This window comes from Tauraco erythrolophus, chromosome 7 (genome assembly GCF_009769465.1).
Source record: "Tauraco erythrolophus isolate bTauEry1 chromosome 7, bTauEry1.pri, whole genome shotgun sequence".
NCBI lineage: Eukaryota > Metazoa > Chordata > Aves > Musophagiformes > Musophagidae > Tauraco > Tauraco erythrolophus.
Window position 1 is genome coordinate 43,018,956 of NC_141471.1, and position 72,089 is coordinate 43,091,044.

The 72,089-nt window shown below is 40.9% G+C and overlaps 1 protein-coding gene across 1 annotated transcript; it reads right to left on the reverse strand.

The window, feature by feature from the left end:
* Positions 1–20,179: 20,179 nt before the first annotated feature.
* THRB (thyroid hormone receptor beta) lies at positions 20,180–53,680 on the reverse strand. The gene is made up of 7 exons (XM_009979239.2): positions 53,233–53,680; positions 35,783–35,883; positions 31,712–31,859; positions 29,520–29,725; positions 26,179–26,325; positions 21,886–22,144; positions 20,180–20,421 (listed from the first exon to the last, which is right to left on the reverse strand). The coding sequence occupies exons 1-7, from the start codon at positions 53,678–53,680 to the stop codon at positions 20,180–20,182; spliced, it is 1,551 nt and encodes a 516-aa protein (XP_009977541.2).
* Between the last annotated feature and the right edge of the window lie 18,409 nt (positions 53,681–72,089).

Sequence of the window (72,089 nt, forward strand, 5' to 3'; positions counted from 1 at the left end):
ATATTAACCATGTAATGAACACACGCAGAAACCTGGATGCTGGTGGAGCAGAGTGTAACATGACGAAGGACAGGAACATTAGTAGCAGTGCTCTGCGTGCACACTGGCATTGTGTGAGAAAAAACAGCTCTGCTGTTCTACCTTCTCTTTCAAAAACAGTTATGCAGAATAGGTATGAGAGCACTCTGCCTCATGGCTGTGTGTCAGCAAGCTTCTCCACTTCATTTGCACCTTCCAATGCATGCTCTTCTAGACCTTTGTATGATAAAGACCACACAGTATGGTCACTTCTACACTCTTCTCAAGTTCCCGTCACATTCTAGAGGTGTGCACCTCAGTCAGCATCTGGAAGGCTGTGAAAGTCTGTGGGAAACAGTTTGTTTTTCTGCAACTCTTCGGCCCCACCACGATTTGTTCCATGGGTATTACAGTGAAATAATCTAAAGGGCATGAATTATTGGAGATGAAAGCTCTCCAATGAAATTCTGGTGTTACTGGTTTGTTGCACCATGTAGTGCCGGATTCGTAGTCTTAGCTGCAGATGCAGAGTTGCAATCACAACAATTGTCACTTGGTGGAGCCAGATTACTCTGCAAATGGAATGTGCCTTACGAGCGGCTAGTGAAAAAAGTCTTAAAAGTCAGGATTAAAGAGTACACTGGGGAAACTAAGTCAAGAATCGCGAGACTTAAATCCTTTGAGAAGTCAGATTTTTTACAATTTTGCTTTTAGTTATTCCGGCACAGGAGAAGTAAAGGTCTTGCCAGCTGAGGGAACAATTATTTTCATCTTTTGTTGGAATAGAAGTGCAGTAGAGATGCATTTGGTAATTTATGTGCAAATGTGTAAGATGCAACCAAAAGCCGTCACTTTCTGGTTTTGCACAGTTTAAAGAAGTTCAGATTGTTGGTGCTAACCGGCAATCTTTTTACTGATTATACCTTTTTTTTAAAAAAAAAAGAAAAATCTGCCATTTTCTCCATATCTCTCTCAAATTCTCTTAACACAAGTGAGAAAGGACTTAATGTATTTACAGTGTAAAATACAGAATATCCTAAGAGGAAAAAATGAGAGGGTACCAAACTATGAGCACTTTCTCTATGCTACACTGAGATTAACAACTCTTTCCTCACAGCACGTTTCTTTCTTTTCCTGTCCGTATGTACAGAACATTTCAATTAAAGAAGTGTTATTAGTAGAAGCTCCTCTGGCTTCTGATTCTGTATTACATTTATTGTAATTGCTCTAACAGAGCTCAGGGAACTTGCACCACTCTGCCATCTTGATCTTCAATGATCAGGAGTTATTATTAAAAGTGTATGTGCCCTCTGGCATTTTTGTACCTTCTCATGATGTAATTTTTCTTTGCATTGAATTGCTCTAAAACAGACTAGATGACAGGTCAGCTTTTGAGGATGTCTTGACTGGCATATAAACAAAGTCTTACCAGTTCTTTGCATAGATTTTTTAGACCTGTCCAATCTCACACATTGGAACAGACTACCAATTGGCTCCAGCCTACTATTTTTCTTCAAAGTATATTGAAAAGAAGGAGAAAAGAACTCTTTTTTGGTCAGTGACCCCACATACCAGAAAAGGCTGGTTGGCTTAGTCTGCAGTCTGTCAATGAGGATATCTTACAAGCAAGATGAGAAGGAGGAGAAGGAGAAGGAGAAGGAGAAGGAGAAGGAGAAGGAGAAGGAGAAGGAGAAGGAGAAGGAGAAGGAGAAGGAGAAGGAGAAGGAGAAGGAGAAGGAGAAGGAGAAGGAGAAGGAGAAGGAGAAGGAGAAGGAGAAGGAGAAGAAGGAGAGAGAAGAAGAGAAGCCACAGCACTGAGCTTCCTGTGCCTACCTGGAAGGGCATCTCCTTCAATGACTCACTGGATCAGATGACGGTTGTGATTCTCATGTTCTTGAGATATTGGCAAGCCTGGCACAGAATCTGTTTGTAGCAGGGGCTATCCTATCATACAAAACCAGGAGAAAGAACAGGAATTGATTGTGTTACAGCTTTGAAGATTTAAAGTTTAAGTACGAAAACATACTAAGGATATTAATAAATTCTACCCAAGATCTCCTAGATATTTAATTTACTCATTTATTTCTGCATAAATCCTACTCTTTCAAGGTGGATGAGCACATGATTGTAAAAGCAAACCATATGTGATGAACAATTTAGTTTATTACTATAGGCAGCAACAGAACTTTTATGAAGAATTAAAAACGATAGTATTGTTCCTGTTCAGGAAAGCAAATAGAAGTGAAAATTATATTTGCCTGTAAAGAACACATCACATTTTATAGAAAAGCAGAATGAAGTTAGTAATAAAAATCAATAAAGATCACACAGAATAAACAGGACTACGTGAAATAAAGAAGGGACTTTCCCATGTACAGAAGGACAATTTGGTCTCTTTTAATGCTAGAAGATGGAGTAGGGGTGGGATGAAAATGGATCATTGGGTCTGTATACCCGGAATAGCTGGAAAGAGGCCCTATGATGGCACAGGCCATCATAGGTAGGAATTAGTATTTTCAGTTAGCAAGTTGATGATTTTGCTCCCTCTTGTGTGGATGGAGCTGAGGACAAGTTTGGGATCTGTGCCCAGGATGGGAGGAACAGTCCCACAACTGGCTATGGAGACCAGGGAGGCTCACGGAGTTGCAGTTCAGGCTGGAGAGGTTTCCTATTTGTCCTGGGCCAGTTTGGGCTGCCTAACGATTTTGGGGAGGGTGTTTGTGTCTTGGTGGCAATTTCAGAATTAAGTTTGTTAAAGGAGGAATTGATGAATGATGTTTCTGGGTTGCCCCATGAAGCCGAACACACCAGGATGTGGTGCAGGAACTCCAGATTTTTTCTGTCTCTCCTAGGTGCAGCGATGGGATGGGGTCAGTGGTATCAGGCCATGTAGAGTATTGTGCTTGGGGCTCAGGTGGGCTCATAAAAGGGCAGAAGAGCCCAGAAATGGTTGTGTGCCTAAGCTTTCAACCTGACTTTGGAAGCGTTCTAAAACCCAGAAAGGAACGAAGTGTGACAGTCGCTCCTTTCCCTAACACTCCTGCCCACGCTAGTCATCTTGACCAAGTGCAGACCTTGTTGGCCCCAGGAGGAGGATGAAGGTGTACCTCCAAGTCAACACAATGCCAGGTGCTTGCCTCCAGGCTGTGCAAGAATTGAACAGGAGCTCCTGAAAAAGAGGAAAAATTGAGGGCTCTTGAAAACCAGAGCCCTCACCCTGACCCATGGCCAGCCTCCTGCTGAGCGGCAAGGTGGGCACCAGCTTGCGGCTAGGAGAAGAGCTCACTGCTGCCTACATGTACACCACCCCTCAGCTTAGCTCTGAGGGATGTCCAGAGAGGAGGCAGCAAAGACTGGGGCTGTGACAGGTATCTGAGGTCTGTTCCCATCTCTGGAGAGTCTGTCTGGTACTTGGAAGAAAGTAAGCAGATTTTTTTTATGATATGGCTGCACCATCCCTCTTTAAGCTTTAGAGGCCTTACAAAGCCTAGTGTTCAATGGAGTTCCTCAGACTGTGAAGTCTTAAACACTTAGACCAGGGTTTTTGTTTAGTCACAGAATATTCCCCTCTGAAGGGTAAAACATGCTTTTTAGCTGGACTACCTCTACTATTTTTTTTTAAACTGATTTCACGTCCTCTTTTCTGAACATTTATCATTCTTATTGCCCTCAAGTCAATATTCAACATTTTCCAATCAGTGAATCCTTCTTAAACTGAACACTCAGGATTTCTGTGGTGTAGAAGTTTCCTGTTTTTCACTTTAAGCTTTGCAGTACTTTTTACTCCTGGTTTGGGCAAAGCTCCTCTATTTAAACTACAGTCTCCCTAGCAAAACTTGTGAAATCAAATGACTGCGGAGAGGAGGCCAAAGGGTAAATCTCAGTAGGTAATTTCTAAATCCTGTTCATCGTATAGTCTGGCAAGCTCCAGCTCCTTGTCCTGACATTTGTTGCAGTTTAGATTAGCTGGATTCTTCTTTCTGTAACTATTGCAGTTTTGGCAAAGTACTTTGGAAAAGAAGGTGGTTGAAAGAAAAGCTTTCAATTGCTCTCTCTCCTATAGTTTTTTTTTATCAGGAATGACAGAGATGCTTTCTAGCAGCACACAGCGTGGGTGCTATGTGTCCCCATTCTGCCGCACAGGCTGGGGTCCTGGGAGTTTGGAGCTCCTTGACAGTTTGTGGAATTGTGCACAGAGGCCAGAAGATAAGGAATGAGAGAGGCAGTCTGGCTAGGGAGATACTTATGAACACGTTTCATAAGATCCTGTGGTTGTATTTCCAAACCCAGCTTTTGCTTTGTTCCAGCTGAAGGTGTTTGTTTCCCAGTTTTCATGCCCATGCTACAGTCCCAGGATAAACCGCGATGTTCTATCTGAAGAATGCCTGAGTTGCAGAATCAAGAAAGTTGTTGGAAAGAAGAATGTTTTTACAAAACATCTAATTTAGTTGGAAAACCAGCTTTCTCTCTAACCCAGTTTGAAATGTAATCTTCCAACCAGCCCAATGTGCAGCCACAAATGAAGATCCAAAGGAAACAACTACCTGAGCTTCTCAGTGCACTTTGGTGCCTAGACTCCTCATGGGCACAAGCTCAGCCTGCCTGCAGGCTCCAGTGGCAAAACCTGTAACTGACATCTGTGTTTTGAATACGACATGATTTTCAGGCAGCAAAAACTCCTTTCTCCCTCACCCATGTCCACACCAGCTGTGTGCTGCAAGAGCCACGGAGCAGTTCAAAAAAGTCTGCAGAATCAGATGAAAATCACCCCGGCCCTTACAGAAGCTCTGGCAGCGATCCTGGTGCATCAGGACTCACAGCCAGGCTGTATTTCTCAGCAGAGAGATTTTAGATGATAATTGGCTCCCTGTATCTATTAATCAGTGTGTCTGTCACAGAAGCTACCACTTATTGCTTAGGGGCAAAACCAACATTCCCAGTGCAATGCACCATCCTTTCCTCATGGGAAGAGTCCCGACGTTTTAAACAACTGTGGTGCAAACGCTCTGCCCTGCTTTACAGCTGGCGGGTCTGACCAGGCACCCAGCATGCCAGGCACGCCTTACAGGCCGCTGTCACAACATCAGGGCTTGGGAAAAACATTTTATTTCATATCTTCATTTGTGACTGCACATTGGGCTGGTTGGAACACGGTGTTTCAAACCGGGTTAGCTAAAAAGTTGGCTTTCCAATCAGATGAGATGTTCTATAAAACCCAATTCCTTTGGGTTCCTGCCCCCTCACACGGGCTCTGTGCGGAGGGGTGGGTGGTGGGGAGTGCCGGGACTCAGAGCAGCAGCAGCCTCTGCTCAGGGATACATCACAGTGGGGAAACACCCATCTATTGTGAACCACCAGCTGGGATCACAAGCAGCTTCCAGTTGCTGTTGACTCCTTTGCTTTTTCCAGACCGGGTCATTTTCAGTCTTCTATAGCTCTTTCTTTAAAAGAGATTGTTGTTTATGCTTGACTTCTCATGCTGTTTGAGCATCTTTGTGTATAAAACTGTACATTTCTTCTTTTTTCACCCGTAGCAATTATCATCTTTGAAATACAACAGTAGGGCCAGATTCATGTCTTCGCACACTCTGTGAGTGTCTGACTGCCTCAGTAGCTCTGCTGAGAGCAGCGGGACTCTCTGTGGAGGCAAGGACGAGGGGCTCGGAGGCAGGAGCCATGCAGCAAGGGCAACGTGAGCACCTGTAGGGCCAGTACCCACTGTCCAGGTGATGCAGACCTTGCACAGGCACACGGGCATCAGTTCTTTACCAACGCTTGACACGACCATCAGCCCAGTCCAAGAGCGTTATAGTTCAATATGTTTTGGAGTGAATGATGTCAAGGTCAGAGTGCCACTGTTCTTACCTGCTAGCACTTTAGAAACCCATTCTGTGGGTGCAAATAACCACCTTGGCCAGGCCAAGATATGTCTCTGGTCCTTAGGCTTTTACTGGTTTCATTCAGTCAGCACAGCCAAGCAGAGGTGGCCAGGGGAAAGAGTATATAGTTTAAACTGGTACCTAGTTCATGGGCTTGAATCATAGGCAGAATCTCCACATAACTCCTTGCTCCTGTTCAACGAAGTTTAACCCCTACACAAAATTCAACTGGCTCAACTTTGCCAAAGACAAGTTCTTGCTGTCATGGGTAAGACCAGCTCCAAGGGTAAAAGTTTAGCAAGACTGAGCCTTTAAACCTTTCCCTGTGTTTGCTGCGCTTCATAAAACTGGTGAAAAAGGTCAAAGTTCTCCCATTGATTGTTACACAAATATGTCACTTCTCAATGCTGTTAAGCCCACTTTAGGAAAAAATAAACATTTCCCTCAGAAAGAGGCTCACTGAAATAGATTATGGGGATGGCTGACTCTTATATGCAAGTAAGATGTCTTTCTACAGTCACCTGATTTCTGAACAGCTTTTAGGCCTGAACCCAACCCCATCATCAACAGCTAGGTCAGCTCTTTAAAACAGACAAACCTTAAGCTATCACTTACCTCTGTTTACTTGTTGCAGGCAGTAGTTTTCATCTGTTAGTTACCATATCTGCACTTAAAAATCATTAAAATACTGATGCTCCAATGCAGAAGAAGAATAATACATTTCTGTACAAGATAAGGCATTTTACACACACACATACATACACAGAAGAGGGAAATTGAGATTTTGTTTTCAACCTCTCCTTGCAAGAAGAGGAATTATGAAAGCAGTTTCAAGTCTTGGGTCTTATATAAGTCATCAGTTACTTTGCATTATACAAAAAATTACTCCTGGCACCCTACGTCCAGTGGGCCTGAAGTGACAGGGGAAAAAAATGGGAAAAATCAGTACAAACCACGCACTACTCACTTCAAAGACATAATGGAAGCTCAGAGGGAAGGCAACAAGCAGATTTCTTCATAGAATAGTGTTACATCAACTTCTAAAATTAGGGCAAAGCAAATTAAAGCTCAGAATATGTTCTTACATTCAGTGCTAGACTAGCTCAAATCTGGTCCAAGAATAAGGAAGCCCTGAGCCATCTCATAGCTCGCAACAGCAGAGAAGAGCGAGGTTTTTGTAATTGATCCTTAACTGATGGAATAGGAAAAATCTGCTCCCTTTCATGAAAAATATAAGTTTTTTCAATACTTCTAGAGTGACGGCAGTTTCCACTTTATGGAGAGCACTGGCATCCACTCAGAATAGTCTTCCCTCTTGCAAGACCTTGGCACTTGACCTCTGATCCAGGGGCAGGAGCTACTACCACATGCTGAGAAAGAAAATGCCTGGAAGTCAGCGTATGCATATGTGTGACATGCAGGAGCAAAGGCCAAATGGTCAGTGCAGACAAGTGTTCCCTCTTACTGACCAGTCCCTCTGCCTAAAATATACGTCAAGCAAGAGGAGAGTTTCACCTGCTGCAGACACAAAAGGTCAACAGCTGAGACAGACTCACTTGACTTTGCAAAAGCCCAACATCTTGAATCTGAGGATGTCAAACATCTCCTAAGTCTCCTCTGAAGCCTAGAAAAAGGAAAAAATCTTATTTACTTCTGTGATGAAAATGAAAATATTACTGAGATCAGCCTCCTGGAGCTGTGGAGGGATAAAAGCATGGCATCACAGCTCATGAAAGCGATTCTGAAACCTGGCTTTGTAGCCCAGCCTCTTGTCTTGTCCTAGATACCTAACTTGTCTTGACATCTCCTGGTTAAAATCCTTATTACCACCTTCTTTTCCACCATAAAAAAAGAAATAGAGATGGTGAGCTTTGTTTTGCAGTTAAAACACTGCCATCACCCCCAGTTCAGGAAAAAAACAAGTGTGGGAAAAACAGCGTGTAGGTGCGTTCAACTGTGTGAAGCCAAGGCTAGAGGCAAATCAGATCAGATCAGCACCACTAGAAATGTGACAAGGTATAATTAACATTAGATGATTACTTCATTTCACTACTGATTTTTCTTAATAGAACCTTAAATAAAAATGAAATTAAGAAGAATCCATCCCACACCTTGCACCCTGAGTGGTCTCCATGTGCCCATTCCACCCTGAGTTCAGACCAGCGGCCAAGCCCCGATTCTGGCACCGGAGCGCAGCTCTAAGGGCTCCGGGCTCTCCGGGCTGCATGCCCATGGGCTGCTTGAGGCACGTGGTGATTTTACCACGGGTATTCCCAGCTCGATGTGTTCCCTTGCCCTCAGTACAGGGCAGCCCAGGGCTTGAAAATGTCCTTGGCTCCCAAAATGAGCAGTCAGCCCCAGGAGAGCTTTGATTCAAAGGGCAATCAGCACCTATTTTTCAGCATAGGGTTTTGGGGATATAGACTGGAAATGGATCAGCCCAGTTTGGATTTTTAGCCTTGTCCTGAGTGCAAAGTTGTGCAAACTCACAGTCTGTAGGGAGCTCAAACCCTTCTCCTTCTGGCCAGCACAGCTTCCTCCGCAGACTCTTTTCTCCCTTGAGACTTGGCAACAGCATTCACGACTTGCAAACTCTGGTGACAGGGTACTTCTAAGGAGAACAGGCAAGTGAATGCCGGGTTTTTATAACAACCAGACACCCATTTCAATACTCCTGACAAAGAATATTTTTCCCGAGCTGTGTACACAGGCTTCAGAGACAGCAGATCTGTCCCTGTTGTCATCACCTATTTCCTCCAGGCAGACCTTTGTGACCATCTCTCCAGCTCTGTAGTTCTGGACCTGGTGAGTACAAGTCTGTTCTGGTGCCCCTCGTCCCACCTCTGGTGTCAGGAGGATGCCCGGGGAAGGCTCATGCCTCTGGGGTACGTTTCTTCTGCACACATGTTGCATTGAAATGCATGACTGATGTCAGGATCTGCCTTCACAGGGCATTTATGGGAGCTGAGGGTCTGTTTGTCCTCCTGCACCGCAAAGGCTGGGGTACAGGAATGGAGCAGGATGTACTGGGGAGAGAAAAGCATTCCCTGGGAGTTGCAGGTGGCCATGTCTCCTGAAAAGAATCAGATGAGCCTGGCGCTGCCAGATGCACTGGCTTGGTGGAATCTACAGGATTTCTGAGTGCCTCTTGTCAGATGCTCTGTCACCATGCTGCAAGACACGTAGTAACCTGGCAGTGGCAGAGAAACCCTCCCCTCCTAACATGATGTAACTCTGTAAGAGAACAGTGTTTATGACTGAGACGATCTGCATGTGATAGATAAAGCAGCCACTGACTGAATGAAAAAACACCTTATTCACTGTCCAGGCAGTCCTAAAGGTGGGCTTCCCCTCAGAGGGACCTGGCTGTGCCAGAGCAGAGTGTGCTCAGCTGCTCCATTCCACAGGAGAATCTCAGGGCCAGACTCGGGTGCACAGACACAGAGAGCGAAGAGCTCCCTTTGGGAAGAAGGAGTGGCCAGCAGCTTTGGTGTGTGCTCTGGGACTCAGGAGACCAAGCTATCCTCCTTGCCCCACCACTTTTTTCCAGTACCAAGACCTAAGTCAGACCCCCTGAGGACAGGCTGAAGCGCGTAAACGTGAGCTGTAGCTCTCGGCACCCTGGCAAAGCCCATTGCTCATCTTTGTGCTCAGTTTCTTCTGAAACGTTTGGGCACCAGCTACTTCTGCGCCTCACGTATCTAGCCAGAGGGTGTCTATGAATGTTATTTGCCATCCTTAAACACTCTTTTGGAGCTGGTGGCCCATTTCCTCTTTCTTCTCCGTCAGCAACAGTGGCTTGGACAACCCTGTTCAGCCCCTCCTGCTACAGGTTAGGATCTCAGCCTTCATGCCTGGCTAGGGATAAGTCAGCCAGTCTCTTGTCAGCTCCCACTAGCCAAACCACTGGCGGGCATGGCCACTTGGCAAGATGCCGCACAACAGTCATTAGCTGCCCACTGTCCCTCTGCTCTCTGGTCAAGCAGTTTGAGGTTGACATTTCCTTCTCACGGGCATGCCCTGGCTTTTTTTGGACCTGCAGCAGAGCCAGAGCCACAGTTAGCATGAATCAGCTAACCTGCCAGGAGAAGGTTAAAGCTTCTGTGCGCTGTGGCAGCTTCACTGGCACATCTCAGAGAGGCTCACCACCTATTACATGCCCATGTCTCCAGCTCCTCAAGGCACACACAGAGAAAAACAACCAGTTCTCATCCATTGGCACAGCACAGCCAGATGCAGGTAGCGTCCTGTTCTCTGAGGTCACACTGGAGTACCTCAGGCTACATCTGTATGGACAAGAGCAAAGCAGCAAAGGTACATTTGGTGGCTCGGGGAGCTTGGCAATGCGTGCGCCCTGCACAGCCTCGAGGCCAAAGTGCATTTGGTGAGGGGGACTTGGGTCACAGGGAGGAAATGCCCAGACTTACAGATGAAAAACACAACCAGGCTTCAGCTGGGGCTACCAGAGTCATCCAGGGTGCAGTGAAGGACTTCACTCTTGGCCCTGAAGTGACGGCATTAGCCCTGCGAGGGGCTTACCACAGCAGGCTCTTGCCAGGGCCAGCACAGCACTCTGGTCCAGTTGGGCTCTCCAGCCTGGAGCAATCTCTCCTACAAATAAACGGGTCTGCAAAGGAGAGTGTGAAGAAGGGCCCAAACAGGCTAGCAAAAGGTTGTTGCTCCTGGTCCTCAGACACCAGGGGTGGGAGCACAGAAGACCTCTGATGATGGACTGGGAGAGGTGGCAAAGGCTGCCGCATTAGAGGCTGCCCTGATAGCCATCATGTGCTCAGCCTGAAAGGACCCAGGGGACGCAGGAGGGGAGCTCCAAGGAAAAACCTTTACCCGCTGTTGGCAGAGGGTGAGGAAGGAAGGAGGAAACACTGGCAGCTGAGGCTGTCAGACTTCTCTGAGTCTTTGAAGAGGACAATTATCCCTGCCCAGAAGAAGTAAAGGAACTCCTGCCAACACCAGATGTTCCCAGCCCCTCTCTGACTCAGTCCTCTGGGATGTTCATGGATTTGCATCTTGTAGCCTTTCTGCTGCTCATGTTCACAGATTCTGACCCACTTCACCAAGATGCGCTGGTTTTAAATTGTGGATTACATTTTTGTGTCATAGTTGTCAAATGCATTCTTGTGCCTTTTGCGAAAGTGACTGACACACCTGTGACCTCTCCTACATTTCACCGGAGCAAGGAATAACTTCACCAAGATCACAGGCTGGCTCTCACCTTGCGCCATTATCTACAGCTCTGACTTCACGGGGCACAAGATTTGGACGCTCAGATCCGTTAATTATTTCCAGCTTTGTTTTTTAGATTTGACTACACAGGAACTCAACATACTTCACTCTTTATCAAGCAGGGGGCCCAGCTTGAAGGATGCTAGCCTGTAATTTAGTAGTGCGAAAGCAGGAGAAGATACTCGACGCTTCAGCCTCTCTCCGTACCTTTCTCCCAGCTTTGACAGCACCTCTCTGCAGAGCGCTGGCTGAGCCGGCCCCGATGCAACGCATGCTCAGATCCACGCTCTGTGACAGAGCTGCAAAGCCCCTCACCTGCAGCTGTTGCAGCTGCTCCCTTACACCTTAGTAAACATCAATCCAAGGGGCAAGGTAGCTTACGTTACCCTTCGAGTTTTCCCAAGAAGGCTAATTCTGGAGAGAGGGAATAATAATCTAAAGCCAGCATGCATGCTTTTGTCATGAGCAAACAAATCTAGGATGGCCTGGACCATGTGAAGTCCCTGTGCATGTTGAATTGGTCATCCCTGGGCACACATTCTGTTCTTATCTGTTCTTCTAATAGTGTTTTCCTTCCTTCCTTCCTTTCCTTCCTTCCTCTTTTTCTTTTCCTTCTTTTTCTCTCTTTTCTTTTCCTTCTCTTTTCCTTCTCTTTCATCAGTTTCCATTTTTTTTTAGTGCTTTATCCACTTGCCAGGAATTGTCTCATCCTCAAATATTGCTGTATTTGTGTTTTTTTCAGGTCTTTGAATTTTTAACTTTCTGTTTTCCTGAGCTCCTGCTGTTAAGAGTGAGAATATGTCTTTGGGATTTCACTTCGGATGTGTTTCAGCCCTAGCCAACTCCTACTGCAACTTTAGATACACATTCAGGTATGCCTAAGCTTTCATTTCCATTTTAAACATTACATCAGGCAGTGGAGCTTTCTGCCTCTACAGTTTTTCCACCAAAGACAACTTCTTCCCCTTTTTGCCCCTATCTCTGAGCAGGGAGATATCAAAGACCTTGCAGCTACATATAACACATACTTTTTCCCCTTTAGATACTGTTTTTCTTTGGATTGTGCAAAACTGCTTTTATTTCTTGCAACTAGAGCGCTTCTGTTCAGAGGGACACTGCTTAAAGCTACCCCAAACCCACTCAGATAGCCTTTTGCAGATTCAGATTCCAACAGCATTAGGGAACTTACTCATTCGTGGTTTTGCTTTTGATTTGCTGATGTCTCTTTCTATTTTATTTAAACTGGGTTTTCCAAACACAATCCACTATAGATTGTCATGTTTTCCCTGTAGAAGGCCAGCCTGGTCCTGCACAGCAGCGTACTGAACTTGTACCACTTTTCCAAGTTTGGGATTTTCCAAGGCACCACAAGGTCAGGGTGACCTAGGAGCCTTTTTTCTCCCTTTGGGGCCTCTGATTCAGGGATCCCACAAGTCTTTCAGTATGATTCAAAGAGGCTCTCTCATTTTTTAAAATTCTCCTTGAAGTCTGCTCTTTGACACTGGCAAATGGTAATCTGTTTTCTGGCACATCTTTCTTTTGTGTCTACCAAGGCAGCTTGAGTCAGTACCTACTCAGGGTCACTGCTCCCCACCCCATGACATAGGCATGACAGAGGAGAGAAAGACACTGTGATCCAATCTGGAAAGAAATCTTCTCTACCTGGTAAGCTGTAAATTAGTACTGTAATATAAGTAGAGTGGAGGGACTTTTGTACTTAGCCTTTAACTACTTCAAAGATGGTGCATCTGCAGTCACTCTTAGAATCATAGAATGGTTTGGGTTGGAAGGGATCTTAAAGATCAACTTGTTCCAACGCCCCTGCCAGGGGCAGGGATGGCCTCCACTAGATCAGGTTGCACAAAGCGCCATCCAACCTGGCCGTGAACACCTCCAGGGATGGGGCAGCCACAACTTCTCTGGGCAACCTTTTCCAGTGCCTCACCACCCTCAATGTAAAAAATTTCTTCCTTAGATCTAATAGAAATCTCCCCTCTTTCAGTTTAAAGTCATTTCCCCTTGTCCTATCACTACAAGCCCTTGTAAAAAGTCCCTCTCGAGCTGTCTTGTAGGCCCCCATTAGGTACTGGAAGACTGCTATAAGATCTCCCTGGACCCTTCTTAACATGAATGTGCTTCATTTTTAAATCACGGATGCCATTGGGGATACCACGCTGCACGCATGACCATGAGTATAAGACACATGGGTGTTTAATGTGAGACTCAAGTCGACACTGAGAATCTTCCAGACACAGCTCAAGTTTTTCAAGGGGAGAAAATCTTCACCCACCGTCACTAAGAGGAGGGACAAACTGCAGCTCTACAGTCAACAACAGGCTGAGGATGCACGAGGCAGCTCACACCAGCCCGAGAACATGCTGCTGCCGTCAGTGGCAGTGCTCAGGGAGGAGAGAGCTGACCAGCTTTTGTGTCCATCACTGCAACAGCAGGTACATGCTGAAGGAAATGCACGTGGCTGCCAGAGTACCACTCCTCTCCACAGACCTCACGCTACTTTTTGAAAAACAGACTTCACCACTACAAAGGAAGCCTGAAAACATCACAGCCAATGCACTGGGGTCTGTGGGAGCCCAATGACTTCTTTACATTGAGAAAACAAGTTGTTAACGCAGCAAATCAGTTCCTCGCTGCGGAGCTGGTCCTGGAGGGTGTGAGCAGCCCACATCGCTGCTCATTCAGCACAACCTCACCAGAAGCTTTGGCAAGACTTCCTCCCTCAAGTGCCTGAACTGAAGTACTTGCAGGGATTTAATTTAAGGGAGAACACAGATTTCATGCCTTCCCTCAGGCTCTTCAGATGCAGCTTGCGCCTTTGAAGGCAGGTCCTATTCCCATGGGCAACAGGGGGAACAAACCCTCCAGTGCTAGCACGGCGCTCCACAGGAACACCAAGCCCAGCGTGGGGAAGGCTCTCCCACCGACACCAGGTAGAGGGAGGTCAGGGAGCTCAGCATCCATCTGCAGGCTTCCAGCGCTTTATTTGGAAGGGGACCAGGAATAGGATCTGGCAGTCAGTCAGTAAATGCCTGTGGAAATCACCGTGAAGCAACAGCCTTAAGTAGGTTTCCCATGTGGGGCAGGCCAAGAAGTGATTTTGGATCCAGGCTCTAGGTCTGGCTTTTCTTCCTGAGGGAGATGAAAGGACCGGAGGAGAACTCAAAACTGCAAAGGAATATGAGACTAGAGAGAGTATCTAAATGAGAAGACCTTCTCCAGCAGGTAGGAGACCAAGGTATAGAAAGTGTGAAGACACAGGAAGCCTATTGCTCCTGTCACACCTTCTCTGTCTAGACTGGGAACGGCAAAGGAAAGAAAGGGCGTTCCCTTAAAAAATGTAATTGAGTGAGACATACATCAAGAGTCAGTTCACTGGAGTGAATTAGGTTTGACTGATGTGAACAGTGGGGAAGTGAAAACCTTTGGCTGGGTGCCCAAGGGAGGGGAGGAGAGGAGATAAGAGATGAGGCAGGTGATGAAAGGGATGCAGAAGGATAGAAATGTGAGCAGGTTAGAGCCGATACAACATTGTGCTCTAGGTCCTACTTTTCCCATTCCAGCAGCTTGGCAGCGTGTGACAGAGCTGACGAAACAGCCTGCAAGAAAAAGACAGAGACACCAGGACCACTTTTCAGTTATAAGCTTTTTCTTTTTTAGAATTCAAGCTTACACAGTTATCTATGCCCACTATATTCATAATTACATTTTAATATCTGCATACAAAAGCTATGTAAAAATTATTTTCTTCCCCCAAATATACAAATTTTTTCTTTAGATAGTTTAAAACATTTGTGATCACAGATTTTTTTTTTAATATATTTTAGGCTGAAAAAATATTACCAATCTAGCATAACTCTTAACACTGTTTGCAAAAAAATACATCATCCAAGTTAACTTTGTTTTTTACCGTACGGTGTAATGTTTGCCTTACCCTCAGGGCACGAAACTGATATAAAAAAATAAACCAAATAAGCAAAACCCACAAACCTCACAGACAAAGTAAGAAGTCTTCGAACCAACTTCAGAAAAACAAATAAACAACCCAAACCACCCTTCTCTTCGAAAAAATGATGAATGACTAATTTGATGTATTTATGAGCAAACTAAAACTGAAGAGTGCTAAGGAAGTAGGAAAAGAGAAAAAGAAATTACAGTATGTCAGCTAGTTCATGCCCTGATACTATCTTTACTAGCATTAAATGTGTAATTAAATAAAGTGTCTTTTAATGTTTTACATTGTGCTCAGTAATTTACATAAATTTAATCTACACCCGGGTGCTGATGTAGATTTACATTTGATTGTCTTGTGCATAAACAAGGTTAGCTTTTAAAGAAGGTAAACTGTGCAATGGACAGTCACAAACTACTTATTACCTGCACAATATTGCTTTTTGAAGGCGACATCAGTCAATGTGGATACACACAAATAATGCATACTCTTTGCATTTGCTAACATCTATACGACACACTAAAACTTTGTGATAAGGCCAAACCTTTTTTTTTTGTGTTTGTTTTTAATTTTAAAGCAAAAATATACCATAGTAAAAAAATGTGCTCACATCGTTTTCAGTCTTTAAGTGGAAAATAAATCTCTATCACACTAGAATAGAATTCTCTCTACAAAATTTAAATACAGATCACTTCATTGCTATATCAAAAGGAAACGTCTGGCAATCATTTCCAGATGATCACAATAACAAGACACATTAAGAGGTCCTGTCGCCTCTTCCTTTGTGAAAAGATAAACGTCGAACACTTTCAATTGCTCTCACAGTGAGAGGAATATGTTCCTTGGTTATGGATTTTGATTCAGTCAATGAAAAAGGTTTAGCCTTAGGAATGCTGGCTACATCTCAAAACCATAAGATTGATTTTTATAATTTATGATTCATGCAGTAAGAAGTCAATATGACACATACAGGTTAGAGTTCCATAGCATAAAAATACATCACTAGCAATGACATGCTCCGCTTGTGATCAACAGCCCTGTCTTGGCAGATTTCTGATATAAATGGTCTTTCTGGACAGTTTTTTCCTCTTTCTGATGCCTGCCTCTGGAGAAGCATGCAGTCTGCTCAGAGATGATTTTGGACCTTGGAGGTCTTCTAACTCTAACATCTACATTTTGGCAGAATGTAAACAAAAACCATTATCAAGCACTATATATGTCATTATAAATATAACAACTTAACGGAGATTACATATGAAATGAATATCTAAATGCACATGTTACTCAGGGTAAAACCATGAATGGTGACAATCAGGTTTGATAGGAAGAATCTTCTATGTAAGATCTGCACACAGACCACAAAGCAAACATGAGAGTTGCGTGGCACCATCAGAAATGAGACTCTGGACTGCACTGGGTAGTGCACGTTTGTTATTTCACTCAAAAGGCCAGTTTCTACAAAGGCAGCTGACCGCAGTACTGATGTCTGCCACTCAGATGGTCAATCCAATGCCTCAATCCTACAATGACTTGAGACCACTGATACTTAAAAGCGAGCATGTCTTTGCAGGACTAAGGTAAGAGTCTGCAAGAGCACCCTCATGTGTTCTACTTTTGCTCTCATGATCATATAAATCAGGAGTCATCAATGAAGTTGCACAAAGAAAGACTAGTGAGGGATCAGAGGCCATTAGACGTCAGTACATCAAGTCTGTCAGACTAAGAGCTTGGTCTTAGTTTTCAGTTGAGGAATACTATTAATCCTCTTCTGCTAATCAGTGCCAGATTCCAACTTAATCTAAAAAGCTAGAAAAGTATGTTGACGTATGTCCTTTCTGCTTAGAGCACTGCTGAACCTGTCAAAGTCGGTTGCCTGATTTCAGGCACTTCAGTCCATCTGCAATCACCTAAGGAAGGAGGCCTGATTTGCTGAACCCTGATTAAGCACAACTCCAAACTACATCAGCATCTTGAATTCAGGCCATTAGCTCAGATGCCTAAATGCAGCTTATGTGCTTCAATTCAGACATCCACTTACGCAGGATGTTTTAGAACTTTTTAACTTGCCATGGTAGACCTTGGAGGACAAGTTGCTGTATGAGCAATTATTTTCACAGCAGCCAGTGTGCAAAGTGCTAATTCTCAGCACTGTCTCAAATTGTGGTTCTATCGAGGGCATTTCAAGTTCTTTCATCTCTTGCTGCTTCCTCAAGTCAATCCAGTAACTCTCACATCTTTTTTCTAACCTCTGATCTTTATTTATTTTTTGATTAATGCAGTCTTGACAATACCAAGTGTTCAAAAGTCAGTTATGAAGGCCTCAGTAGTTCTGAGCTGAGTCACTGTTGAGTAGTGACTTCCCACCTAAATAATTAACATTTAGGCTACTGATTTTCTTTATAGCCCAAAGGATAAGAATTGTTGACTTTAATGACAGACTGAACCTCCCAAGCAACAGCACAACTGCAGGAACTGAAGCTCTGAAAAATACATGAAGCATCATGGACCTCGTAGTGACATCATTGTGAATACTGCTAGGAGAAATGTGATGTTTTTTCTCCTGGGTCTCAGCAGCAGCACAGCCAAAAACTTATACGCTAACTCAAGCTCACATTTGGCAACCAGGTGAGATACTTGAACTGGCTTCAGGAGGAACTCCATGCTCAGATCTGTGACAGAAGAGAACTCCAAAAGACATGCACATTTCACTCTGCAAGCCATTGCGGGTATAGATGTAATGGATCAGCTGGTTTTTCGCTTTCCCTATATGGTACCAGTTCCCTATCAAGCCACCACCGAATCAGATATCTAGCACTCTTTGCTGACTATGGATGCTTCTCATCTGAGATTCTGCACGAGTACATGCAAATTCATCACATTGTCTGACCTCTTATTCCAAAAAGCTAGAAAGTTTCCAACTCCTTGTCCACAAGATATAGTGCTTTACAAGGAATTTGGATAGAGACTGACGGTGTTAATGCATATGCTTCGAGATGGAGTAAACGCAGCCTACAACAGAGGTTCTTCAACTTCACCAAACATTTAAGAACAAATTTCCAATGGTCTGTCTTCCTTGCTACCTGAAAAAAAAGCCCTGAACACTCCATCGTGGTTTATATTCTCACAAAATTACAGACACAAACCCCTAAGTGATAACATCAGTGCTCACAACTCATTACAGGTGCATACGATATCAAAAAACAGGGAGAGCAAGATTCCACACCCGTGAAAACTTAGCCAATAGCACTCCAAATGCTTTATCAATGATGTAGGGAAAGAGGGGTGAAAAGAATTTAACCTCTGACACACACGTACTGTGTTCCACCTGTAAGATAAGTTTTCCTGAGTATCATGTTTTCATGAGGGGATAAACACGTAACACACTAGTTTAGATATGGGCCATGAGCTTTGAAAGTCAACACATCCACCTTAACAATGCCCATGGACTTGCCAGGAAAATATATCAATAAATAGCAGAGAAAGAAACTGGTACAAATGAACATGTAAGACAAAAGAATTTGGGGTATGAAGAAGTGTGAAATATGTGACCTAAGTCTCAGGTTCCCAGGAAGAACAGAAGGATGCTTTTGATATATCATACAAATTCAGAAAATGGTGTAACATCAAGTTGATAGACCCCAGGGACAACACCCTTGAATGGAGATGGATGTTAGAGAGGAACCTCTACCTATAATGCCCTCATCACCGGCCTCCAAACATTCCAGGATTGTGAGTACTGGCTTGCAGATTTCGGCAGCAGGACATTCTGTCATTGCTCAGTTTGGTTCCTGCTAGTGTAGTTAGTGGAAATAAATTAAAGGAATCAAGAGAGAATCTAGCCAAATGAAACACATACAGACACCAAGGAGGGAGAACCTAGCTGATCAACACACGTAAACGCACACACGCACAGGAGAGGGTGAAAGAAGAAGGGAGAGAAGTTAAAAACATGGAAGTATGTTTAAGACATCTGCTGAAGATTTGTAATTATATATATATAAAATTATATATATACGTGCATATAAACTTTATATATATATATAAAACCCAAAAGATTACTGCCAAGCAACACTATTTGTATTACTGGGATAAAGCTGTACAGTCTTGAGTGTCATAAATAACACAGTTGGTTTCTGTCCCACCTGAAGGTCACCCCGTATGTTTCGTTCTCCTTGTCCTCATTCTGTGATCACTCACATCCCTGAGTAACTCCGAGGAAAGCCTGCTATTGTGACAGAGAGCCTTCTCCTTCAGCGTGCTGCATTTTCCACACACCTCAGGAAAAGCATACCTCTCCACTCTCAGGAAAAGCACCTCAGAGGATCAAATTCCCCTCCTTACTCCAACAGACCTTCCAGTGAAGTTACCTGGAGTTCAAACATGGTAAGAACTGAAGGATCTTACTGTCTTATACACATGGAAAAAAAATGAGTCGGTCCTTTCTAACACTCTGCGTTATTTTAAGTACTTGATTTATGGGGCACAGTTAAACTGCATCTGCTGGAACAATTCTCGGATAATGATGGGATCATGATGATGATGAAGATCCTAGATGGTGATTGCTACAATAGAAACAACCGTGAAGATGAGAATTTTCATCTCATGAATTGGTCACTTGTGCCCTGCAAAATGAGGTAATACTAGATAGAATCACCAGGGTCAACTTAACAACCATTGTTTTAACTTGGAGGCCAATTTATTTTCTGCCACTTCAATTTCTCTCCCGTATTTTCCAAGCAATGATGTGTGTGAGCTGGTGACCACGCCAAGTGCTGGTGAATGAGATCGGTCTGTTTCTATTTTCACTGTTAAGCTGTCAAAGCATTCACATCAAAGGACTGAAGAACAAATTGCAATAGTCACAAGTACCCGCATTAAAGGGATGTTTTCATCCGTGTGTATACAACCGCCCCCAGCAACCCCAAACGAAAACCTAAACAAAAACCCAACCCCGCCTCAAGAACAGAAGAGAACGAAAGAAGGAGAACAAACAGAGGTGAGAAGAGCCAGGCAACGGGATGAAATGACAGCCAGTAGTGCCACGGGGGTGCGGAGAACCACTCCAGTCTCTCTAATCCTCAAATACTTCCAGGAACAATGGAGGGAAGAGTTCTGTGGGGCATTCCACCTTCATGTGCAGGAAACGGCTGGCATGGCAGGCTCCGATCATTCGCAGGTCTGTCACTTTCATCAGCAGTTTTGGCCAAAAGTGTGCAACATGGTGTTTTCTGTAATTAATGTAGTGTTCGAATGCCAGCAGGAAACCCTCTTGACACTTTTCTATCCTCTCGACACAAACAAGGCCTGGGCGATCTGTAGATAGAAAGAAGCAGAATTATTGCTCTTATTAATTTACTTAAAAAAATTCCTGATCATAAATCAGGAAAAATAAGACGATTCTGTTGTTAAGAGAGGAAGGATGAAAACAGAGGATATCTGGCTCTGCCACAAACAACTACTTTGACCCTGGACACCTCACGTATCAGTACTATCCCTAATAAAACACGGAGACAATCCTTTCCTTTCCAAATCCTGCCCGCTTTGCCCACTTAGAGTATAGCTGTTTGGAAAGTGTTTCCTTACAGTGACTAGAGCAACAGATCCCTGATCTCAGCTAAGGCTTCTATCTGTATCTTACTGTGAAACAACTAATAAAGAAAAAAAATATTTCCTTGTCGGATATCTAAATTACAGTCCTTTCCCACCTGTTTTCCTACAGTCTGACCAAGGCTTTGCTCAAGCTTTGATCCACAGGTGAGCTGCAAAGGAAACTTATGGAGCACCGAGGAACAAAGGTCAAAGGTTTGGCCGATTGTCTCAACCTGCACCCAGACGAGTGCTGGGAAAGCTCCTTTCACAAGTCACTCTTCAGGCGACACTTCTGGGAAAGCAGGTCCTCTGAACTGCGTTCTAAAACCCCTACTCATGTGTCATTGTATAGGAAACTAAAAAGAAATAAAAATGTTTTGACTGGGAAGGTCAAGTGCTGTGTTTTGTGATTAACATGGAAACCTTTCCGTCTCAGAGGCTGTTAATGCCTGTAAATCACTGTCTGTGTATTGTTATGTGGTGCCCAAACTTCAAAGTGGCCTTAAACCAAAATCTTGCCACATCTGCCACTGCCCAAGAATGGAATTTCCTCTTTGGGCTGGCACAGTCAGTGGAAGCATATTTGAAAACATACTCTATCTGAGAAGGGAAAAAAAACCCTTTGGAAATCATATGGAACGGTCTGTGCTGCTTTTGTATGATGCCACCAATAGACCAGTTGCAAATGGTCCCAGTGTGGGACACAGCAGAGCTCTCAAACGCCCGTTAGCAAGCAGCGGTGCCGTTAAGGAGGAAAAAAACCACAGCAGCAGGTCAAACTAAGCACATGAGACTGATGGAAATGTGTATGAACCATACTTCCTGCCCAGTACGTCACAGTACCTAGGGGACGAGGGAACTTACTGTAAGGACAAATGTTGCTAAATTATCAGTTTTTCATTCAAGGCAAATTGGCTCAGAATTGGATCTGATTTCCTTCTGATGATCATCCCTGCCTCCTCCCTGAATAATAAACTGAGCGAGGTGTGTTACCAAAGCCACTTTTATGCCCATCTCTCTCACCAATCTAGCTCTAAGCTGCACTGGGATTTTGAAAGAGAATTTCTCCCACATTATTCTAGCCAGCACCACAAGATGTAACATACCCTATTTCTTTTAAAAAGAGGCTTGTGACAAAGATTAGACAGTTTCAAAATGGCTGGGGTCCCAACATATTTCTGTTCTCACCTGATGACATGAGCAGAACAGCCTGAAGAAGGGCAACCTCGGTGTCATCCAAGTTAAATGAAGAAAGAGACATGCCCAGGTCAAAAATGGCATCCGATACTACACCAAGACCCCCATTTTTCAGCTGGCCCCTTGTCACCGCCATCTCCCCATTCAGTGTTAAAGTCTCACTCTCGGGGTCATAGCGAACTGCTGCTCGGAGGGACATGATCTCCATACAGCAGCCTTTCAGAAGGATGATCTGGTCTTCACATGGCAGCTGCAGAAATTATAAATGGTAAAGAAAAAGATGTATTTTTCAAACTGAGTTGGTTTTATAACCACAATAAATCCACGAGCATGACTTTCACACGCCAGGACACTACCTTGCATAATGCAGCTACCATCCAAACACGCTGCTGACCGACTAGTTCCAGTGCACTGCAGAAATCTCCAAGACTCGCACTCCTGCTTCCAGAAACTGCCTGCAAGTTAACATCCCCACGCACCCTTAGGAAATCTAGTGATGACACAGCTGTAGGCAAGCGGTCCTGGGCAAGATACTCAAAGCAAACCAAGCTGGTTAAGATGCTGAGGTGAAGTGACCCAACTTGCAGAAGTGCTGCTCTTCGTGGAACTGCTCAGTTTGTGGGAGCATGATAAAATTAAGCCAAATAAACCTTGAAAACATAGCTTTCTATTCTGCAGGACATTTCATGAAATGTGAAGGGTGAAGCAGACCTGTCAGGTGCCAGGTTGATGGTAACATATACTATTGGTTTTGTCTCCCATCTAGGGTGGATCTAACTGAGATGGCTGAAGAGGACACTGTTCTTTATGTTTTCATATGTAATTCAATGATAGCAAAACCCACTAAGACTATTTTGAGACTGTCACTAAAAGAACAGCAAAGGGTCATGTATATGAAAAAACTACTAATTTCTACTTGGATTGAAAGGAGGCAAAACCCCATCAATTTCTGATTCATATAAAGTGATTGTTTATAGTTACCTGATTTGCAATTCAAGATGAAAAAAAAACAACCACCAACTACAGGTTTACGTGGCAACTGTGTACTCACAAAGCAAATACATTGATTTGGTGTAACGTTATGTAGAGTGGATGTCAGACAGCTGCCTAACGCGAGTGGAAAGCAGTTGCCTGCTAGAGAAGAGTTTGAAGCACAAAGCCAGCCCCAGTCAGAACATGGAGTTGAATCATGCAGCTATTTTTCCAGCAGTGCCAACTTCAGGTGTAAAGTGTTTGATACACAAGAAAAATGACTCATCCTGTTCGGGGCAAATCACTTTCTCTGTGGATCACACTCAGCTCAGCAGCAGTGTGGGGAAGGCTGCCGAGGCACAGTGGCAGTCTTGCTACCCAATGACACCACCACTGTTTGGCTGCTGAGACTGCAGTAGGGAAAGAAACAGAGTAAGAAATCAAAAAAGATAAAAATGAAAATGAAAATAAAAATAAAAATAAAATAAAAATAGGGGAGAGGGGAGAGGTGAGAAAGAGACGTGTGAGTGCAACACAAAGAGATATTGGAATAGGGAACTGCAGGAAAAAAAAGGGACATGAAAGAAAGGAAGGGAGAAGAAAAGAGGAATGAAGAAAAAATGACTAAGGCGAAGGAAGAATGGTGGAATGGAAACAGATGGATAACAGTAGGGAAGATACTTCATGATGCTTCAGCTGTTTTATTAGTGAGCCATTAAACCAATGAGAATTTCTCTTGCTACTTCAACCTTCTTAAAACTTTATGGTAGTGCTGATCTGACTATACTCGTTCTTCACCTGCTTTCCTAATTCTGAAGGATAAATGGGACACCTGTTTCACAGATGCCAAGCCTCAGGTCTTATCTCCCAGTAGCAGCAGTTACTAAAGACAGAGGGCTTGAAAGCCAATTCTGCTCCCACTACACAGGTTTCAATGCTACCCACGCACATCACTCAGGAGTGGGGTCAACAAATGTGACTGATTATCTGCCATATGTTTTCCTTTCCTTCTCTCTCTGCAAGCAGAAAAAGCGAAAGGAAGGAACTTGAGCTGCTCATCTCTGCAGGACATACTCACAGCCAACACGTGTAATGCAGCACCATGGAACTGTGCTGAGCTGATTGCCTAGAAGGGTATTTACACAGCTTCACCCAACGTGGAACCACTGATGCCTGTGACACTCAAACTCACATCAAATTGCTTAAATGCTCCTCAGTCTTCATCTTCTAAGCAGAAGGAAATGCAAGAAGGAAACAACAGCAGAAATGCTGAGAAGTAAATGGAATTTTATACTTCGATTACTCAGGGATTAGATTCTCGCTTTGAGGCACGGGCCAACGGATGCACACAAACTAAGCTCAGCACTCTTAGTGCTTTGCTGGCTTGCACATGTGTCCAAAGAAGAGAGAAAGAAGGAAAAGTAGCCATGAATGTATAAGTGGCCATGGATGTTCCTTGCCATGCCTCTCCTTTGTAGAGATTTACTACACTCTCAGCCTGAGCCCCTGTGGAAATCAAAAACTGAGATAGTGTCTCACTGCAGCTCCTATGAGAGAAAGGAGGGCTTTTTCTCATAAACAAATCCACAGCCCACACAGTGTTGCTTCTAAGAAAAAGATAAGGGTTAAAAACCATAAATGAAATAAAGTTAACAGGACGGTGACCCCTCAAAAAGGAGGAGACATTTGTCATTTTCTTTATGCTACAGTAAGAGCTATATGACAGCTCGGAGGACAGCTATCCTATTCCTTCGCATTTACACGGAGTTGTCCCTCACTCTGCCATCACACCTTTCTGTATAGAGGTGTCAGGTTTACGCAGTGGCTCAGCTGTAAACAAAGCCTGTCCTAGCTGAGCTGCATAACCTACAGAGGTCTTGCCCAACAACGCCTCGACTTCATCTACGCTTCTTGCCCAGCTCTGACACAAGTGGGCCCACGGTAGCCAGAAGGGGTAGGAGATGTCAGATGGGCACTGCACTGTGTGTGACTGGCAAAGCTTTCCAAATTAAAAAACTACCTTGGTATGTCACTGCAACTTCCCACCAACAAACGCCAAAACAGAGGAGACAGATTCCCTCAGACATTGAATGCTGCAGGGGCCTCTTGATCTACGGACACATTCCTTGTATTTTAAAATCTTCATGCTTGGCCACTATTTCATGCTTTCTTGGCTGAGGGAGCCAATGCTGAGGTCAGCCAAGGAGAGCTATTTACACTATGCCAACTATTGATATTTACCTCTCCTTGTTCTGTAGGTGCCAGAGGACATAAATAGCTCTCCTTGACTGACCTTAAAGAAAAGCTGCCAGCCACAGAAGAGTAAAATTCTATGGCTGCCTTAAACTTCCTTCCTGATTGACATTTAGTTATTAGGAAGAAACACTGTTCCCGAGATAGGGAGCCTGATGACCATTGTCACTCCCATTTCGAATGTCATTCACTTGGCATTTAGCCAGCAGAGTCAAATGCTGCTCTGCAGCATGGGTGAGCAGGCAGGCATCCTTCCACGGCTGGACTGGGGCTATTTTCATACTAAAACTCCCATGGTTGTGGATTCTAAGGGACTCACAAGACTTAAAATTATTATTAGGGCTGAAATATTATTTCAGTATGCAGTTCTGACAATATTTTTTAAGTTAGGAAAAAAATATCATCAGCCATTGCATCTGGTCCTTCAATAAAAATGATACTGCAGTATAAATGAGATCAACCTAGAGCGTCTGTACTCCTAATGTGCAAGCAAGTCTATCGGAGTCTATTTACTGCATATTTTACATGTGAGTATCGACCTGGAATGACAATCCGTTACTTTTACAGGCTCTTTTATGAACAATCTCCCCATTCAGGAAAAGCATGCCTAGGGAACACAATGAGGCAAGTGCCTTTCCTGGACAGGGATGTTTCCTGAATTTGAAGAATTTGTTACTGTGTAGATCCAATTCCCCAAAACTGTACCTGCCAAAGAGCTAAAAAGCAGAGGGAACTGTGTGATGGAAGATCTGATTAAACACATCAAAAACGCTTCTAGACAGTCTCTTTTTGCTCATTTGCTTTGTTCAAGGCCACTTCTAAAGACACATTTGAGTCCCTAATGAACCATGATGACTTCTAGATGAACAAAATCAGGATTCAGTAATCACAGGAAAAAGAAAACTCAGGAAAATTCAGATTATTCTAGTCCCATCTATTTTGAGTCTCTTAATTTTTCTCATTTTAAACATAGTGAATTTTTTTACTTCCATGCCAGCAGTATTTCAAATAGTTTTAACAATAGGCATATAAATGAGGAGTGCAAGGAAGTCTTCTTACCTCACAAAACATAGGCAACTTTTTGGCAAAATCCACCACTCTTGTAATCGCTGGTGTGATAATTTTTGTAAACTGGCTGAAGGCTTCTAAATCCACTTTCCCACCTTCTGGGGCATTAACTATTGGTGCCTGCCCAATATCTTCTGGCTAAGGATATAAACAAAGATATTTAAAGGAACAATCTATCTTACAGCAAGTATTTCATACTCTTAAATTAAAAGTCCTGCTTGGCTACAGAAGATATGCTAAAATAAAAAAATAACACTATTCACTTTATAAGTAATGTCCATTACACCACAAAAAGCAAATTTGTTTGTAAGGCATTTGTGAAAGAGGTGACTGCACAGAGGAATGGGTGATGGGCATGCTGCTACCCATCCTGTGTGGGCAGCTGCATTTTTGTGCACATGCAGCTCCTTCCCTGTGCCTGTATCTGAATATTTTGTGGGTGCAGCATATGCATTTTTTGCTTAAAAATATAGGCATGTTCTTGTTTCTTACAGGTGCTGAGAACTCTCAAGCTTCTCTAAAAGTGAAGAGAGCTGAGGTGACTTGTTGCCCACGAGAAGATGCTCAGAGCTTTGCAGAATTGAGCTCTTTCATCTACTCAAAGTTCTGAAATCCTCCCCAGAACAGATTGCTTGGTATCACAGAGCTCCAGGCAACTGCCAAGACCTGTTCCTAAAACTACGGTAAAACAACTGATGACTAAGAATGGGCTAATGCAAAGCTAGTCTGGATAAAGTGACTAAAATTTGAACTCGTCTGGGTGAAATTTTGGTCGAAAATCACCTTCTGCTTGACTTAGGCCAAGGTTTCTTCAAAAGAGAAAAAAATCATGTTTTGAGAATTTCAATCGGAATATACAATGAAATAGATCCAAGTAGAATCTGAGATGAATATGTTTTTTTTTTTATTCCAGCTTCACTTCAAGTTGTTCACCTAATTTTATGAGAGCTCGTCAATGTTACTGTGTATTTTAAAAACAGGCATATGAAAGCAGTTCTATTAGCTAAGTGTGGCATTGTAGTTGTAAAAGGTCTGCCAACCACCATGCAGAGGTTATATTTTGTTCACACTGGAGAGTCAAAAACCAGATAAAACCGAGTGAAGGCGGCCTTTAAGACTGATGGACTTAATGACATTTATATAAGGGCATTTAAACAGGGCAGGTGCTGAAAGTGCTGTCTATAATAAAAACTTGTGCTTGGCAGTTTTTTAAAGCAACACATCACAAAAGATCCTTCCACAGCTCTGCCACCAATCTGAATCCAAATCTAGCTTATTTCAAGAAAAAACTCAGCAATGTGTTAATAAAGCAAGCACCAATTGTAAAGGAACAATGAAAAGGACTGGGCTCAATTATCTGATGGTTCCTACTAAAAAACTCACATAATCTCAGTTCTAGGCTCCCTCCCTCCCTGAATCTTGGGAAATTAAACCACATTCTCTATGTGCTAATGATAAACAACCTTCGTCACTTCCAAGCAAGATGACCAAATGCTTAAAACCATGCAGAACATTGTTAGGGAGAAAGAGAGAATACAGTATTTTGCTAGGAAAGTCAAAAGAAGCCAGGATCGCTAGCTAAAGCTAACACGTTCCAGAAGGGCATGCAACTGGACAGCCCTTTCCACCTAACTCACTTCAGTAGGAAAAGAAGTCCAGACCTCAAAGGAACTCCTGCTGTGGAAGAACCAGCCTCAGCTGCCTCAGGACTGACCCACAGCTCCTGGGGTGTGCAGGCAGCTCCTCTTGCTCTTCAACAGTGGCAGGGGCTTTCAAAGCCCTTCACCTGGGGCTGGAAGGCTATCCCAGACTTCTCCTTCTGTGCTCACTGCAAGGCATCAGTGAGCTCCCTTCGTTTGCCTTGAAACCACTGGGCTTCAGCATGGGAGCATTGTAAAGAACCAGGAGGCCCTGCAGCAAGGGCTGCACCCAGAGCAGTTTGGCCCAGCCTAGGAACCAGCTGTGGAAGTCACAGTTGGTTTCTGAACTGCTCATTACGCTGCCACCCCTGCCTCTGCTCCATCTCTCCTCTCTCCCATCAGTACATCACCTCATGCCCTGCCTCTGGGCACTCTTTGTTGAAGGCTCCCCCTCTGCTGTGACTGTCTCCAGAGCCTGAAGTCTCCCAACGACCAGGTTTTATGTGTCCCAGTCCCTACCAGCTTTCTGCCCATGTCCTCATTCCCAGCCCTAACCTCAAGCCCCCCATGCTATATCCTAAACCAGGTGATACTCAAAGAACAGCACTCCTGTCTAAACAACTAAAGGCACTACTGCAGCTGCTTCTTGGTCTGCTAAAAGCAGGGCGGCAAACCTGGCTGCACAGCACCACTGGAAAGTGCTCTGCTGCTTCTCACCAGTGATCACGGGCTGTGGTTTCCCAACCACACACTGCTATGAACATGCAGCCATTCATATAGAAATTTAGACAGTGCCACTGGAATTAACAAAACATTATAAAAGGGATCAGCTAGTTTGCATATATAACTTCTCTTAGCAATCTAACAGTGGGTTGAGATTCCCATGGTGAATTAGGCAGCAGAAGCCTAGGCTTGAAAAAAAATGAATGTTGTTTATCTGATTTGGTATACATAGACTGTTAAAGACCCCCGTGTATTCCTGACATGCAGTCTATAATCCCTCTTTTGTGCTTTTGTATTCTGCACTTATTTCCTTTAAAAATCGATTTAGAAAAATCACATAAATCCTTTTCTAAGGCTGAGCATCACAAATCACCATTTATTTTCTGATCTTTGGTTACAGGATGAAAAATTAAGTCATTGTGTAGTCTGCAATCTCAACACTATAGTGTATGTATCATCCTGCTTTCATCAAAATTCATTTTTTCTTTATCGAATTCATTTTAACTAATGAGTTCACTTTGGAACAAGGAAGTAAAAAACACAAGTTATTAATATAAAATACCAGCTTTCACCTAAAACTTTACATTGTTCACACTTACAATAGGTTGTATGCTAGTCCCTAATACAGACAACTATCCTTAGATATAATATATAAAAAAAGATATGGTACGCATTATAGACTGCTACTCCTGTTGATCAGGAGCGAAATAATACGTTTACTTTTTCTGATCATAGCACATTAAAAGTATCCAGCTGGGTAAGCCTTAACTCAGCAATATGTCGTTTATCTTTTGAAATACATGGTCTGATCAAACACTGAGCTTCAGGCAAGAATAAGCAAGTAGTAATTATAAAAATGATGCATATTTCATATATGTCAATACACTGGCAGACAGATCCTCTTTGGGGTTGCAATTTTGGGAATTGTAACCTGGCTCCAAGAGCAGTGTTAAAGGCTACAGTCCTTACCAGAAATTTCCTTTTCTGCTTCCAGTGGCTTCCTTGTGCATTGGTGGCCACATGTGCTTCAGTAACAATTTTGATGAGCTCCCACTCCTCATCCGTTGGCTCTGGTTTGTGCCCGATTGTTTTCTGCAGCTCTTCTCGACGTCTCTTCTCTCGATTTTCTTCTATCAGCTTCCTCTTTGCCAACCGCTTGCTATCATCCAACACCACTAGCAGGGGGAAAAGCATATAAAAATGTCAGGAAGTTTTTTAAGGTTGACTAAACTTTGGTATTTTCTATGCCTGAGGTACTAATTAATTACAAATGTCTTAACTAATCAGTTAAGAAGTACTTTGGTAACACCCACAGTTGATGCAGTTCTCATTTCTCTCCCCAAATCCCATTTTCTCAGAAGCCTGGATTGCAAAGAACAACTTACCCTTCTGGCAACAGTGGCTTATTCCACCAATAAAACGAATACATAAAAGATTTATGATGACTCAGAAAAAACACTCCTCTAACAGACTTGGAGTAGTCCATGTTGGCAAAGATGCACTTTTGTTTTCTTTAAAGTAGTATCAGCACGCTCACTGCTCTGAATTGTGTAGAATGTGTTCTTGTAAGTCGGCAGAAGGTAACGTGTATTTAAGAAAGTGGGAGTAGTTATTCACAGGATGCTCAACTACCTGTTGACACGCTCAGAAACAATCTGCCTTTGGCTCTTTCCATAAGTCCTACAAATGGCACGACTCTGTAGCGTTCTCCTAGAGTCCCGCTATTTCCTGTGATGCTAGACCCACAGGGCCCTTGTCTGCACATCTCTGACCACCACAGAAAGTTTTATCCTGTTTTCCACACAAATGTGAGTAGGCCATTTAAACAGACTGGCCTGCTTTAGCTGAGGAGGACCATTCTGATCCACAACTGGTGGCAGGCAGGTAGGAGCACTGAAAGCCCTGCTTACAGGCTTCTGTTCACACATTTCAACTCAGAGGTGAGAGAAAGCCTTCTCGAGTTGGGGAATAGATTTAGATTAGACCTAAGGAGGAAATTCTTCACTCTGAGGGTGGTGAGGCACTGGAACAGGTTTCCCAGAGAAGTTGTGGCTGCCCCATCCCTGGAAGTGTTCAAGGCCAGGCTGGATGGTGCTTTGAGCAACCTGATCTAGTGGAAGGCCCATGGCAGAGGGGTTGGAACTGGATGACCTTTAAGGTCCCTTTCTAATCAAACCATTCTATGACTCCATGATAGGTGGTCTGTCTGCCGTGCTCAGTGACAGCTCCTTTGGCGCGTACGTAGGTGCAGCCCATCAAGGCTGCATCAGCTCTATGGCATTGGTATCTGCTGGTCAGACTAAGACTCAGAGAAACTTCTCACTCTCTACAGCCACTACCTGGCTGATGCTCACCACTGCCTGCTGCATCACACTGGGCTGGGTGAGAGCTGGTGACCCAGAGTTACGCAACTCCTCTCCTCAAGGTCTACCTGGCTGAAATGAAATCGTGTCATTTCTTCTATTTCCCTCTAGACAGAAGACGGTGTTACGCATTACGTTACCAATGAAAAACACCAAGTTAGAATATTTTTCTGTTGTTTATTGGGCCTGTTTTCCTGTCAGTTCTTCTGCAGAGGATTATGCTGGCAACAACCATTAACATTAAAGCACAGGGGGATTTATGTGACTTCCTCCCATTTGCACTAATTGATGTTATCAGTGTAAATCCCTGTGCAATGGTAGGAAAAGAAGACCACTAAGGGTTAATCTTGCTGCCATATGTTCTAGTTCTTTAGAATGAGAGTCGAATTCTTTGCAGTAGATAACTTCTTCAGGGCTAAAAATAAAACAAACAACTGCAGGATGACTCATACAACGACATTCAATTTCACATACTCCAGAATTTTCTAAACAAGATGTTTTTTTTTCAAGCAGTGTCCATCCAGATGCATTTATCCCTTCTCTCCTCTGAAGAGTGAACATTCCTACTGTTACTCAGCCTGGTAAGGCCAGAAGAAGGTGCAGTCTGGTGAAGGATAAACAAAAAATTACAGCCCTATGAAAGCGGTTTGATGCAAGGAGCATAATTCCCCAGTACAAATTATTAAAACCAAAAAAGTACGGGCAGTTCTGCTCTACTTTAACAATCTTTATGAATCAACATACTTTAAGCAAAAAACACATTAAAAAAAGAGAAAAGAAACAGAAAAATATACTTACAATCTGTTGCCATGCCAACAAAGATACATTTTTTGAAGCGACATTCTTGGCATTGATTTCTTGTTACTTTGTCTATCACACATTTTCCTTCATATTTACAGGAATAGGTTGGATGGAGGTTTTTCTGAATGGTTCTTCTAAAAAAACCCTAAGTGCAATAAAAAAATACATTGGAAAGCATTAGCATTGTGCAATTTTGTCAGACTAGGAGACACTTTGGTTTAGTAGGAATATACCTAAGGATGCAAGGTAATATACTTTTTCTACAAAACTCTCAAAGAGGAAAAGAACAAACAAGTTTTATAGTGTATGGTATTTATTTTCTGAGTTTCACAGAACATTTCCTGCCTAAAAATTAAAAAATACAGATATCTTACATAAGTAAAGGCATAAGGAATGCTGTCTTGAGGGACAAATACTGTCTACATGTCTTCTCAAAGTCTTTATGTTTCTGTGTGTTAAATGTTTTTGTATTTGAACTACAGAGTTTATTTTGAACCTCCTTCTAAATTACATCATCATTTTGAGGGATAATAAGAAGCATATACATACTTTCAACTAAAGGATAGCTTCTGCAAACAGTAAGAATGGTGGAGTGTATGTGCTACTAAAGGATTAAAACCAAACAGTTCTAACATCTTCTTTCCATCAAAGCCAAATAACAGCCAAACAACCACCAATCAACTGACCAAATCTGGGCAAGACTAAGAATTCTGCAAACACAACTTACCCAATCTTTGAGTTTGGTTCTAAATAATGGATCCATAATTTTAAAATTATCTGTATTTCTAAGAAGATTAATTAATTTGTATTTACCACAGACCTCTGTATTAAAAAAAAATCACCAAAAAAGATTTCTCTCTATATAAATCTATTATATATATCTAAATATATATTTAGATTGCAAAGCTAAGCTCATGCAAGCTAATGTAGCTCCACTGAATTGGCTGATTTATACGCCCCACAGACCCTGGCCTTAGGTAAAGAAAGCAGATACAACTTATCTCTGAACCTTATGGACCTAATCTTGATATTAATTTTAACATGACTTTTCTCACTGACTGCTGCAAGAGCTGGATGAACTTCCCAAGACTACAGTAATAAGACAAGATAGGCTGTAAAGGAAGAAATTTAGACTTCACTCTAATTTCAAGTTTCACCATTAAAGCTGTCTACATTTAGCAGCGCAGCTTGGGACCACCTTCACATAGAGACCACACTGAGACCCCGGTCCTGTTTGACTGAGACCACAATAAATGGCTTTGGTTTCAGTGAAAACAATGGCAAAACTCAAGTGAGATGAGATTTTTACCTAATGAATAGACGCTTCAGCTGGGATGTAATTTAATGAATAGTGTCTTCACTTCACTAGGCAAAAGGTCTGTTTTTAATCATGTTAAATAACACCCAGTAAAATCTTATAGCAGTGTGTAATTTCTTTTAACACAGAATGTTGAATTAAGATGTACGAATAAGTCTGTATTTGAGCTAGAGCTCCTAACTCCTGTGAAGAAAATAAAGAGCCTTGTCCTCATTAGAGTTTTACTTAAAAGATCCAGCTTGACCTAAGAGCACAACTCTTTCTTCCTTAATAACAAAAAGCCTGAAATCTCAATTAAACTGAGTTGCATAAAACACATGTGTGAGCCTTTGCAAGACTGGGACCTGTTGGGTTGAGCAAAAATTCAGTAAATCAGAGGCAAGATGTCCTTATGTGGGGTTTGGATCAGGTCTCAAATTCTCATCTACCCAACAACTGGATGTGGATCCACTCTCAACCTCCCATCAAATTTCTAGAGAAACAACCTGCCCCTCTTCTCCCTGATGAGCAAAGATGGCTCTGGATATCCAGGGGCACGGGGTAACCTCTAGTTATGGCAAAAGATGGAAAAATCTCTTATGAATCCCAGAAAGTGGTACTGGACTTCTGCTTTCCAAATCTTACATGGGTCTTAGTGTAGATCTAGCTTTACAGTGGCAAGGCTCTCTTTTCACTGCTGGTGTTGTGACCAGCACATTTCATCTTTCCATTTCTCTGCATTTCTCAGAAACAGTTTGCAAAAAACCTCTTTGATCATCTCTAGATACAATGCAATAAAGAAGCTGGTCTCTATATTTGTCCAAACACTTCATCACAGAGGTCTTATTTTCATCAATAAAAGAAAGCATATTTTATTGTAAGGCAACTACTCTTTTCTAAATTCCTTTACTGTGCACTTATATAGCAATAGACGCAATGGGTACAGTCTGGAGAAACATTTCAGTGACGTCAGAACTCCCTGTTGATTTATTTGTGTTTAAATTCCTTACAATTTACTCTTCAGAAATCATGTGTGAAGACGCTTTGTTCATGAAAGCACTTGCCAAAGCAAATTTGGCAAAACAGCCCTGATTAATGCTGTTATAAAGTTAAAGAGATTTTGAGTGGAAGTAACTAGTAAATGTCAAATCCATTAAGAATTGATTACAAAAAACTTTGCTGATAAATCATACAACTTGAAACATGTATGCAGAACCTCCAAGGCATGGGCTGAAACTGTCCACACAAAAAACCCCATCTTGTATAATGAATACACTTGCAAGAAGAAAAGTAAAACAAAACTGTCTGTTTGTAAGCCAACTCTAAGTAGGAGAAAGAAATGAATCACTTTTTGCAAATTGCTAGCTCAGTTCCTTGTGCACATAAGCATTATTTCAAATTGTACATCAGACAGAAGAACTGCATCTGAAGATAAAAGTAGATTTTGTATGTTGTATCTTTAAAATAGCTAGTAGGCATAAAAAGAGATACTTCAGTTGGAGTAACAAAAACCTTAGTAGGAAAGCTGTCGAGAAATACAGCTGTTCAGATGGGAGCAAAAGATATTTCAAAACGCCACAGTGTCACTTACTTCTTCATATATCTGAATTAAGTCATATTTATACATTTTACGTATTGTTATCATCTGGTATAGAGGATGCTAATGTGTAAGAATTACTTGTTCAGTTTCATTTTTTTTCAGATATAAATACTTTTTCATACGTATTATGTATGTATGTGCATAAAATCATTACGAATATTACCACAAAGCTGCTATACATAGGATATCTAAGTCTTTGTGCATTTCCTAAATGTAACTTAGGGCAATGCTGTACAACTGAAGGAACTACTTCAACACAAGAGTTACTGTGATGTGGAGCTCTAAAACCAATCCAAACCCAAAATCTCAGATCCAAATATTCCAGACTTCGGGGATGAACAGAATACGACTATTGTGGCTTAGTCCTATGATGCTAGTCCATGACATGTGTGGTTCCATTTGTTTAGAAAAACATAATAATTTTTTATTTTCTGCAGGAAAGAATAGCTTTCTTACAGGATCTCAAGCTATTCAGGCAAATTTATGGCAGTAAAATAATGTAAAATGTGCCTGATCGTGTTACTATTTTTTTTTTAATTTATTTACTTGCCCAAAGCAATCTCTTTTTTACTTTTGCATGTAGCTTTGGAGATGCAATTTAGGGCTCAAAGCACATGTCAATATGCTTGACAAGAAGTCAAAACCTTTTTGAAATTGTTTTAACTAGGTGCCAATGCTTCCCAAAGTGATGGATGTTACTGTTGTATGAGCATGCGGAAGAGATTTTGGTTCTTGCTTCTTCACAACGACGATGAAGAAGCACTGGAACACTGTTAATCGCTACAGACTCTTCATGGCCATAGGTAGAAATCTCAGCTGTTGTATAAACAGCTTCACTGGAGTTGCTGAGAGTATGTTGATGTACACCAGCGGAGAACACGGTCAAAGAAACATTAAAAAATGGAAACGAAAAAGGTAACAGCTAAATACTAACAACAAAAATCTAAATTTCTCATTTTCTTTTCAGAAGTAAACACTGCAAAAATCAACTATATTCCTTATGCATATGAAGAGCAGCGGCATAGCCAGATACGGCTTATCGTCAGGACTGGATGTTCTTATTCGCTTCTAATCTGTCTTTGTTTTATTTGACAGCACAGTTCAGGAAGTCTGTAAAATGGAGGAGCTGGAAAGCTATTTCTCATTCCCACTTTCCCACTGTGCCACTTACCTTGCAACCTTCGCAAGTGATGCAGCGATAATGATATCCGGTGGCTTTGTCCCCGCATACTACACATAGCTCATCCTTGTCTAAGTAACTGGGTATATACCCTGTAAAGAAAAAGAGGATGTGGCATGTAAACTCGATGTAAAATGATATGATACAGTTGATATAAAAATATTGTATGAAAACCCACTTGTTTATCTGAACTCCCTGAATTTCCTGAACAAAAAGCTCATACTAACAATGTTACAGACTTATTTACACATAGCATATAGTATCTTCTACTTTTCACAGTTTCAGCATCTGCCGGTCAAGAGGGAAAAGATGAACATGATTGCTCTTTCCTGAGTGAAATATTACCTCAGAAAAATAAATATATTTCTTTTTACCTCAAAGGCTTTGATGTGAATAAAAAAATAACTGCGAGACATACAGTATATTCCTCTATTTCACAAAACTCCCGATACGCTCGTATACTGAAGATGAGATCCCAGGTTGCAGGGTGACTCACGGACCAGGTCGAAGGAAATATTTACTGAGACATCGTTTCTACAAAACAGCTCTGCAGGTGTGGTTAGAGAAGTACCAGCAACAGATAGCTTGAGTTGTATTGATCACAACTTACCCTGAACGTGTTCTGCAGGAACATTTAATATAGCCTGAATACGTGGGCATTCAAATATGTGTGTGTGCCTGTGCGTGCATGTGTTAGAATGACATTTTCTCTTCTGAAGTGGTTTACCAGACACCCAACAAGTGAAATCAAATACTACTGCTATGAAAAACATTGGCAATGCTTGGTTCTTTTCTCACAATGACATTTGTTTTGATAACATAAACATATTTTCAATTTGAGCAAAAGACCAAAACAATTCTGATGGCAACCAAAAAGTAATTCTAAGTTAAAGAGAACTTTGAAACACGGTAAAATACAAACCTTTCAAAATAAGTGTTCCCAAGACTCATAATTAATAGAGTTATGGTACATAACTTTCCTTCTGAAAATTCTCTTTGTAAAGATGTAACACAGATCTCAGATTCACTTTGAGGGGAGAGAAGAAAGAGCAGTTATTTGTGTAACTGCATAAGATTATTAAAGTGTAGCAGATATTTCACAGAATAGCTAAGGTTTGAAGGCACCTCTAGAGGTCATTTGGTCCAACGCCCCTGCTCCAGCAGGGACACCTAGAGCCTGTTGCCCAGGACTGTGTCCAGATGGCTTCTGAGTATCTCCAAGGACGGAAACTCCACAACCTCCCTAGGCAACCTGTGCTAGTGCTCAGTCATCCTCTCAGTGAAAAGAAAAGATTATTTTCCTGTGTTCAGATGGAACCCTATATTTCTATTTGTGCCCATTGCCTCTTTTCCTGTTACTGGGCACCACTAAGGTGAGTCTGGCTCTGTCTTCTGCCTGGGGGATCAGGTGTTTATACACATTGATAAGACTTTCCTGAGCCCTCTCTGTTCCAGGCTGAACAGTCCCAGCTCGCTCAGCCTGTTCTCATATACAACAGATGCTCCAGTTTCTTCATCTTTGTGGCCCTTTCCTGGGCTCACTCCAGTATGTCCATGTCCTTCTTCTATTGGGGAGCCCATAACTGGACCCGGCTGCTGGCTCATGTTCAACTCGACGTCCACCAGGAACCTCCAAGCACCTGCAAAGTGCTTTCCAGACAGTTGTTACCCAGTCTGTACTGCTGCGTTTATTCCTCCTCCAGTGCAGGATTTGGCATTTCCCCTAGATGAACTTCAAAAGATTCCTCTCATGCAGTTCTCCAGCCTGCCGAGGTGTCTCTGGATGGCAACACACTCATCTGGTGTACAAGCTGCTCCTCCCAGTTCTGCATCACCTGCCAACTGGCTGAGTGCAACTTACGAGTGCAATGAGGCAGAGCCCTTTGAATGTGACTGACACTATCCCTTGCCACTGGCTTGCTGAAGCCATTTGTAGCATCACACATTAGACTAGCCTCCAAGCTTGCTGTCTTTGTGCAGCCCCTGTGCCAGTAAGGCTCGGTTCAGCTCAGGGACCCTGCACAGGACAGTCACATGGAGAGCAACCAGCAACAAGACACAGGGCAGCAGAAGGCTGTTGGAGGATCCTGCCGGGGGGGTGGCTGTCAGCTTCCTGTGACTAACATGCCAGAGGGTCAGCTCAGTAACAGACCACTTAAATAAAGGCACCTTCCTAGGGCTACGCTTGCCAGAGGTTCTCCAAAAAGAAAAGCCCAAATTGGAGAGAAAAATACTAGAAATTACCCGAATTTGAAATAATTGAACTTTCTAGGAGCTGATGAGTGGATTAGGAGAAAGTAAAGAGGGCAAAAATATTTCTATGGTCTACTTTACATGTCTAGTTTGAGCACAATTATGAGAACCTCAAGTTATAGAGGGACATATATCCCTCTTAGGTAACGCTGGGAAGCAGAAGCACTCTGAAGCAATGCCCAGTGCCAATACTCCTAGTGGCATCTGAAAAGGGGAGTAGGGGAACGAGCTGAGATCTTACTGATGTATCATACCAGTCTATAGTATGGCAGAAGATCAGACTTACATTCAGGTTACATTTCTCCATGATGAACAAGTTACGCTTGGATAAAGACTGGTGGACACATGGAGCTGGTTCTGTGACCTTGAGCGAAGCGAGACAGCAGGGTTTCGACTCCAATTTACATCACTGACTCCTAATGGACATTATGCCAGTGGGGGATTAGCAGAGGCTATTATCTCCATCCTGCCCCCCTTTTGCTCACACCTGCCTCTGCACACGCAACATACACACAACATGGAGCTGATACAGGAAGCAGCAGAGTCAGCAAAGGGATGCAGAATTTTCCACTGAACATCTTGTAAAGATTAACGGCTTCATGACTTGCTGGTTACAGCTACTCACAAAATGCAGACTTAGCGTAGCATCGACTACGTCCTCTAAAATTCGGTATCCCTGATTTGCTTCCTCAAGAATTACTTCTGAATTAAATGCCTTGATATTTCATTAAGTATATAATCTGGTTAGCATTGCTCAAGTAACAGCAGCTTTGTTCTATTGGAGGAGCAGAAGACCACTTGCCTAAACCGCTTCCTTAAATATATACAGTAGCTTGCGCAGGTGACCACTGATGTCCATCTCCTTCTTGGAGTTTCATGACTTTATCCAATCCAGGATACAGTCTCCAATCTGGCAGAACAGGCAAGTCTCCTACAGGCAATCCTAGTCAGAAATTAAAAACTGCATCCTTATATCCAATCATATTTCACATTTTGCTGTATCAGAAGTGTTATGTGCCAGTTATTTAAGCCACTTAAATGTTAAATATTATGTTCACCACTTTTGCAGGATTATGCCTGTGTCACAAGGTAAGCACACTCTTTGAGCTCTTCTACTGATTCAACAGGAAATATGGATAGAAAACTCTTATCCCAAGAAATTACTGGCAATAAAAGTGTGCAATAAGTATATTTTTCTTTCTATAACAAATCTCAGAGTGATATCCACACTTTCATATATTTTTAACCCTCCTTCCAGCAGCCAATGAGGTCAGAAAGTAAGAAAATTGGACCTTCAGCAGTGTGACCTTCAGACGCAATTCAGACAAACAGACATTATGCCAAGAGGAATGAGGGGACCTACATTTAGTGCTTACAAACCCTAACGTCCACTGTAAATAATTTCAAGTAGCTGTAAATACCCAGTGTGACCTCTGTATAAATTCAATGCAATTTCATTGGTAAGACGCGCAGATAAGCAGCCTCAGTGCATTTTTGCTGCTACTCAGAGTTAGAAACAGTATCAGCAGGAGGAAATTCAACAGTCTTTTTCTAAACTTGGTACCAGCACTGAAGTGCAATGGAGATTCTTGGGGAAGCCATGGTTGGGAGCAGAGTTGTGTGCTGGACGGCTTGAGGAAGAAGCAGAGGAAAAGAATTCTCTTGCTCCTTGCAGCACTTGGGAAAACAGGGGAGAGGCAGACTAATAGGGATTTGTCTCTCACATCAGCAAGTCCTTTGGCATCTTATGTGTTTAGTAACTCTGAAGCAAAAAGAAGAATTCCTACGTGGAAGAAGCAGATTGCTGTCTGGACAGAATAACCCAAGCACTCTCTTCTGAAAGAAGCATGTCTAATGACAAATCTCATGGGAACATTGGGTAGGTTCCTATTTCTGGTGTTCATATTTCATCCTGTATTTCTCGGTCAAAACCTACTAAGTAATAGCTAAGAGGAACCATTCAAAAGCAACACCAATCTCATTGAACTGTGCAATAATAATCAACATCATCCCTTGGGCTTTCAAGCCTCTGTCTGCTGTATTCTAGCACCCTCATGGACCATCATTTGATGTGTCCTGAATGATCTGCAAAGTTAACTCTCTGTCAAGTATGACAGTTCATTTCAATACCTACCTTGGATCTTTGTTTTGAGTGGAGAACACCAATGAATGACCTTGACCTGCCATGTCTGGTGTTTCCCCTGCAGCCTAAAGTGACTCCTTTGCTCCCCAGACTCCCACCTGCCAGTCTGCCTAATCTTACTATCTTTGCAACGCTAAGTACTCAGCAGGACCACTTGCCCCTATCCTAGAAGAATACGTTGTGTAATCCATTGTAACCAATCTTGATGGTTATTTACACTATCTTTTACATTGTAACTGTAGCTTCTAGCACCTTTTGTAGAGGTATGGCAAGAAACCATTCCCCTTGATCGGAAAACGTGCAATGACTTTGCCTCCGCAGCCATGAGGACAGAACAAGATCTGCTAACCTATACAGTCATCTGAGGTACTCTGTTTCATTAATGCTGTATGCCTACACTCTCAAATTACCATTTGCTGGAATGATACCTAAAAGTAGTGTATGTGATCCTGGTCAGCGTAACAGACTGGAGAGACACGAATGAGACACTCAGTGGCTATTCTTGTTCAGTGCCCACCCACCTAGGCAAAGAAAATCCATTTAAATGAAAACAAACCCTGAAAAATGACACTTTTTTTCCCCCTCTCTGTGGCATACATTAGGAAAAAAGCCTATTTTGAGAAAAGAACCAATTTCAGTTTTGTTAAAGTATCATTGCACAGACTCTACATCTCCAGGTCTCTGTACAGACAATGTAATACTGGCTAAGGAATTAAGTCACACCTTAAAAAATTCTACGATCCAAACCGTATTTGAGTATCAAACAGGGATATGAGTGAGACTGATGCAAACAAATTATGTCAATGCACCAGATGTTCTTTCTTAGCTTGTTCCTGATCCACCGTAGGCTTATACCTTGCAAGCAGAAAAAGCCATTTTTGCTATTGCACAAGGGCATTTGTGTTTTAAGACCATTATTCAATATTTTGATTTTCACTATACACTAGCAGAGTCATGTATTGAATATATTCCCTGAAATCTTTCTTTCTCCCATCTGGTATGGCTTGCATGACTAGAGACCACTCACTAAAACAAGGAGTTTAGGACTCATCAGTAAGCTAGTATTCACTTACCAGACACTGCAATATAGAAATGAAAAAGATGAAATTAATTACTACCTTGAGAATCCCCAACTGTATTAGAATTGAAAAGAAAATTTGTACTGCTGTTCTATCGATTTCATAGTCACATTGTAACTCATTGCAAATTATAAAAAATTACAAGAACCACCTAGATATCATCCTTGATAGACTTGTGTAGAAAAAGCTTAGAGCATTTATTGGAGAAAGCACAGGGCTGTGTGAGAAAAATCACACTCCATTCTTGTTTGTGCTATGATCAATATTGATCTGAAAGGCCAGGCTGATATACTGATCCTCGTTTCCCACTTTCTTTAAATTACTCCCACTGAGAAAAATTGTTTATTTCTCCATCAATCTTGGAAGCACTGAGAATGTGGCTGAACAGATTCACACATTTCTTGTTCATTAATTGGCTTGTTTGTCCACAATTTTGATCTCTGTTGACATTCTTTGATTTATGGAATTACTAAAATTTGGCAGGAGATTCTGCAAAGATAGAATTCGGAACATTTTTTCATAGTCTCTTTCCCTTGACGGCTTTTTTCTGCATTAACCCTATTCTTTGGGCTGAGTCAGAAACCGCTGCATTAACGCATTTTGCACCAGTAACGCATTTTGCACAGATGTGCTTAAAATATTTTTGCCCAAACTGTGTTATCACTTAAACTGCTGTGATGGGTACCGTACTTGCATCCATTAACAACTACAGGTACAAAATGCACTACTGTGCAAATTACAATTTGTAAGTCTGACTCTTATCTGACTTACAAATTTTGTAATTACAAAATGTAATTTTTTTCCCCTCAAATTATTTCAATGCTTTTTAGAGACCATATCTTAGCAAGTAACTTATTTATAAATCTAAGCCTCACTGAACATCAGTTTTACAACTGATGCAAAAGCAAAGTGCGACTTAGTTCACTTTCCCATCCTTGATTTTGTTGTGGAAAGGAGCTGAAAACACTTTTTCCACTGACATTTTTATTAAAAAAGAAACAAATATAAACCCAAATGCATAATGAATTTGCTGAATAAGATGCAATCAATTTTCTGATCAGTGCTATCTCCTTAAATGGGTGGTTCAGAGGAAAAGTAATCATTTTTAAGCCCAAAACAATTGTTAACATACTGAGAGCTGTTCTGTTGCAAAGGCCAAGATGACAAATGCTCAGTGTTTTTGTAAATTCATTATATGCACACACACTCTCTGCACTGATGAGAAGGCATTTTGACATAACCTCCATTTTGCATTTTCTTAGCTATTCCAAAAGTACCCTAATGTTTTCGCACCACTGAGAACTCAGTTTGTACTAGTTCAGTCACATACTCTGGCAGTTACACAGTACGTATTCTCAGCTGCAAGTAAACTGCCTGAGAAAATATAAAGGGAAATAATAATGACAATTACAATTATAACTACAACAGTAACAACTTTCAAAGCCCTATTCTCCCACCATAACACCAAGAGCCCTCAAAAAGACGGCATTAACCTCACCTTGTATCTGGGAAGCAAGGTGAGACCCAGGGCTGAGGTGTTGGAACTGCTACAGCCTGACTCAAGAATTCCTGTCTGCAAACCCTTGGTTTTGGGCAGCAGCCTCTGGCTACTTCTGGTCTATTCCCTCAGAGCCTGAAGTTGAAGCCTAACTTAATAGACACCTGCAGGCATCTTTCATTAACTTTGTCCGGGAAACAACTGTGCAAATGGAAGAGAAAGCCAGCCCACAGCCCGCTTTTATCTTTGCCACTTTATCTATTTCCCACATTGTCCAAATGGCCAAAACACTGTGCATACACCAAACACGGGGATACTGAGGTTTCCAGACCTCTGTATGTATTTCTTTTGTAGTTTCATGACTGCACTACCTCTACCCTGTCACTGAGTACTCCTCCTCGCTGCACGGGCAGTGTGAGGAGATCCGGGGATGCTTTTCCCTATCTATCTGCTTGGCCTCTGCACAAGTGTAGGGTGGCACAGGCTCCCCCGGAGCATCATCCATCTAACGTGATGTGCTGCAAGCTCACCACAGCCAGCAGCACCATGAGAGAAGGGAAAATATTCCAGTTTAAGCTTTCTGGGACAGAGCAGGGAATAGCACCTCGTTCTCATGATGATCAGCCCTGTTCTGCTCATCAGATTTCACAACCCCATGTAGAAAACAAAGTATATCTAGTTGCCTGTCTCTACGGTAGGATCAGGTCCGAAAGGGCTTCCTTAATAAAACAGTAAGTTCTTGCATGAATATTCTGCTGCTACCTTTAAACAGCACACACTACAGCACAAAAGATAACAGAACAACAAGCAGATGCAAAGCTAAACCCACAACTCTGTCTCTTGATTTTCTGGAGTATTATTTTTTCCTTTAAAATTCCAGTCTTTCATCAAAATTTGTGACAAATAATCAGGAAATAATAGTTTTTAATGCACCGTGATAACTGGAGCAGCATAAGTGCTGTCTTATATTTTAGAATAACTGACTTTACTTTCTAAAAACTTTTTTCCTTTAGTGACAAGCTGTTGGGGTCTTTGGTTCTTGTTCTTTAAAGTTATTTTCTGAATTCTTTTAAAGTGACACAAAGATAGAGAAGTAATTAAACTCCTCTTCAGAAATGTTAACTTTTTCAGCATATGTTGATGATTTTTTATTCTGAGGAAAAAGATGACTTTAACCATTTAATAACTAACAAAAGTTTTGATATGAAGAGCCTCCATGTGCTACTGTAAAGTACAATCTGATTTGAACATCATATTATTGAGATTACTACAAATTTCAGAGGACTAACAGAAATATCAACTGCAACAATCAAGACTCCTCACGAACACCTGCTTCGGGACTTAATTTTGCTTTAATGGGCTATTACCAAGGCTTCTCTAACAAACTCCTTCATCCTCCCCCAAAATCAATTCTGGATCAATACAGACACACATGCCCTGTGCAGAGCCTTCTGTTCTTAGGACAGGATTAAAAGAGTCGTTAGTTTTAGGATAGCTTGGCTAAAAGATGGAAATTAAAAAAAAAAAAAAAAAAAAGAGAAGATGCATATGTCCCATGCAGTTTAGATCTCTTCTGCTTAACAAACTCAGCATTTGCAAAGGTTTGACAGAAGGGATGCAACTTTTTATTGATTATCACAGTAATAAGGCTCTAAAGAACCCCAAAGCACGTTGCTCAGTCTCGGTGAATGATCGATTAAAAGCCTGCTTGAGAGCCTGCTTCCACCAAAATTCACTGCTATTTCTCAGTGAAACTGAGGTAGTAGAAAACAAGGGCAGACAAGCAGTTTTTAAAAACAACTCTACTATTTCAACCAAACAAGTGCAAAAACTCCAAACAGAGCAGATGTCAATGAAGGAATACTATGAAAAAAGTTTCTATTTTCTCTAAGTTAATCCTGAGTTCATCCTAAGTTAATCCTTATTTTTCTTTAACTGAAAATAAGACACAGGAAAAGTCTACAAAGAGTTATAAATTCATTAGTTAAAACCCAATAGCAGATAAATAGCCTTAAAGGGCATTTAAACTGTTGCACAATGCAAAAACATGCATTAACCACAATTATATTTAGTCTACAATTTGATCATGTTCTTACAGCTTCCTAGAACAGGATTTAAAAAAATATTTCCTTCAGCATGAAACACAATGCTGTTCAAAGTAAAGAAATCAAGACATTTTTCTACCAAACACATAGATTTATTGCACCAAGTGCTAATGAATATTGTTTGTACAAAGGAAAATACTTCAGTTTTTCATGCAGTTAATAAGACTAAACAGTCTACTTTTTACTACAAAGCCACTTTAAAAGTAGTAAACGGTGTTTTCTCTATCTACCTAGTTACATCAGATTCATCTGCGTTTTGGACAACTGCATACTGGAAATCTGGTCGCAATAGAAAAAGGACATTACGTTGGTACCACAAACTGTGTATCTTTATTCTTTAATAATGTGATCTTAAAGAAACACAGAGAATGTATGCTCTGTATGCGTCAGTTTGCTTGTCTGACTTTAGAACAAATAACACGGAAAACATTTCCAAGTGTTTGTTGGTATTTTGGGCTCTTTTTGAGAAGTGATATCTGCTTTTCTTACTTGAAAGCAAAAGAATAAATTCTAAAAACAGGCAATGATTTAACCCTGAGGGAGCAGATATTGCTCCCTGATTACTTCTCACAAACATATTGATTAGATCAACTTTTCGGATACAGAATATTCTTTCTTGCATAGATACACCCTTGAATTTTCAGTCTTTTTTGCTTTGCACAATCAGAAACGACACAGTTTTCACTTAAAAGACAGTAACTCTACTAAAGGTAAGCATTTTCCATACAGATATACACTTCTATTTTCACAATATTTTGCCCAAGTTTCTGAGCAAACAGAGTTCACATTTACTGATAACAAGGACTCACACAAATTCTTTGTATGTAAGCAGAGACACAGCTTTAAGATGCAGAAAATACAATGACGACATTTCAGAAGGGAAACTTTCTTATCTAGCTCACTGGTGAATAGCAAATGAACTTAATAGCCCCAGAAAGCAGAAAACAAGCAATATATTTGCAAATGTCTTTTATAGATCAAGAAAAAGTGCTTGGAAATCCTCATTGCTCACAGAAACCCTTAGAATCACCTAGCAACCTATGTTACTGCTGCTTTCAATTTTGAACAGGCAGCCTTCACGTTCAAAGCTGTATCTGAGCCAACTGATACAACTGTAAGTTTAAAGCAAAACAAAAACAAAAACAGAGATTATTGGTTTTTTGTTATTTAAATAAATTGCCCCTACCTTTCTTCTGAGAGTACGATGGCGACTGCACTTGAGAAAAAGTAGGTTTTTCTTCGGTGAAATATTCAGGTTGGTTGTACTGATTCAGGGCCATGTCCATGTCAGAGTACTCGCTTTTAAACACGTTTCCAGGGTAACTACAGGTATAAGGCTGATTCACCGCCCAGGCCTGTTCCATATATATGTTGTTACTGTGCAGGACCTGAGCATCACAACTGCTGTAACCCTGATTTTCTTCGATATATGTGCAATAATCAGTGGACTGCATGTAGCAGTTGCTACCAGCAGCTGGGTGCACTTCATATATTTCTTGCATACAGTAGTTCATTTTGTTACCCTATCTCAGCTTCTACTTTACGTACACACACACATGCATACACACGCAGGCATGCATACACATGGAACGGGAGAGGAGCAATGAATATACACCAACAAAGTCAACCGCAAAACAGCCCGTTTTACTTTGGAGCAGCACCTGATGTGCTAAAATCCTATTTATATTGGGACGGCTTGTGAACTCCCCTGCCAGTCAAACATATTGGGAAGCAGATTTATGACAGTCAAAGGTCTTAATCTGTGACTGTAAGTTAATTCCAAGGGAAGATGGCAGGCAGGTAGCAATGACCACCAGACAAAGAAGCGACGTCCCGACAACCCTCCTGTTCCACCGTTCGTCTGGAATAATCATTTTAAAAACCATTTTCAGCCTTTTCCAATATGATTAGAAAATGATTACTAAGGCGAGGACACAGTTATGTCACTGTAGTTGTCAACTTAAGTGTGAAGCATTATAAAGACTGCTTAAGAACTCCCAGAGGGGATACACTGAAAATCCTAAAATCAATAATCCTGTTTTTCAGCATTAAACCATAGAAAATCCAATAGTGCTGTGCTGATGACCCAAACAGTAGTCTAGTTTTACAAAATTTAGCAACTTAATCTGTCATCAGCTTTATTGATTTTGCTTTACAGAATTACATGCATGAATCTCTCCAGCCTTCCACACATATACAATCCTCCCCACTGCCTGGTAATGCATTTATGGGAAAGCAGCTTTTCTAAACTTCAGTGATTCAAGAAGGTAATTTCTATTGAGTTCAACAGGTGTGAAACTTCAAAATAATATAATCAGCAAAAAGAACACTGCTTAAATATTATCAATAAGCTAATCGCTTTGCTATTCTGCTTTGTTATCTTTTCTGTTTCAGTAACGAAGTACTTTTAGAAATATATCTTTTTCGACAACAGACTGAGTAGAGTAAGGAGGGTTTTTTGCTCGTTTTGTCTCACCTATGAGCTATGAACATGTCAATGCCACTAAAAAAAACCCATATGATCTTATACTTGCTTAACGCACTCCAAACCTCGATATGGTTCATATGCCTTGTTTCATCAGTCATTCTTTTGATCTACAAAAAATTACTTTATTTTTAACTTACATTAGCTGCTATTTGTATTTTACTAGACAAAATATGTTTTTTCTTTACAGCACAGCTAAAATACGGTAAAACTTGTGAAGCAGTAACAAGACGGTATCCTTCTTTAATGTCTGGTCTTACTATTAGGAAGCAGAATTATTACTGATTTGATAACAAGGTCTTAGTTTTCTTATTTCACTCATTTAAAAAAATCTACAGGATTGCCAAAATTACCACGTAGGTTAGTCCTTTTTCATCTAGGGTCTTAAATATACATCTAACAACCTTGATGAACATACAGCTAAACGGTATTCAAAAGCTCAGTAAAATAGATAAGAACTGGGCTTGACAGGTACACATTTCTCCCTATTCGATATTGTTTAATGTTTCAGTATAACGCAAAGAGCCAATGGAGAAATGTTCTCTGTTCCAACTATATACATAAGAAGCATGACAATTAGTATTTAATGTGCGGGCTAACAGAATTCAGCATAAGCGCTTCTGAGAATCAGAGAAGTTAAAATTCATGTTTGGATTTTTAATTTTTCTTTCCTCTAACTATAAAAGAAGCATCTTTAACACACATTCCTTATTAACTTGCTCAGAAAATAATAACGCATTTGGTAAGTCAAAATGAACTCTATCAAGATCAATTCTACGGAAGCCAATGAAGTTGCTTTCAAAATGAATTTAAGCTGCTAAAACTCTGATAATTTTAACTAACATCTTACTTTATTAAAAGCACTAACAGTTACTGAAATCCCAGAAGTAAACCACAAATGAATCCTCATTCTCCATGTTGTTTTTACCAAAGATCTAACTCAACAAATAGAATTGTGAAATACAATGTGAAACAGCACACAATAAAAGTTAATTTTCATTTTAGCTCAGCACCATGATTTAGATGTTACAAACAGTGATTTTGCCTGTGATAAAAAGAATGTCTTAGGTAAGATCCGATTTTTCAAGAATGGATGTTCAGCACTTCATAAAAAACATGCCCATGTTTCCTAAGAAACTCTTTCTAGTTGTTTACACAGAAACCCCCAAGCCATACCCATTTATGTGATCGGTTGGTAATACTGTAGTACACACAGACGTAACACGGACAACCCGCTGAGCCTACTTCTCCACACTCCCCAGAAAGAAAACACTCCAGAACTGCAATACGTGGGTTGTTCATTTACTACAAAATCATCTCCTGTACAGCTAACAGGAATTTATGTTAGAGCTTGCAGAGGAGTGAGGCTGTATTTTACAGGTTAGCAGAGCAGAATACCTAGACACTATCACACCACCCAGAAAAGCTTTGGAGAACTAGGCTTTAAATTATCAGTGGGAATTTTTCCCCATGTGGATTTGTTTTATCACGAGTCAAAATTCATACGAATTTTCTCTTCTTTTCCTCCAAGTTGATTTAGGATTTTTACTGAAAAACTAAACAGAACTGAGACTGTGTAAGCAGAGCCGTCCCAGCCAGGATGGCACCTGAGGATATGGTATCTCGACGTGGCACAGACTGCGATTTACTGACAGTTACAAAATAAATCTCCCAAACATTTCTCATTTTCTAATGCTATGTCAATAATGCTTAGAAATGTGTCACATGCACTACTTCTGTCAGAATTACTGTAATACTGAAAGGAAATTAAATTACATGAAACCGTGAAGAATGAAGATAAAAAGAAAAATGGATGAGGGCCTTTTCTGACAAAAAAAAAAAAGAATGATAAACACTGCCAGGGAACGAGGGTTTCTTACCTGTAATGTGCTGACATTAAAGAGGTTTACAGCACTGCAGATTGTTGTTCCCTTGGAAACAAATCAGTTCAAAAAACACTACAGAGATTTAACATCCCTATTAAAACTGAAATATTCCTAAAATATTTTTGGTTTAATCTCTTAGGGTCCAATCCTGCAGGTCCCTTTCATGTATCACTTTGAATTAAATCATTTGATAAAAGAGAGCCAGATGAGGTCTTCACCGAAAGTCTGGAAGTGGAGTAGAATGTAATACTAACAGCCTTTCTTTGTCTTGTATTCCGATTTGAATATTAGAGTCTTTAAATCACATCATGTTGAGCTTTCGTTGCCTTCAGCAATGTAGTATCGCACTTGGAATTTTATTAGTTCACAAGTGTCTGATTATGTGAACACATGGAAATTAATCACTAGCAGAATAAAACCTTTGGTGCAAGCAAATGGATCCGTGACAAAATAGAAACTTTGATACTGCGGCAGAAGAGGATCCAAAGTTTGAACTCTTCACAGCCTGAGGCGTCAACTCCTTGCATTAAAAAAGGCAAAAATTACTGGCTGAACATGAGTCTTGAACGTCCCAAAGGTTTTGAAATACTCACCCTGGTGTAAACCAGAAGCAAGTGTAGTGCAGTCAGTGATGTTAAACAGGGTGGGCAGAAGTCAGGCCGAGAATGCCTGAAAGGAGGTGTCTGCAGCAGAGACTGCCTTACACTAGACCATCCAACTGTTCGTCAACTCCTGTTTCAAAAATTCTGACTAAAACTTTTAATTATGAACAATCAAACGCCCCACTAAGATGCACTTCTCTTGTGTTTTCTAGTTACAAAACCCACCAAAACAAACCCACAGAAATGTTAAGGCAAGACAGTATTCCTGTGGATGATCCTCCTGACAGTACACTCCAATTGACCGAGATCCCCAACACCCAAAAAAGAAGTGTCATTCAGCGCAGTCCACTCTGTTGTGTACCTCTGCTATCTACATGAATGTGTAGGTGGCACATTACCCACAAGAGTCATATTTTCCTGACTGTTTCCAAACTGTGCACCCCTGGTCTGGAGTTCTGGCTGTATCAGGTAGGACCCTCACGCGCCACTTCCAAGAGATTCTGCAGTGTCAGTACGTGGGAAGCGTTGCAGAGGATTCAAATTAGTCAGGGCAGAGTACCACTTCTAAAGGACCAAATGGAAACCTCTTACTGTGGTTGTATTCACACTTTATGCACATGGATGAATAAAAATCCAGTATTCGGTCAAAAAGTTTTGCACATTTGAACATGTAGTTGTGAAGATTAAACATACCTTTCTAAACTCTTAACAGTTATGTACACTTGCATTACCAGCTCCTCGTTTTTTAATACATATTTTTACATGTTACAAAACAACTGTTTTATTTTCTACTTAAAGGTTTTCTTCTTGCCTGCGTTCTCTTAGCCACCTCTGATGAAGGTTATGGGGAAAAAAAAAACCAGTCCACTGCTCTTCTGCACTTTCAGGACTCACACCAGATAACATTAGACACATCTCAGACAGTCAATATCTTTTCGTATCATAGAGAAAATATACTGAAAACTGTAACAGCTTTTGAGCTGAAGTACTAATGTGGCTCTTGCAACATGCATTGTTTTCAAATACAGCCATCCCTGTGTCCACATGATGAGTTATCACCTCTCTTTAATGTATATATTTGCACTGCCTTATTCATTCACTTCACGTACTATGATCAGAGGCTCAAAAATATGACTATGAAAACTTATTGTTTCAGGAATCTAGGTATCAGTTTATCACATCAGTTCTGATACTCCTGAGTCTTTAGTGTTATAGATCAGACTAAGAAAACCTCAAACATTAGAATACAAAATAACATCGAGCACTTACCAGAACACAAAATTAACTCTATATACTATTTATCTTATTTTGAAAACTCTACTTGTGACTAAATCATAAAGTATGTAGAATTATGGAATTCTGGTGCTGTGAAATTACAATAGCATTTGACAGTTCCTGCAGTATGTTTCAGTGGAATCAGAGACACTAAGAATTGTCATTTTGTCTGCACTATATTTATTATAGCAAGTGATACAATTGAGGGAAAAAGAGCTAAAGCTTTCTGTCATAAAATCATTTCTTTGGATTTGCAACAGATGCAGCAAGCTTCAAACTAGCTGTCCCTGGTTTAAATCTGAGGAAAATCTTACTTACACAATAGCACATCTCTTTTCTCTACATGTTTTTAGTTCTTTCCGTAAAACTACTTCTCTCACAAAACCTGCTGTACCTCGGTTATGACATGCCACAGAATTTGTATGTGACTCATAAAATGCCAGTGTGATGTGCCTTTTATTGAAACACTTCAGACTCATTAGTCTGTTTGGATAACAAAGAATGTCATAGTTTATATTTAAATGTTCAGATTCATTACAAATCCAGTTTTCTCTGAAAATATTTGACACCTTGAATAAATTTGGTTAAAAGAGAACAGAGCTTGGTCTTTTACAATCAAGACTCTTCCAGGGTTTGTGCTTGCTTTTTCTTGCACTTGTTCCTGGCACTATTCACGACACATGTACATAGCACATGGTCTTGTCAGAAAGCATTTGCTCCTTGAGAGGTTTGCCAACAAACTGGCTAACAAAATTCTTCAATAGCATTTGACAACTTTTAAGATGATCTCTGAGCAAATATTGCTAAGAGTAATTACAGATCTGTGACCCAGACAACCCAATTTGTTAAGTCTCCCCATATCTCATAATTGGAAGACCCTGCTACAGCAGACATCAGTTAATTACACAGCTTATCTCTTGATAAAGTAACTTCCGATAGTTAAAACAGGTACCTTTTCTGAGTCATTCCCTACCCCAACTCCACATGAAAACTTCCAAGTAAAAAGTTCCATTTGTTCAAAAATAAAACCGAGCAGAAAGCCAGCTAATGTAGCTTGACACAACATAATTAACAGACTCTTGGGTGGGACTGTCTGGGTTTGGCAGCCTCCTGACAGCCCTTAGTAAGACGTTAAAGCGATCAACACCTGACATCTGTTAGCAGAGAGGCGTTCTGAGGTAAAGAGCAACTAAATCTAAAGAAATCAGGTACTTAGACCAGTTTAACTTTTTCATGAGGTGATATCCTGCCTGACACTCTAATCTTTCTTCCTGGAGTGATGCAAGACTTAAGTAAAAGAAAACAACCTGTAGATCTGTCCCTCCCTCCAATATGCAGTAATTATTTTTTAGGCAAAGAACAATGAAGAACTATTTATCCAGTTTAAAAAGGAATAAAAATAACTTGAGCATTAAATTTGTGCTAATCCTAAGCAACTGTGATTCTTAAAAGGAAATCCTTTGATGTTGCACTGATGTGAACAAGAAAAGCTACCTGAAAGAAAATGGTTTGTTCTCCTGACTACTGGGGCAAAGAATATTCACAACAAGAAGTTCCATTTATTTGAGTTCTGTATGTGCACTTACTGAGGCTTTGGGGATGGTTAATAATAAGAAAGAAGAAAAGGCAAACACCACAGTCACAGGTGAGAGATGAATACCCTGAAAGTAGTAAAAAAATGCTTTTGTTTGCCTTTGCATTTTTAGTGTATCAAGGATACGCTTTATTTTAAAAGGCCAGGTTCAGAAAAGATTTTTGATCAGCTTATCAAGACCATAAAGAGAGAGAAAAATAAAATTTTAAAGGGCTAAAGGAATAGATATTATTTTATATTAGGTATCACACAAAATCCCGTAAGAACTCATCACATTGCCATCAGGACTCTTCACAAAGCTACTAAACTGAATAAAAAGGAATACTAAAAATTACAATTATCCCTACTGAAAAACATATTAACATTAAAAAAATTAGTAACAAGAAAACACCCTCCTACATAATAATGCTTTTACCAATGGCCAAACCCCTGACCATAAACAAAGATATAACTACCTTTTTTGTTTGGTTGTTTTTTTCCAATACAGCATTTGCTGTGCTCTGCATAATAATGCCAGTTACCTTTACACTTTTTTTCTTCTTTTTGGTATTCCTGGGCACTTGACATGACTTGAAAGTTTGCTTTTGTATGGCCTGGCTGTAAAATTGTGCTAGTCCAAGTTGAAGCATGTTGACACTGCAAAAGCTGCTGTCCATTCTTCTGGATATCATCATTTTTGGAATGCCTTTTCCTACACAAATGGTCTTCCGCTATGCCCACTACATTCCATTTCAGATTTCTGTCGGGAAGGTGAATCAGTCTGTCCCATGACAGGAGGCCATGTCCTGGATGTTTGGCAAATACTGCAGGGCTACAAACTGTGGGCATTGCCAAAATCTTGCTCAGGTGTGGAGTTTTGGAAAGCAAGTGGTTCCCCAGCTCTCCCGCTGCCGTGGTATTCGTGTGCATCTCCACTTGAACGCACTGACACGATGCAGAACCTTTCAGCCATGCCCATTCAGCCACCATAGCTCCCCTTCGGTATAAGTAAAAATAAAATTTTCCCGTCTGTGAAGCCTGAACAAATAGACAGGCTAACGCTAGATGTAACTTTCACAACATCACAACTACAACATGGGCCTCAGGGCAAGTTACCACCAATTTATTGCCTTGCTCATATGATCATTTGAGGTCTTGTAGGTCGAGGCTGGTCGTGAACAATTTTCAGATACTTAAAACACAAAACATCAAGGATTCAGCCTTGTTTGACTTTGCTCTTATCGTAGGCTGACCTGAGGGACACTCTGTTACCTAAGTGTGACATTCTTATGTGGGCATGCTTAGCAGTTCCGCTTTTGCTACCTACTGCCTTTCTCTAGCTGTGGTCACAGCAGAGTATCAGAGACGCTAATTTTATCACAGGAGTTTGGACATTTGAGCCCAGTGAAGATAACGAACAGCACTAAAGCTGCATGATTTGTTCTAATTAGTCATAATGATTAGGTAAATTTATTTATTCTTCGATAAAGAAGAAACTGAGATGCCACTAGTTGATTATCTGTAAAACTAAATATAGCTCATTTTCTATTTTTGGGTAGCAAAACTAAATGCTATAGAAATGACACATTAGAGACGAAATTCCACATTTAAAGAAATTATTTTCTTTTATATGTATCAAAACTCAAATACAAAATAGCTTTTCAACTTGCATATAGAAAATAGCAAATTCCAGACATTTCATGACTGATAAACACTGTGCTTTTAATCACAGTAAGATTTTGCCATTTTAACGGACCTAGGAGTAACTTTCACAAACATTTCATTCAGTAAAGTGATTCATATACGTATTAGTAAATAAGTGCATACTTAGTCGGTAATTGCCTGATAAAAATAATTAAAAATTACTTTGGATTTCAGTCACCAGATCTATCATACTATTTCTGTTTCTGAAAGTTCTGCCTTAAGACTTCTGTTAAGTGGAACATTGCTAATATAAGACATATTCAGAAGACTTAATTATGGTTAGTATCAAATACTGTTATCCTGCGTTAATCCCTGATAGTATAGATAGCTTTCCTCAATATCTTGTTTAATTATAAATGCAAATTCATACTTCTTTTTCTGCTGGGAGTATAAGCTCATCTGATATTTGAAGTTAAAAGTCCATTCCTTCTACTCACTGTATCTCAGCTGGACATCAATAACACAAATTTGTATGAGAAACTATCTGGCACCACAGACTTCAACTCATAGGGCAGGTAAGTTAACCACAGAATTTGCACTTACCTACTTCTTTCTGGCTTTATAGATCTGCTCTTAGTTCAGAATTGATTTTCCTAGTAAAATTAAAAACTAACTCTAACTGCAGTTAATATGGCAAGAGAATATAATTTGTAGGAGGACAATCAGATTTAAAATAGAATAGTGAAAGTAACCTAGAAAATACTAGGAATTTTTTTTTTAAAAAAATTAAAAGAACAGATTAGAAACCTTTTTTTCATAATTTGAACACTTCTATATCTTCTAGACTTCATAAAAAAATTAAGCTCAGTGGGAGAGACTGGATCGTTCTGGTAAGATCCCCTGGGAATTGCACAGAACTTGCCTGTAAGACCTGAACTGAACTTGGCCACTTCACCCTCCCTGTCACAGAGAGGAACTGTGCACTATAACTCACCCTTCCACCAGGCTTTGCGTACCTTCAGATAATGTACCCTTCAGCACAAGGCTGCTCTCTCTCTTCCTTGTCCCCTTCACATTCTAGTTATCTCCCTGCATGAATAATATTGCATCTTTATATAAACACGAGAGTCAGGCATGTGCAATATATATATAAAAAATATAGGCATTTCCTTAACTCACTCATAAATATATACTCCTATGCTTTATTGATTTCTTGAGCAGACCACTGATCCCACACAATTCTGAACTTTGTTTAAAAAAGTCAGTTATATCCTTAGTTACTCAGTTCTTGCTATTAGTCCTGGAAATGAGATCAGTGATTCATAATCCAGGCTGTTCAATCTTGTTAGGCAGAAATTTCAGTATCTTTTTCCCAAATTTATCTTTGATATTAAAGGCCATCTTTGCTGTTTTTTAGCCTATGTTCTGCAGATTTGCTTTACCTCTGATTTTAATTAAATAACATACACTCACCGCAATGGTAAAACTTTTGTTCCCCAAGGATTCAGAGAGGATGTCACATACGGCTTACAGATTTTTAAGTTTAGCAAGGGACCCTAAAACCTCCCTTAATTTAAAAAATAAAATTAAAATGTATTTTCCAATTTCTGTGTTTGCAAAGCATCTGTGAGAGTCTGACACATGATTCTAGCTACATTTAAACTATGAGAAGAAACTGATTCTACTATAGTTTCTATCATTTGAAATTTGCCCAGGCAGAGTTTACAAAGGCTAACCCAACATCAAGAAGCTTTATCCTTTCTTTTCCTTTTAGTTGCCTCTGAAATTCGTCTCATTATTTTGACTCCTGTGCTAGTTACAGTTTATTTAATTTCACAAGCTTCCACTTTATTTAACAAATTCCCTTCAGTCACTAGGGACATTTTACACTCAAATTTTGCTGGACAAGGATTAAGTTGTAAGGAACTACCACTGAGGGGCCTCATATTTTGTCTCCTTTTCTTATACTTCCTATACTGTGGTACAGCAGATATGTATGTCCTAAATTACCATTCATCTTATTAAAATGGCAAATTACAGTTTCACTACAGGACTATGTTATTTATTCTACTCCTTTTGTTTTAACATATCTTGCCTTTATTTTCAAAGCTGTTTTGGTTTTGTTTCTCTTTTTTTTTTTTTTTAATTGCAACAGAGAATGCAGTTTAAATTTCCTACATCTGCTCTTGGTTTTGTCAAACAAAAACCCTTGATAAAAGATGATAACGTAATTTTGCCTGAGCTCCCTAACTGTAAGAGAAGCATTTCTCTCTCCCTCTAGCTACTGTTAAAATGGTTATAACCAAGGCAGAAAGCAGTACAGCCTACTGGGATGAATCATGACTAAAACCACAGGCCCTATTTCAGAGTAAAGAGGCACTAATAAGAAAGGCCTAGAGCTCTTCTTGTCAACGTAAGTAAAGGAATCATCAAGAAATTTCAGAGATATAAAAGCAGCACAGCGTAGCAGTAACTGGTATCTGAGCAGTCAACAGTTCAAAAGGCTCTCTTGAGTTCCCATCAGTGTCTTTAAAGGTAAGTTTGTTTTATAGAAGCAGAAAAGTTTAGTAGATGAAGTGTCCATTGAGCTAAACTAAACGGACAGGTGAGGAGAATCCCTCAGAAATTGTTTAGCACAGGCCAAGATAAAGACTGCTAATGGGCGATGGTAAAGGTCGGCCTGTTCTCAGATACGCAGTGTCACCTGGATGTTGGTATATAAACGACCATAAAAACAATGGAACAATTAATTTGTTTCCACCTCAGTTGAATGCTTTTTCCCCTACTCTCTACTAGTATCTGCCAATAGTGGTAAAGGAAGAGATACAAAAAGCCTCTCCCTTCTTCAGTACATTTCAAGAGAAGCGAGTCATAACTTCCTTCTTCCAGAAAGACGGGAGGTGGTAGCCCGCCAGCCAGGAGGACTGTTTCTTGCTGGAATGAGCTGTGTATCTATCCTGAACTTTGACCCTGACAAAAAACTCAGGGTGCACAGCACAGGACCAAAAAGCACACTGAAAATACTGCCTGTTCCCTGTGCTCACCGCAACAACCCTAGAGGCATTAAATCCTCCCTCCTGTGCCCTGCGAGCTACACCCATTTTTTCCCTGCTCGGGATCTGCCCCGTTACACCCAAGGCTGGCATTCGTATTTCCGTTATTACTACTACTGCTTTATCCCGCAGTAGCTCCAGTCGACAGCTAGTGCCATGGGTGAGGAACACTGCTGTGGCACCACACAGGCAATCAGTCCCTGCTCCTCACAGTCTACGTTGCTCACACTTTCTTGGGAGTACAAATGTTTCTTTTTCACCCTCAGCAACAGCCTATCACTTAGTTTCGAGGCAAAAGGTATATCAGCAGTTCTGGGAAGTCACAGGATTGCTATTTTTACAGTTACAAAGACACTTCCTCTCACAACAAAAAGTTAATTTTACATTCCAAAACTGCTCACAGCCTGTAAGAATTTCAACTTGCAGCTGATAAAATAGTAGCACTAGGTGAATACATCAGTAGTCTTCGAATTGTCATTAACTTACTTGACTGCAAAACAAAACATTGACAAAAGTGATTATATAAAGTTTTACTTCTTCCCGTATTTGAAGTTTACTGAAAACAGAACAGCAAGGGCAATAGCACTTTACTGGTTTTAGTTTTGGTTTTGTTTTTTTAAAAGAAAACATTGAAATATGCAATCATCTAAGGACATTGAAGTGGGTTGGCTACAGAGAGATCAACTAAGGCAAATGTAATCAGGATTAGGACTGAGGGGTGCACAGCAGGTTGATCGAGCAGCCTAGCTTTGTATGGACCCAGTCCAATAACACTAGGTGATTTTTACTTAATGACTTAAGAAAAAAAAAAATCAAGCAAGCTACAATTAAAGAACATCCACCCAGCAAAATTAAAACCTGATTCATGTTTCATACAAGCATTTTAAAGCATACAAAGTAACTATAAACAAAAGCATCTAATGTTTTCAGGCGTGTTTGCGCTGGGAACGATAAAACTATCTGTGCTATACGAGGTTATGGTTTCTTTTTTTTTCTCATTAATGTTGCAGTCCATTCAAGCATTTTATTTTCTTTCCTTTATTTTGATTCTCCTCTCCTTCTCTCTTTTCCTCTTTCCCTTCCTTCTCTTTTCTCCCAAATAACATCCTAGCATTTTCTTTTTATTCTTCCTTATCGAACATGGAAATGTTTCACAATAGTTTCCCAACTTTTAAATTAGGTTTGTGTGATCCTTGAATGAGCAGAAGGATAGAGCACAGCTAATACAGACTAGCCAGATTCTTTTTTATAAATGTAAAACCATGCTTTCATATAATGGCCTAATAAAACCTTTAAGAACATGTCATGTCTTTCCTAAATTTTAAAAAGTAAAAATGTTAGAGGCTGTAAGAAAAAAGTGTACAAGGAGAGAAGGGGACTGTAATTAGCAGGTGGAACTAGAGATGTCTCCTGAAACCACTAGGTGGTTTTCCAGTATTTCAGAAACATGCGTGTGCATGTGCGTGCTTGTGGAAGCAAACAGTGACAGGATTATTTAATCCAGGACCTGTTGTACTGCTACTCATTTTAACAGTGGCAATATTATAAAATATTTAAACATTACATTTTAGAATATGGCTTTCCATATAAATTAAATTTCAATATTTTCAAACAATCTTTCGGACAAAGATTACATCCTCATGAAAGAAGAGTGCGCAGCTATTAAAATAAACTTTGTAAAGAGTTTTTAATGTGTAAGAACAGGTAACATTAAGAAACTTCCAATATACAGTGCAATGGCTTTATTCTTGCTCTTGCTGATGGATGTCTCAATGAGCTCCTCAGTGTGAACACACTGAATTTTTATTAAAGAAACACTAGCCATACATTTATCTCATCAAGAACCTGGGCTTGATATTATGTTCAAATTTCTAAACATAAGGAAAAATTAATCACAGGAAAAGAATAGCCAGAAGAATGTGACTGCTCATCTCTAAGTTAACCAGAGGCAGGTTCAGAGCACAGAGAAGCAAATGGTTCAGGGTTTTGGTATGTAAAGAGCCATCTGAAGCCCTCTCCTTAGAGAAATGAACAGGAGTTGTGTATGTGAATATGGAATCTTGTGACAGCTAGAGATACAACAAAAACACTGAAAGGAATGAATGACCAACGCTATATGGGAAAAAGCAGTAAAATACTGGGATACACAATGGAACTAGAAAGATGACATTAACCAATATGGTCACATAGATACTAACTGCACTTGACCCTGTCATAGTTCTGTACAACACATAGGAGGGAGTTTTTCTGAGAACAAGGCGTACCTGAGCACAGCAGCTCTGTTCAAACCACAGGACTCGCCTGGTTACTGTTCGCCAACAGGAGCCAAAAGCAGATATCCAGGGAAGAGTAAGAACAAAGTAGGCATATATGAGAGTTCCCACCAATAGTCTCCCAATCTCAGGCTACTGCCAGCCCAAGGGATTGCCTGAGCCTCTGTAGCCTATCTAAACTGCAGTAATACTCAGGGGATCTCTCTCTGAAGTGCAGCCCAGTCTCCTCCTTGTACACTTCTTGCATTCACAACACCCTTTGGCAAGGAGTTGCAGTATCCATCTCTCTTTTACGGGCAGAACCACCTCCCTCTGTTTGTTTTAAACCAAGACTAATTTGATGTCCAACAGACAGCTATCCACCTCTCCAGGACTCATTTTCTAGACTACTACTCGTGTGAATATGGGAATGTTAATGGATCTTTACTCTCTTTGTATTATGTTAGGTAAATCTTTTAATGCCTGGGAACCTACTAAAATAAAAGTGAGAAACCAAAACACCATTTCCAGATTATGGATCAAAATACCATAAAATAGACCTTTAAAAATGTGTAAGTTACACACAGTGAAACTATTTGGGAAATCACTCAAATCACTTCCACAAATCACTACCACCATTTTGTAAAATCTTGACTCCGAGTATTGCTTTTGTCACAAGCTTTCAAATCAATTCACATGGTCTTTCCTCAGTCTCACATTGGACCTTCCACCCCTCCCCAGTGACGAATGGACAGTATTATTTGGCCACTGTTTACTAACAGCAAGTCCTGGGGATATCTCCACATAATTGAAGCTCTTTGGTTTTTCAAGGTGATGAAACAGCTCAAGCTATTTTAGTTCTAGAATTGCTTAAAGAGAGACCCTGTATCTTGAGATAACATCTCCTGTTCAAAGACCGAGGTTTGAGCAACAGCCAGGTGAAAAAAGAGGTACTAAAACTAGCAGTCTTGACAAATATATAATGTATGAAAGACAAAAACCAATAAACAAAGTTTGCCCAAATAATGCAGTCAAAGGTTTCTTCAGAAAGACAAACTGGGATGTGAGGAGAGAATTCTTCAAAACTTGAGATAAACTGAAGCTTGGTACAGGTTTAAGTAGTTTTCAGACACATGATCACATACATAACAAAGCAGATCTGAAAGTCTGGCCTTTGCGTCTTACAACCTTCAAACATTTGTCTTCTTTTATGATAAACTTTGTAGCAAATCTGGTGCTTTTAAAGAACATCACCAGAAATGCATTTAGGGAATGTAAAAGGTATTTTGTTTACATGAAAATAACTGGAAAATGCCTGATTGGATGCTATAGTTCATCGGTAGCTTTACATTTAGCACACAAAAATTAGTCCTCTCTACATGTAGGACTGCATATCAGGACAAGTAGTATTAAGTTCATTGCTCTGACATACAGTCACCAGAAGAACTGAGCGGAGCCTGCGGTCAGGCTGGTGAAGACCATAAAATGGCAGACTGCAACTACTGTGGCAAGCACAGCAAAGGAAAGCATTTTATTTTATAGACTAGTGGAGAAGACTTAAAAGAAATCACAAGGACATTTTTGATTTTTAATTAACTATTTTAAAACGGTTTTGCCTGCAAAATTAACATGTATGTTTTATATTGACAACACTATGCACTCCTTCTAAGTGATGGCAGCAGTGAAACACAGTGTTACACAGTCTAAGAATGATACTCAAAATTTCAAACACAACAGTTTGCTCCCATCAGAAATAAATTTCAGAAGGATGAGCTAACAAAAAGAAGCATCTCTGGTTTAAACAGAATGACTACAGAAAGGGACTAAGTATACTGATGGATTACTGAAAAAAAAAAAAAAATTAAAAGGAACAAAATACCAGCACCAACATAATGAAACATACTTAAGAAAATGGCTAGCAGATGTTGCAAAGCTAAAAAATAGATGTTTGTTTTCTCTGTTCTTTGTGAAACATAACTAGATCCATTTTTTTGAAAAATATGTGTCTTATGTAGAAAATATAGCAGGTATCCATGAGTTGTAAATACAAAACTTAAACACCTTTAGAAACACATAGACCTAAGATCTTTGTGTTTCTCCTGAAGAAAAAACACACTTTAGAGAGTCCTTTTTCCCCCCATGATAGGAAAGAAAACTCCAACACATTATTATAGAATTGCATAAAAAATTGAAACCTTACAAAATGTTATACAGACTACTTGCTTTTTGAAACTTTTGTATTTATATAGCACTTTTTGAAAGCCCTTTTTAAAACATTAAAGTTTAAAACAAGGAAGTTAAAATTAAACCAGAATGTCTGCAACCTAGAACTTACCAAGTGTGATATTTTTAACTGCATATTCAAAAATACGCTTCTAAGTAATAAGAGCCATCATGGAGTGATTCATAGCTTCATGCAAAAACATCCCACAATATAAATCTCGTTAACCTTTTGAAAATCCCCAAAAGCTCATTACAAAGCTGCTGAATCCTAGCGCAACAAAACCTTATATTAAAGTATTTACTGTCCTTCTAAAAAGTCCATTACTTAAAAGAAATAATACACTTGAGTTAGTTGGATTTTATCATGGTCTGGCAGACAAGAAGTGTCAGATAGTGATGTACGTCAAATTAAATTATCCCAGGAAAATCATTATAGAAATTCAGGAGAAATAATTTCTCAACTGATGTTACACAACAAACTATTCTCCATCTGAATTAATGGCAAGTTTACAGGTTAAAGAGTATTACAGTGAAAAGACTCATGAAGAAAAGGTGGTACCTTTCCTATCCTATCACTTCTCCCAGTTCTTGGAAACTACATGCAACACCCTTGGAGACACTGGTTTTCAAATGGATCTGTTGCACACAACCTGATTAATTTTCTTCTCCAAATGAGTGACCTGTTACAAGAAATGCTGCATATTAAATTCTACTTACTGAAAATATGCATTTATGACATTTAAATTATATTCGCTAATGTAAGCACTTAATTTTATTATAATTCCTATCTTGATCTAGCTTTACAGCCATTACCAAATAGAACAGTGTGAATATTTGAGAGTAGCAGCACAATGCCTGAGTCAATTATGAAACTCTAGGTAAAAGCAGAGTAAAATCCTGTCAGACTTCACTGACACTGCTATTACACTCTTTACATTCTATCTTCATCCACCACGAAGGTGAAATTAATGAGATTTACTGTGTTCTACAAATACTGTTTTCCATTTTTTTAGAACCCATTCTTAAATCCCTTCTTCAGTTCTCACTCCAGTAAATGAAGTAAGACCAAGATCTGTCTGAGGTTTGTCCTGCATTTTAGAAGAAAATGTACAGAAGGAAGCCTTCAGTGATAGGTTATTGCCAGTGAATAATAAATATTGCCAGTGAATAGTGATGCTAAAGCCAGAACCTTCACTGGAGTATTTAAACAGCAAGTATTTTTTTTTTTTATGAACTGTGTTATGTACTTATTTATTTGAAAGTACTATCTTTTCAGTGAGAAAATATTACTTTCCAACTTGTTAATTTTTCTATTCTATTGTGCAAATGTATGGCAGAAAGACTTACAGCTATTGCTACGATAGTACTAGTCTTAAAACGCTTATAATTTTCTTTCCCAAGTATTACTCTGCAGACGCTAATTGCTGGTGCCAACTGTAAAGCTGCTGCTGAACTATGTGGGGAGAGCATCCGATCAGTCATTTTCCACTTATTTCCATTTAAAAAAAACCAACCAAACAAACATATTTTACTTACATTCTCTAAATGCATTTTGATGCTGTTCTTTAAAAGCATCAGATTCGCTGCAGCATTTATCATAAAAGACAACGAATGCTTAAAAAATTCAGGTTTCAAAACAGGAAAGCTAAACTTTCAGATTTGCTTTGTTACATTTATCTTGTGATCACTCATCTGAAAACTATTTATTTTAGAGATGTACCAAGCTTCAGTTTATGAGAGCAGAACACGTCTGTCTCAGACTTAGTACTCAACTGCAAGACATATTATGTCCAGCTCTCCCGCTCCAGAAGCATCTCTTTATCTCAATGTTTTGCCATCATCCAAGTTATGTATACATAAAACTGGTGAGGTAAGTTTGACACTTAGAACTGGTATATTTGTAAAAGTATATTGACAAGCATAGTGTTTACAAAACCTGTAGGTCCAGCTTTTCAATTGTCAGCTTCTAATGTCATCAAGTGCCCCACATTAGGTGTTCATTAACTCCATCTGTATTGCTTTGCAAACTCTTATTTTGACTGCATTCTAAGAAGAAAGAAGAGTAGTTTGGACTTCATTAACTCAACATTTGCCTTTCCCTTTATCCTTTTGCATGCAAAATTGTACCTGGTGCATTCATTTTGCTTTTTATTTTTCGTTTTATTCACTTCTAAGTAAGGGCTTCTACATTTCTGAAATCCTTCCACATTACTCACAACTTCGAAGTTCCCAAAGTAATTTTGAGAAACTTAAACTTTATTAAAAGCTATAAGCACATATAATTACAGACGTGTGCCATGAACTAATCACACCAACACGTGTTTTTAAAGCTGAGATGTCAAAACATTAAAAATATTTTTCCTATGGCAACTGCAAAATGTAGTAAAGCCTAGCTTTACTACCAAAGGCCAAATTCTACAATCTTCTGTCAGAAAAACTTCTCTAGATTGCACTAGAAACTGGAGGCTTTTGGGCAGTGCCTACAAGAGGAAAATTCTTACTGCAGTAAAAATGTAACATATGGGCAGAGAAATAATCTATCGAAAAATCAGAATAATACAACCTATTATTTTAGGCAACTGGTTTGGTTTTGGATCCAATTCTGCTCTTATATTCCAGCAACTCAGTAACAGAATCTAAACTTTCATTTTCATTCATTAGGAAAGGAGTTCTGTCTGGCTCTGGATGGTGGTATTTATGCAGTTTTTACAGAGTTTGAAAGATTTTTATGTCACGCATGATTCTTTTCACATTCGCACTCATGTAGGGAATTTCATTCCTATAATGAGAAACAGAAAATATAAACTGCTTTTTTTTCACCTGGCAATCATTTTCTTCGCACATATTTTTTCTGCCCACTTCTTTCAAAAGAAATGCAGAAAATGTAGGTCCTTCCAATTAGGTGCTGTGTTTCACTGATCTTAGGAGAGCTGCTGCCAGGGAGACAGGTCTGGTTAGAGTGCTAGTGGGGATTCTCCATAAAACCCTCCTCCATAGGAAGCTACACTCCAAACAGATAAGGTGAGGATAAACTGGGTAAATTGCATTTCCTTCCCCATCTCTTGCCATCACATAGCACGAGCCACTAATCACTCCCTCCAAAAGCACAGCAAAATCAAGTACTATAGCAAAAGGTAAAAAACCAACAGTTATAACATGTGACAGAAGAGACCACATCCAGAGAGCTGGAGAGATTGAGTTATATGTCAATGCTTTAATTTCTTCCAAAACCAGGTATTTGCTAAATGAAATTGTCATGCCTAGAATGCCTGCAGAGGAATGCAAAAACACTCCAGTGGGCCTTGCCAATGCAGCCTAAGGACCAACTCCCTCTGGATCCTCATGCGGTGGTGATGCTAATCCAGAGCCTGACACACCAATCAAAAGGGTCAGGTAACTTTATCCCACGAAAAGCCTCAAGGCCCTCTGCCTCCATCTTATATTCATCTGTGCCTAGCCTCTGCTTCAACGTACAACAAAGAAACCACAAAAACAGAAGTCAAATGACACATCTTTGCACAGTATCAAATCACACATTTTACTATGAAAGCATGCATTTAAATACTCCATTTGTCCCCATGAATTTTACCCTCCACCTCGTATCTATGACCTTAAATGTAGAAGACCAGCTTTGTTGGTGAACGCAGCTGTTACCCCTTGCTGGCCAATACAACAGGATTGGAGCCTTCTAGGGGAAAGGATATTTGATCTGCCCAGGCAGTAAAAATAAACGGTCTCAGGAATTCAGTCTTTTTTGTTATGATTTTCCCTATGTAGCACATGCTGCTACGTTTTACAAACAGGCTTTTAAAAGGTCCTGGTTATGACATTTGGCTCTTGAAATATGCATTGACAAACAGTATCAGCAGAACATTTTCTTTTCTTCTGCAATTTGATGAATGATAAAACCAATGCTGGAAGTCTGAAATTCTCTGGGTTTCTATATGATCTCCACATAATGAGTGACTACATCTTTTCAGACACCCTGTTCTGGGATTAGAATATATGGTTTTTTTCAACATAGCTAATTTACACACAGCCTTCAAATGCTTTGCAACTAGCAGGGATAAGACAAGTGAGGAGACTTTACATGGTTAATGGTCATTTCGACTCTGGATCTTCAGCCCACCTCCAGACCTAGTCAATTATTATCTGAAAAGTACTTGTTAATCTATGTAAAATGAATTTGACTGACTCACTTTGAACCTCAGGGGATATGTTCATGTTACAAAGTAACTTAGGCCAACATACTCAGCAGAAACCGTCACTGTACTGGCAGTTTCAGCAGAAATGTTGAAGTTGGAATGTGCATTGAGAACAAAATACAATTTTGTTTCTGAAGGAAAATCAAGGAGGATGAGAGTTTCAGCAGAAAAACGTTGGGGAAGATTACTCTATGCCCCACATCTCTATGCTCTGGGTAGAGGAAAGATTTCAATTCCCAGCACCAATGCATTCAGAACTTGTTAGAGCAGTATTTTGCAGTAAATATTTAATAATAATCACTCCAGAAAAGCAAGAAATATTGCACAGATCTCCTACGAAATAGGATTACCTGACATACTGCTGGGAGTTATGGATATGTAATCATTCTCGTTCTTCTTCCATCACCAAAGTCACCTGTCAAAAAAAGGAAAAAACCCCCATGTAATATGTCCATAAATGCAAATACACAGAATACCATTCACGTTTAGACAGGATGGAACATTTTGGATCTTGAATACCATGGTCTACGTTTGAAGGCTTAACACATTAAATTCAATGCACCTTGCTGAACTGCATGAGGCAATGAACGCAAGCAAGGTCCAAAACCTGGTGGACTGGAGGAGCTGTGAGCAACAGGGATTTGGAAGCAAGGTCAAAAAGCTGACAGCTTGTGATACAGGAAAAAAAAAAGAAAAGCTTTTGCCCACTTCATGGAGCACCTTCCCTTAATTTTTTGCAGAAGTACCTTTAGGTCTGACAGGTCTTCAGGAGCTAATTGTTTTTTACTTTATTGTTTCTAATGATATATGCCCATTACTCTCAGGTTCAGTAGGAATAGCAGATTCAAAGAAATTAGAAATTCTCTGTCTATAGTTACATTGGTTCTTCTTCAATCATTTGAAACTCAGAAGTTTATCAACTTTCACAAAATTTGACAATGTAAATAGTAATTTTACTCATTTGATAGAAAACTAATTTATATGTATTTATTACTTATGTTTTGAACAACGCCATCTTCTACTTTATTAAGGAGATAACTGCAGCTGTGAGGAACTGGATTTGGCACCCTGAAGTCACAGTTTTAACATTTAGATTGCTTCCCCCATTCCCACGTCCACACATACACACTGACATATTAACTATACTCTTTTTCTGTTCAATAGAAAAGACCAAAGCCCTGCAAGCTAATTTTGTGTCAGGAGAGAAAAATCCCTGATACCAGTCACAGCATCTTCCTTCAGCAGTATCTGTATTTACAGTAGCCATAATGTTTTTCTAAGAGAGGTGCCACAGGCAGCATGCCCTCATTCAGCCATCTCAGCCCAAAACACAGTGCCCAGCTGGATGATCCCAGCTCACTCCCTAATTTAAGCACCAACAATCCAATCCAAGCAGAGACAATCCTAAAGGCATTACTCTAGAATAGAGACAAGATCTCATTAGAATTTTTAAATAAGAAATCCTAGGCCTACAACTGACCCCACTAATGCCAGTGGGAAACTAGCCCAGGATCAGATTCAAGCTCTCTTTACCATTAGGGAACGCTATCTTTTATGTTAGCGTGCAAGTGACATTTTATTGGGGAAGCAGAAATCCTCTCTTAGATTGTCTTGATCAACATTTCATGTTAGGAAACTATCCTTTGGTCTTCGCTTTGTTAAAGAACTTTCATTTCTCTCCCTACATTCAGCAGCACAGCCACCTGTGTTTCCTCTCAGCCTGCCTCCCCACACGGGGAGCGTTTCCCTTCCTTGCCCTTGAGACGAAGCCCCTCTCCCAACAGCCGGCTGAAAGGGCACGCAGCACGCCTGCTCTAGGCACAGACTGGCACTGGCATGAGAAAGCCGGCGAGCCGCAGCACTCGCACGTCCCGTGTAATTCATTAATGCATCCGGGACGCCGCCTCGCCTTTCACCTCGGCTCATCAACCCCTCCTCCCCCGCACCGCCCCAGGACCGTGGCACCGGCGAGGGCTGGAACCCCTCCCGGGAGCTCAGACACCTGAGGTTTGCAGTCATCCTTCCAAGGCTTCACGAGACGGCGGCGGGACACCCGCGCCGCAGTCCGCGGGCCCCGCACCGCCCCGGCCCCTCGCCCCAGGTGCAACGTCGCGTCCCGCTACTCGAGACAGGGCGGAAGACCAGCGCCTTTCCCACGCCCAGGAGAGGCCGGCTGCCGGCCGGGGAGGCGCAGGGAAGAGCCGCAGCGCGCCCGCACTCCCAAACCGGCCGCCGAGAGCGCCGCTCCGCCGCCGCCCGCTATTTCCCACCCCTGCCCCAGCACCGGCCCGGCCCCGCCGCCCCGCGCAGTGCGGCGGCGCCCCCTGGCGGCCGCGCGGGAACAGGCCGGGGGGAGCGGGAGCGCCCAAAGCGGCGGCGACGGCGGCGGCGGGACCCCCCGCTCCGCGCCGGACCCTCGTCTGCGCTGCAGCACTACGGGGTGTGTGTGGGGGGTTCTTCCATCGCACATCTCGACCTTCTGAATTAACAGCTCTATTATCTTCTCCGTAACGTATTCTTTATCTTTGTCATCTCTTTATGCGTCATTACATTAACCGGGTGTATCCAGCAAATCTTTAAACTAAATTAATTGCTACTCCAAGATTCAGAAGTACTTCATGATTGAAAAAAAAAAAAATCAAAATAAAAACACTTCTGTCCAAAAAACAAACAAACAAACAAAAACACAAGAAAAAAGGAAAAAAGCCTCAAACATAATATTTACTGTATTTGTAAAGCATGTGCAAAGTAAAGCCTACTGAAAGTTTTACAGCAGGAACTGGTAAAATATCCTCCAGCATACATGTTACAGTGTATTTTTATCTCCTTGTCTTTTCTTCCAAGCAAACCACCCAAGACTCTGTCTGGGCTCTCCTCGGAAAAGACAGTATCTCCTTAAACTCTTAAGGGAAAAGCAAATACTCCGCTTGATATTTGCCATGTACAAACGCCGCAACCAGAGGTGACGACACAAGATCTTTCTTTTGCTCCTGACATCTTGTGGAACTTCAAAACTCTTCAGAGTCTGTCAATCAAAAGATTCAAGAGGATATAAATTTAGATCAGGCCTCCAATTAAAATCAGACTCTGACCCATCTCACCACGTCATGGGACCCTCAACAATAAGCCATTTCCCAGAATTTAATTGTGGTTTGGTGACTCAGTGACACACAAGTGCTCTTGAAGTAAACAATTGAGTGTTTTAAATAAAAATTCTGCCCCTCCTGTAAATAATTAGTTACTAATCCTAAAATTATTTGTTTTGCCCCAATCTATTAAAAAGGGGGGGGAAAAAAGGAGAAATAACAAAGTTCTTCAATGAATTCTGTATAAAGAGAAAAATTCTAGCTATCCTGGGAGCTTTGCCATTTTCCCTGATGAGACCAAGACTTGGCATGAAGGCAGCCATCACTTGTGTAAAAAAAGTAATTATGAAATGACTGCAGGAAAAGCTGGTCTTTTGTTTAAAGCATTATACTAACATATCTGGCTTTGGCACAGTCTTTCTGTGTCCCACAGTTTAAAAGGGAGACTATGCATCCTCTTTTTGTCTTGGTATCTGTCTAGAAAATAAGTTTATTTGAGCAGGTCTTGGTGTTGCTGTGTGAATGTACAGCATCTCACCCATCCAGCATCTCCACCAGGCTGATTTAGCAACGGCCAAAAGAAACATAGTAATTGAGCCTGTTTGTAATACCTGCTTTGGACCTGATGCTGATTTTAATAATCTTTCCAAATGTATTGGAAATGTTTTCAAAAGAATGCTTTTACCCTGCACTGTATACGCCAGAAGTAATTTCCTATTTTTTCTTCTAAGGAATGTGGTACATGGATGGAAACATGAAAGTACAGAGCTATTTAATCATTCTGGCACCCCAAACCTTGACTGTCTTCTGAAGGCCCGGCACAATTGCTACTGTATAAGAGTGTCCTAGTTCAACCTCAGCCAGCAACTGAGCACCATGCAGCTGCTTGCTCACCCCACCCCAGTGGGATAGGGGACAGAATCGGAGAAAAAAGGTAAGCAAACTCATGGGTTCAGATAAGAACGGTTTAATGATTTAAATAATAATGATAAAAATTGTAATGAAAATGACGAAAACGAGAAAAAGACGAAATCCAAGAAAAACAAGTGATGAAACCGCTCACCACCCGCTGACCGTCACCCAGCCTGTCCCCGAGCAGTAATCGCCACCCCCAGCCAACCCCCTTAGCTTATATACTGAGCATGACGTCTCATGGCATGGAATATCCCTTTGGCCAGTTTGGGTCAGCTGTCCTGGCTGAATCCTGTCCCAGCTCCTTGTGGAGAAGGAAGCTGAGAGGGCAGGGGCAATATGAGAAGCTGAAAAAGTCTGTGGTTTGATGGAAGCATTGCTTGGCAACAACTAAAACATCCGTGTGTTATCAACATTGTTCTCATCATAAACCCAAAACACAGCACTATACCGGCTACTGGAAAGAAAAATTAACTCTATCCCAGCTGAAACCAGGACAGCGTGCAAAACCAGTAAGTGGTACCTACATAAATTTTAGCAAGTTCCTCTTCAAGGCATAGATGTGGAAGATACTGGAGGAAATCAGTTTCTTTTTCAGAGTCTACAACTAAAAAGTATGTGAACAGGCACAAATGGGAAGGATGCAGATGAGTAACTGGCGAGGCTTCACCACATCAGGCCACTAATGTCTGGGAGTCTTCATGGACATTGCAGAATCAGTTTTCTTCTTGCCAAAAGTGACGCAATTTTTATGTTTAACCTTTGCTAACATCACAGGGAGCAGGCTTCATTAGATTATCTTATATGTGCCGAGCACTGATTTGCCCACAAAGAGCTAGCCGAGGTCTCATGGCTCTGAGTCACAGGCCCTGAGCACGGAGCACGAACTTCAGAGGTTGCTATCTCACTTCCCGCATGACCTCCCCACCGGAAAGCCGAGGCGGCAGACCCGGCAGCGAGCTCTTTCTCCATCACTCGAGTTCAACACTATCTTTTTTAACAAGGTAGTTCTCACATTCATATTGGATAATGTGAAGGTAGCAAAATGCTCATTCCCTTCTGACACTGAGTTGTTTCAGATCTACTGCCCTGCATCAGGAGAAGAATATTCCTATTTTTCCCCAAATAAAAAAAAAGACATCTTTGGGATCTTCATCTCTTCTGGCCTGAAAAGGTGATATTTGGAATTAATTCTCAGCCTTTGGTCTACAATCTAGAAACACTGGCAACCCATATTGCCAATTACTGCACTTACTTTCTTTACCCATAATGAAAGGCGATTACCCAATTAACATTAATCAATGTGGTTAAGCATTCTCCCACTCTCACCGAGTGCCTCCTTCTTCACACAAATGCATCAGATTAACCAATGGGTATGTGAAAGGGTTGTGCCGCTCTAGGGATGAGAGTGCTCTTGACCTTACTCTGTTGCTTCAGGTTTAAGAAGGTGTCTGCCAGTCTTCCCTAGACCAGGGACATGGGAATTTTGTAGTTTGAATCCTGGTCCCTGTCTGCATTGTGAACCGCATGCTTCCCAGCAAGCCTCAAGCTTCCCCGCCTGCTCCACAAGCAGTTACCCAGGCAGCACGAGGGGATCAGCTTTGCTGCCTCCTGTCTCTTCTCAAGGCAGGAATGGGTGGGAAATGGGATTTTGGATCTTTCAGAAGCACTGACAAGCCACCTGGCTCCGTGCCTTTCACCGACCGTCCTTTGACATCCCCTTTTAAAAGCCAGAGGGAGGGCCACGGGGTGACCTGGCTTACCTGCACAAGTCCCTCCTGTAACCCTACCTGCAACACCTGATATCTCTGCCTCATCCCCAGCACCCTTATACAATGTTCTTACACAACACTCGCCGTTTCTGGCTTGTCAGGAGCTGGGCTGCCTCTTGGGAGAGGAGCCTTGTGCCAAGAGGAGGGGAGGGCTGCTGGCAGACCCAGGGGCAGTGGAAGCCTGCCCCGGTCCTGGGATGCAGTGGGGAGCAAGCAAGGGTGCAGAGCGGGATAGCGGAGCACATCGGTTTT

Bases quoted from the DNA above. Each gene is read 5' to 3' on its own strand.
- THRB (XM_009979239.2), bottom strand. From the start codon at position 53,680: ATGGTGGCTGAATGGGCATGGCTGAAAGGTTCTGCATCGTGTCAGTGC. The intron at 31,860-35,782 runs GTAAGTGGCACA...TATTGCACTTAG, and splicing joins TCACTTGCGAAGGTTGCAAG to GGTTTTTTTAGAAGAACCAT. The intron at 22,145-26,178 runs GTAAGAAGACTT...TAATTTCTGCAG, and splicing joins AGTTGCCTATGTTTTGTGAG to CTGCCATGTGAAGACCAGAT.